The following is a 72,089-nucleotide window of genomic DNA, read 5'->3' as shown; positions in this document are numbered from 1 at the left end:
GTTGTCCCTAGCCTCAACCTTGGCTGTTGCCTCAAGCCCATTGTTCTTATTCATCGCCACATTCATTTGCATGAAGAGACATTCACTCAACTCTTCCGGAATTTGAGCGTCCTCATGCAGGTGCTTCACAATTTTTTCTACAGTTGAAGTGGTGCTCTTAACGTTGGAATTACTAAGGGAGGTTTAAGGGGGAGGACTAGGGTTTCCTTCAATCTTAGCAAGGGACGAATCCGCCCTTAAGCTATCCGAGGAGCCTAAATCCTCCGAGGATAGAGACTTAGAGCCAGAATGAACAATCTCGTTAACCACATCTTGTTGTATCTGAAACTGGACACCCACATCTTGGTAGTAACAATGCCCCTAAATTTGGAAGTAACAATGCCCCTAAATTTGGCAATTATAGCAGGGTTTTTCCTATTGGGAAACTTAGAACTAGAGTGAGGCATAATCTATTCTACAAAATTAGATGGGGTAACAATAAGGTAAATATTCAGATTTGGATCAGAGGTAGACCCAGCCGCAATGGAAGGGACCCTAATAGAGGGGGACAAAGGCAAGTAGAAACTATACACTCTCCATATACAACCATCGTGGAGAGGGGGTTTGCCCTTTTCCATGGATTTGCAAATAGATTGAGAAAAATAAGACATAATCCAGAAGGGGAAATTCATTCATACCCCATACTGGAGATGATAGCATCGAAAAAGTCTACATATGGAAGCTTCTTTTCTTACCATCCAAGGTGAAGTAATTCATTACCATCAAAGCCACATCCTTCCTAATGCAGAGGAGATCATCCCTGTTGTAGCCACTTTGATGCTTGAAAACTCCCTCTCTCCGTTCAAAAACTGATCAAAGTCATCCTCGTAATTCCCTTCGGGATTTTTTGGGAAGGACACATCATCAAGGTCCAACCTTGTCACCTTCCTAGAAGTCCTTGTCAAAACCACAAAAGTAACACTGCCATTGTTCACATTCCTATTGTCCCAAGCATTAACAAAATTAAGAGAGAGCTTAGACTCATGGCTAGTCATCCATTCAACATAATTATATAGGTTCCCTTTAATCACCCTATCCCACACCTCCTCATTATTTTTGAATTTGGAGTAATTATCAGGTTCAGTCTAAGTCAAATAGCCACCCATAGTTGCAAGATATAAAACCAAGTTGAGGAACTGACAAGCTTGGGGAATATAGTGGTAGGTAGTACCATCAATGATTTTTAAATCTCACCAACTTAACCAACAAGGAAAGTAAATGGCAAGGTGGAAAATTTCAAAAAATCCAACTTTGAGATTATGCATCATTAATTGATGAGTCCTTCAAGATCGTGGGACGAGCGTCCACCGATAGTTCATGCAAGTGGATGCATATTTTCAAATTATTAACATGCATGCCCATCCCCACCAACTTATCTTCCACACAGTTGCCTTCCCATCTCATGCCACAAAACCTGACGTCTCCTAGAAAGGGAAGGAGCTCGTGACACTTGGCAATGAGAGAATTAATTTTCCAATCCGGTTTTGTTTCCTTCCTAAGCATCGTGATGGTATTTCTTAAGTCACCTTCAATAGTGGCACACTTAAGTCCCTTTTTCCTGGCCATGATCAACCCATAATAAACAACTGCCACTTTAGCCATATTGTTGCATTGTTTGTGGAATTGTAGATCCCTATAGGTGGTTTTTTATTATGGTCGATTCCTATATCTCTTTTTTCCCAAAAATCCAACGAAACGTGAGTCATGTGAGACACAAACAACACTTTATCATGAAAATGTAAAGTATTAAAAATTGGGGTTATTAAAAAATAATTATTTGACAGCATTCAAAACATATATAGAAGGCCCAAACCTATACGAGTGAGATACACAAATGGCCATAAACATATATAATTTCAAGAAAAGGGCAAGCTAAGAGTGTCAAATTAAAATAGATTTTTTAATATTTCTTGCTTCCCAAAAACCAACGAAATCTAAGCCATGTGAGACCAAAAAAATGATTTTTCATGAAAGTATAAAGTATTCAAAATTGAGGTTACTCTCCCCAACCTGATTGACGAGAGACTTGTCCCTAGAAAGTTTTGTTCATCGAATTTGAGAGGACACAGACCCATCAGTATCTTTACTGAGTAAGCTTTTCTTTTGAGAAGGTGATTAATGACATAAAAGACATCTGAGATCTTATCCGCTGCAACTGGGGATATTATTTCTGAAGACAAACCTAATTCTCCTTCAAAATATTTACGATTACCATTTTCCAAATTAATTTTCATGGCGTCAACAACTTTGTGTGAAGGTTAAGGCAGTGCATTTAACATTTATTCCTTAAAAGTACAACAATGAGTGCCACCAGGGGATAAGTGCTACCAACAGAAAGGTGGATGCCATCTACAATCCTCCTATATGAACATTGTTGACATCATCTATGAAAGCATGGGATAATGGAATGAAGAGCTAAATCCAACAAATATGCAAAAACAAGAAAGCTAGATAATAATTAATTTGACATGTCCCGAGCCAAAGCCAAAGCTAGGTTGATTTCCTCATTAGCTTCAATATGATTGAAGAAAATATAACCTTCAAGAAGTCTACAACCCTTATTCACCAAGGCATCTACCACGGTTTTGACTTCTCTAAAACAATGTGATATAGTTTATGCTTCAAACACTAGTAATAAACTCCAGGACTCGTACTTAATACACCTAATTTTCCAGCTTGGAGCATCTAGCTTTTTAAGTGCAAAGATCATATACATAAAGTCCCCCTCTATGTTAAGATTCCTAACTCTGTATTTGATTGCCAATCTTCTCCCAAACACTAAAGCAAGAGCCTTCGCCCCGTTGTTAACATTATTTTGGGTTTCTTAAATGTGTAGAAAATTTGTATCTCTTAAGCTACCTCGGAAGTCAATTCTAATAGGGGGTAAATTGAGAAAATTAAGGTTGTTAGGCAATTTTTGATATCCCAACCAATGTGCCTTTGGTTGCATTTAGGACACTTGAGGTAAAGGTTAAAAGGGGTGTTTTAATTTTTTTGAGGGGTCGGATGGATGGTTTGTTACAAAGTGAAGGAAGAAAGAAGGATAAAAAGAGGGTTGCATACCTTTTTTATAGCTACGTAGCACACTCTTAGAGGTAAACCCTATTAATTTTATTTTGTTGATCTTCAATTTGTTAGTGTTATTAACAATCGCGTGGCTATTCAAAATTAATCTAAATACAAGTACTTAATTCTACAATGTTCCAACAACTAAATATATATTCAAATTCGATGAACATCATATATATATATATATTTGGATCAAAATTTCATGATAGTTTACTAGTGTATACATATAGAGAACTTCTTGTAATTAAGAAATTTTTTGTATTACTATATTGTGAAATTAGGAGAAGCTACAAAATAATTTCATTTATCCTAAAGACTAAAATAAGCATCATTAATCATGTTTATATCAATTTACTCGACTTCAAATGCTAAAGACAAAAATATATAGTGCGCATGATTCATCTTAATAGGAATACATGGCATCAAGGTAATTTTTAAGGAAACACGTAACTGTCCCACTTTATAAGTCAAATAAAATTGAAACACGACACATAGTGTAATTCGGCAAAATATTTTTTACCAGATAGGCGGCGGCTAGGAAACGAAAAAGACCCCAGAACAGTGTAATGTCACATTAAACATAATTTAATTTAAATTCTCGATGATGACAAGGTGGAGACGTGAAAAGAAAGGTTTGTTTATGGCATTTTCGGGCTGCTCGCAGACCGATGGATAATGATTATTTAACATGTGTTTATATATCCTCATAATGATTATTTAACATGTTTTTATATAGAGCCATGTACCATGTGCTTGTAAGCTCCATCCATCCTCTATATATGCATAGTTATTGTAGGGGCAAATTCAATATAGCTAATTCCTTGTAAGTCTGTCCATACATTCTTCCAATTCTTGCAATCGATGTCGAATCAGGAGCTTCTTCCAATCGATGTCTCGGGGGACGTGGGTGCTAGAATCCTGAGTGTCGATGGAGGAGGAGTACGGGGTCTTATTCCTGTGCAATTGCTCAAATTCTTAGAGAAGCAGTTGCAGGTACAGTTTATAAATTGTATTCTTTAGCTGCACAATTCATATAGTTTTATTTGCACAAATGTATTACTTACTGAAATGCTTCGTTTTTATCAGAAATTGGATGGGGAAGATGCCAGACTAGCAGATTATTTCAATATAATGGCAGGTACCAGCACTGGAGGTCTCATCACCACAATGTTAGCCACTCCAGACCCGAATGACCACAAGCACAATCGTCCTTTTAGTACCCAGAAAATTGAAGATTTCTACTTGAAGAATGCGAGTTTGATATTTCCTCAACCAAGGTTAGTAGCAAGTGATTGCAATATTTGTGGTAAAATTCTCTAGCACCAAATATTTGTTGTGTTTACGCAAAACTTCTCGTGTTGTTGGACTTGTAGCAAATGGAATATTTTTCACGGCATTTTTGGTCCCAAATACAATGGCAAACATCTGGTCGATATCTTAGAACAAGAGAAATTTCACGAAAGACGGCTGTGTGATACGGCTACTAACCTGGTGATACCCACCTTCGATATCAAGACGCAGTTTCCTACAATTTTCGCCAGTCATGAGGTATTTCATTTTATTTTATAGGATGATCTTGAGTTATGAAGATGAAGAATAGACGAGGATGATTCTTACGATGATATGTGCAGGCAAAAGTAGATCCGCTGAAGAATCCACATCTAATGGACGTATGCCTCTCCACAACTGCAGCTCCTACCTATTTTCCATCTCACCAGTTTACAACAAATTCCAGTGACGGAAAGACCCAAGTTTTTAACTTAGTAGATGGAGGAGTAGCGGCTAATAATCCTGTAATGCCTGCTTGTATTATGAGTAGAGATTTTGATCAGATTTTTATTTCACATCAATAAACTATTATAAGGGTCTCACAACAATTTTCTAATTATGCAGACCTTGATAGCAATGAACTTAGTCACTCGAGAAGTTCATCAGGATACAAGAATAGTCGACAAAAAGGTATTGTATTGTATCGTATTTTGATACTATTTAGAATAAACATCTCATATAAAACGAATGCTTGATGCTGGGAAATATTAATTAGAAGCTCAACTATGTTAACCAGAGGTTGTTATTTACAGGAGCACCTTGACCACTTTATTGTACTTTCTCTTGGAACGGGATTAGAAGAGGGTATTGAATGGGACGCAAAAAAGGCTGCCACATGGGGAAGCTTGAAGTGGATTACTCACGATGGAAGAACGCCTCTCATAGAATCTATCATGAATGCAAGTTCAGACATGGTCAACATTCATACAGCTTTGATGCTCCATCATGTCAAAGAAAACTATCTTAGAATCCAGGTCTTTTTCATAGTTTCCAATAATGTTCCTTGAAACGATAAGGCCTCTAGATCTATAATTCTACAGACCATGTTTCTGCTATAATTTTCTGTATGGTTAACATGTGGGCTTTCATACTATAGGAATGGCAACTAAAAGGAAGCGAAGCAAAGATGGACCTCAGTACGGACGAGAACCTGAGGAATCTTGTGAAGAAAGGCCAGGAACTATTGGATAAGCCTGTTAGAAGTTTAAATTTGGAGACTCGGCGTCCTGAGACAGTGAAGAACGACTGCACAAACAGGATGGCATTGACTAAGTATCTCCTATAACTCTCTAACTCTTCCTTGTATTTTCAGATCCTAGTTTCCTATCCTTTTGTTCTCACCATAACTATCATTTCCACTTGCCAGAATGGCTGAACAACTCTCCAAGGAGAAGAAGTTGAGGGATAAACGGAGCGCATCTTCTGCACTTTCTATGAATGGCCATAGTGTTGGAATAAACATCTGAACTTCTTTCTTCCATTCCAATCACACCTTACGCTAGAATTTTGTGTATAATTTTTAATTAAAAAACATATCAGGGTGTTGGTGAGCCACACAGCTGATTTGTGTAATGGTAAACACAGCAATTCAAGATTTAGCTGTGTTTTTGCCAACTAATAGATGCCATTTCATTCTGTTTTTTTTTATAGCTAAATTATTATTTTATGTTCTCCAAATATTAATAGCATTGCAGTTGTGGACAACAAGGCAATGTAAGTTTTATATTCGTTCCAAAAGTGCTTGGAGTGGATGCATAAACGTTCCCTACAGCACTTAGTTGGGCCTCTTCAAGGAATTGTCTTATTATTGTATTCTTTACTGATAACACTGTATTCGGGGAATGGTTTGTATTATCGTTGGATTAAAAAATATAGATGTTATTATGATATTTGTTTGGTTTTTAATAGTATTTTTAATTATAGAAGATTTGAAGTCAGTATTATTTGGATGCCTAAAACATTTAATACTTGATCAATCAATTATGATAAGAAATCAAAAATTGAGGGTATCCAGTCTTATCCTTATTATGTTCATTCAACTAGTTTTATAAATAATAGATTCATTTAAAACAATTCAAATTTGAAAAAAAAAAATTTAAAATTTCTTATTTTATCCAAATTTTTTAATCAACAGAAAGCTTAAAGTCAATCACTTAACATCAGATCATTCATGTTCAGTCCGCAGTGGAGAGCTATTAAATAGTGATGATTCCCCTCTACCATCTTGGAAACATATTTGTGTGCTTGCAAATTCCTTTCGTAAAATCTCGAAAGCAAAGTGGCGGGAACAGCAATAATGTGGAGAAATATTTCGAGATGAGAATGTTAAGAAAACAGAAAAAAATTAAGCTTACAGCAGATTAAACAGAAAATACAAATTGCATAGAGATAACGAATCACATAATGAAGTAGTTGAGGGATAAACACAGCGCATCTTCTGTACTTTCTGTGAATGACCATTCCACTGGCCATGGTGTTGGAATAAACATCTGAACTTCTTTCTTCCATTCCAGTCACACCTTATGCTAGAATTTTTGTGTAGAGCTTTTAATAAAAAAACATTTTAGGGTTTTGGTGAGCCACACAGCTAATGTGTGCTTAAATATTCCTTTCGTAAAATCTGGGAAGCAATGTGGCCGGAGCAATAATAATGGGGAGAAATATTTCAAGATGAGAATGTTAAGAAAACAAAAAAATTTAAACTTACAGCAGATTAAACAGAAAATACAAATTGCATAGAGATAACGAATCACATAACGAAATTAAAGTATCAATTGTCCCTGCAATGATGTCGGTTATGAATAAAATTTGACAAGGGTAAAGATCACATAAAAAATAGTTATACATTCCCTTTAGTGGATTTGCACAAATCATTCCAACTTGACCATTCAAAGAGCAGATGAAAAAAGGTCTTTTTGACACCAATGGTACTCTGAACTGAAGGCCTTTATCATGTCTTGTCAAATTTAGCACTTTCCTAGCTTCTCTTAAAAAAATTATCATCACAAGGGTGACTACCACTCAAATTAATAACAGCCAAGGATCTTTCCAATATATCCTTCACATTTAAAACTAGTAGATATTAGTCCTGTTTTTAAACAATGGTAAATAACGCGTTGGCATGACACTTAAGTCATGGAGCTTCTCTGATAAAAGTTGTTTATGCCTTTCTAAGATCCACAAAGCAATAGTATAGGCTTTTGATTAACAGATCTTTAATTTTTCAATGATTGTTTAATGTATTAACAACTATTAGTGGTTTGAAATTTGAGATTGTCTGCCCTCCTCCAAATAATTTAAATTTATTGAAGCGAGGGAGAATTATAGAAGCCAACCTTCAAAAATCAGTCTCTAATTCTCCTCTAAAACAATGCCAAACCTATATATAAGTTGTCTATTAGTTTGCCCCAATCTCCTTGGATTTGAGCTATCTCGAAGTGAAACAAAAAGATAGATCATTGAGCATCTAAAATTATCTTGTTAGAGTCAAGGAACACTGAGAGGGCGGGGGTTAATCAGTGTTATACCAGAAATCAAATTAACAAAATTATTCTTTATTCACCGGTTAGCGATCTATAATAGTAAATAACATAAGCAAGCAATGAATAAACCACAGATCCACAACACCAAAATTTTACATGGAAACCCGGAGAGGAAAAAACATGGTGGGGCTGGAACCCACAATATTCATATACCATGGACAAGAGTACATAAATATTACATAGATGGGGAATGCACTTGCATTCAGGGTCACTGCATAGAGCTCACTACTCAATTAAAATGACCCAGAAGGCTAAAACCTTTAGGGAAGTCTGACTGGCTTATAATTTGATTACAATGAGGAAATACAATTAAAGAACTCTGAAATGGCATCTAACAATGCAAAAATGAGTTCTGGTTAAGCACAATATCTTTGACTATACTCGCTCTGCAATATTCTCTGTTTCTGTCTCAGTCAACTACTGCATCACCTAGGAATCAAATGTGCACATGAAACTACGTTCAATCACACCAAAATGGATCGCCACAATAGGAATACTCTAAAAACCAATCACCAACTCAATCTTATATATCCGGTCATATCAAAAATAATCTCCTCCAAATCGGCTTCCAGAAATGTAATGTGTACTCACATGCCGGCTTGACCGGAGCCAAAAATATAAGTTCAAATCATCAAAAGAGTAATAAAATGATGTTTCTAAATTGGCCCAATCAACAAGAACATGATTAAATGCACCGTAATTACCGGAAAACTTCCAGACCCAAAAGTGCTCTATGCTACCTAAAATACTGGTTAACACATGCTTCCAGATAGGGAGAATTGCAATCGCCAGATTGGATTTCCATGAGGACTTGCCATCACTGAAAACCCTAAACCAATAATCAAGCATCAAAAATTACCGAATGAGTGTCAATTGCCAACAATATCCCCCTTTGGCATTGATGGCAACACTTGTGAAAAATGACTAAGTGTTGAGCACTGAACACCGGTTCAAAAGAATTAAAATAATCTCTAAGGCTCCCTTTTAGACAAAGAATTCCACTCTCCAATATTGTACATTTTTCATCATCTTTCTCCTCCTTTGACAACAATGCCAAAGATGAGGTGTTGTCCAAAACAGAGATACTTATAAATACTTGAAGATATCAGCATAAGTAGTTTTCAAAAATCCTAGCTGAGTATCTCACCTAGTCTTCAAATTGTCCAAAACTGTGATAAATGCACTAAATACAATGCCATGAATTTTGAACTCTCTCAGATTAGATGGTATAGGACGGGTCATCTCCTTCATACAATCCACCTTATTGTTTAATATGGTGTCCAACCAGGAGGCAATCAAGTTCTGAAGTTCACCTACTTTTCTCAAAATTTTCTCCTTGCCCGCTTGAAGGCTTGAGATTTGATCATTTAGGGCTATAATCTGCCCTTCAATACTTCTGGTTAGAGTTGCATTAGGATCAAAGGACTGAGAAATGCCAGCAAGCTTTCCTTGGCAAACACCTCTTTGCTTATCAATATCTACAATGAACAAGTAAAATTAGGCAAGATTTGTACAATTTTCTGGCTTCTGACAATGTGTCAGAAATAATCTACAGTCTCTCATTTATTCTGACTCTATCATCTTCAATCATTTTCCAGAATATTTGCTTCCTAACATCCTTGAATTTATTCAAAACTTTATGTGTAGTTGTCTTCTCCAAAGAATCAAAATTGCTATTTACACTATTAATCAATTGTAACAATCTACCGGAGGGGCTGTTATTTGAATCTAACTATACATTAGGGTCCACCTTCTGTAAAACATCTATAGACATCAAAGTTAGTCTTTTATCTTCAATTTCTGACTTCACTTGATCTTGGCTAGCTTGGGCTTGTACTGGCAAGCATGAGCTTTTTTACAGGTGACATCTTTCCAAGATCAACAAAACCATCAAGATAAATAGAAATCTGAGGTGGGGTACTTGTAATTGGAGGAGTGAAAATTGCCGAATTAGCTATGCCTTTGCCTTTGTCAACCTTAGCTTCTATTGTCTCAACATCCTTCTTCTCTCCCTTATCCCCTTTATCTATTGCATAGGTGTTGTCATTTGGTACAGTATCAACTTGTTGGATTTTCGGGGCTGCAAAGCTATCCACCACTGAAGGACCATCAAGAGTCTCAACATTAAGTGGAGTAATATCCTAGTCTTCCAGATGATCCTCAAACTGAGTTTCAACCTTTTGACTTCTGAAAACACTTTGCTTCTCTTCCAGATAAAATGACTTGAATGCATCCTTGTATAGTGAGTCATCCTGAATTATCTTTTTCCATATATCCTTTGTTTCTTTCCTCACCTCCTCCACATTTTCGATCATCAATTTTTTAATCCTATTTTTACTTCTAAATTCCTTCTTCTTTGCCTCTTCAATGAGTCTCTTGACTTCATCATGAGTAATGCAAGTATAGACATTTACAAGTTCTCTTTCCTTCATCTCCCTATCAATCTTACTTGTAGTCATTCTTCTTGCATCAATTAGATTATACAAATCTTTTGGAATGGTCTTTTTCTAATTCAATCAATGTCTTACTAAAGTTGTGTAAATATAGTACAATTGCTTCTTCAACTTTTCTCTTATCACGTTCATCAAAATTCTCAAAGTATGCTCCAAGATTCTTTAAATTGTCATCCACTATTATTTCATCTATCAACTGATATGTTGATAGTGGAGTAACAATTATGTACTTACCTTATATGTTGCCAGACTCAAGGTCTTTGTCGAGTTGACTTTTGACTTGCCTACCTCTTTTGGATCTTCTGGTAGGAGCAGGATCAGATTTTACTTTCTTGGATTGTTGGGCTCCACTGGTCTATAGGTTCCTCACCACTCTCACAAATTCTCCTTTCTTTTTCACCTTTCCTGCTTCCTCCTCAGATTTAGTTTCCGAGGCTACTAGAGATACTGCAACATAGGTTCTTTTAGGCTTCTGCTTTTTCTTCAATACACCCTTTATGGATGGGCTAGATTTTGCAGGTTGGGCTACCAAAGCAGGAGCAAAATTAGTCTCTTTCTACACATGACTTTCCCTTGCTTTCTTCACCACCTCCCAGGTGAAACCCATCTAAACTACCACTTCCTCTACCATCTTAGTAACTTTTCTTTTTAAGGTAGGAGTAGTGAATTGCATGTGCAAATTGAGGTCTTTCCCTTTGAAAGTACCAAATTTTCCTTCCTTTGGATCCACTAGTTAACTCAATAGATGTTGGGCATATGCCTCAAGTGTAACAGAATCAACTTCATATCCCATGGGCATGATCCATACTACTCCATTTCTTCTATTAGACATTGATCCTTATCGATCATGAAACAAATGCTTTGCTCATATTTTTCAACCACCTCCTTTGGGATCCTTTCTTTGTTCTTCATTACAGCTTGGAAGGTTTTCAAATATCCCTAGAGAGAAGATATCCTCATTGTTGCATCTCAAACACCCCATAATCCTTCTTTGATATACATAGCTATTGGTCTATCATAGGCCCATTGGACCTTACCTTTTATACTGAGTATCTCATTCAATAAGTACAAGGCTAGACAAATAAGAAGTGTACCATATTTAAATGTGTGCTTTTTGTCTTGTTTGACCTTCTTTAGATTGCTCAATAATTCATTCAGGAGGGCAGTGCACAAGCCATATCTTTTGTCATCCTTAAGCATCTGGTATGAAGAGTAAATAATAGTAACGGAGATAGAGTTGTACCTGTTGGATTAGTAAACCTTGTAAGAGACTACTATTGATGCAAACTTAACATCATTCTCCGAGATATCATTAATGATCATTACCCTGCTGTCGAATTTAGATCCTATGATGGCTATGACTATTTCATTTGACACTTTCCTTAGACTGGGCACATCACCGGTTTTAGCTAGGCTGGTTACACCTCGAATCACCTCTTTGGTAATTTTATGTGGCCTATCAAGCCATATAACTCATTATGTACTACAAGAAACCCTTGTCTTGAAGCACCTTGTATTCTAATTTCAAATTTCCCAAACCATCAGCCAAATACTTGTTGTAAAGATCCAACATACCTATGTTTCCAAGCTCCTCAAGATCGCATTGAATGTAAGCCCTAATGTCTTTGTTGTGGAGAACACCATAAGGCGCAGATGAAAAAACACTTTCTAGATCATCCTCAACTGACTTAAAAGGGTGTTTCTTCAAAACTAGTTGATCCCTATCCCTAATCTCAACCACCAATGGGGTAACAACACCAGAAGTTGAAGTCATTTTAAATGCTAGGGTTTGCAGAAAACTAAAAGCCTGAACAAAAAAATACCTTGCTTCACAAAAGGGCACGGGAATTCACTTTGGAGTTGCTGAAATTGTTGTTGGAACCACCAAATTTATTTTCTCTTTTCTCTATTCTACTTTCTTGATCGCATTGTAACAAATGAAACTTCAAAATACACTTTAATCCTTCAAAAACCTAATTTTCCACTGTAATAAATGCAGCCACTAGTTATCATGATTTTCATGAAATCGCATATCGGATCACCAAATCTTCTTAGAAAGTTTTGAATATCATCTACACTCATGATTCAAGCCTTCTGCAATCTTCCAAAATCGATTGCAAACCACCAAAGAGGAGGTTCTTAGAATCTGCATGAAAGGCTCCCCCTAAGGCATAAAGTCCTAGTTACTGGATGAAAATCCTACACCGGATTCAGGTGTAGACCCATTGTCAGTTCTAGATTCATCTTTTCTTACCACATCTTCTCATTCTTCTCCTTGATCTCTTCTACTTTTGCTTTTCCTTTCTCGTCTAAGTTACTCTTATCTACCAAAGCATTGTTCTTACTTTTGCAGTACTTTGCAATGTGACCGATTTTGTTGCATTCTTAGCAAAAAATATTATTTTTCTTAGGTCTAAAGTTAATTTGATTTGGTCTCATACTGCATTGATTAGAGATATGTCCAAACATCCCACAAGCATAGCATCTTTTTTTTTGGAAGTTATTCATTACTACTCTACACACATTTGACTTGTGACAAAAATTATTGCATATGAAACACTGACCGATAAAGGTAGGAACATTATTCATGTTGTTCATTCTATTATTCATCCTACTTCTGCATTGATTTTCCATATGACCAAACTTATTGCAAGTAAAGCATCTACCATTGAATTTATGAGCATTAGGTTGTCTTACCGGAGGATTCTTTCTCTTCTTTTGATCAGGTTTTGCATTGCCTTGTCCAGATCCGAAGGATTCACCTTTCTCAAATCAAAGTCCTCGTATTTCATTTCCATGCCTCTAACTTTCCATCATCTCATCAAGCCTTGCTGAGATAGCTTTGAATTTGTCTTTGTATTCATAAGTTGTAGCAAGTTCATCCCTTAAGGTAGCAATTTGTCTTTCAAGTTCTTGACCATTATTCCTTGATTGTGTTAGCTCAAGCTTCAATTGATCATTCTCATAGGTAAGCCTGCAGCATTCATCTGCTCTTTCTTTCAATGATTGTGCCATATTTTCTTCATTTTTCTTCTGGTCCTCTATCTCCTTAGTTAGTCTCATTACAATGGATTGCATATCATTCTTCAAGGTAGAATTCTCTCTTTCAAGCTTGTTGACTCCATCTGCTTTATCCTAATATTCCATGATCTGATCTTCTTTCTCCTTTAGCTTGTTCATTAACTCCTTCCTCTTCTCTCTAGAGATGTTTGCTTAATCCTTCAGGTCATTAATGAAATCATCAACAGCATTCAGGTTCCTCTTCAAGGTATAGATCTTATTTCTAGCTGCAACAAGATCTTCAAGTGCTACACTGAGTTGTCTCTAAAAACTAGAATCCATTGAATCAATCTCCTGGAACTTCCTCAAATGGTTAAGCTTCCTCAGAGGTACTAGGCTCTAATACCAATTGTTAGAATCAAGGAACATTGAGAGGGGGGGTGAATCAGTATTTTGTCAAAAATCAAATTCATAAACTTATTCGTTATCCATCGGTTAGCAATGCATAACAGTAAAGAACTTAAGCAAGCAATAAATAACCACAAATCCACAACACTAGAATTTTTACGTGGAAACCTGGAAAGGGAAAAACCATGGTGGGGCTAGAACCCACAATATTCATATACTATGAACAGGAGACATAAGTATTACATAGATGGGGAATGCACTTGCATTTGGGCTCATTGCCTAGATCTCACTTCTCAATTACAATGACCTAAAAGGCTACAACCTTGAGGGAAGTCTCACTGACTTACAATTTCATTACAATGAGGAAATACAATTAAAGAACTTTGAAATGGCATCTAACAATGCAAAAATAAGTTCCAATTAAGCACAAGATCTTTGACTACACTCACTCTACAATATGCTCTATTTCTATCTCAGTCAGCTACCGAATCACCAAGAACATGATTCAATATACCGCAATCACTAGAAAGATTGCGGACCCAAAACTGCTTTGTTCTACCTAAAATACCTGTTAAAACATGCTTTCAGATAGGAATAATTGCGACCACTGGATCAAATCTCCATGAAAAGTTGCCATCAATGACAACCCTAAACTAATAATCAAGCATTGAAAATTACGGGATGAGTGTCAATTGCCAACATATCTCTGTAGATGTTTTTTTCATTACAACATAGCCACCAAATCATTAAACTTTACATGATCCCAAAGATCTATAGCTCAAAGTTGTACAAAGGAAGATATTGATAGAGAGTGGAAACTATTATTGTATAAACAAAGCACCTCTTCCAAATGCAAAAGGGCATGCAATTCTATACTTTATATGTTGGCAATTGACACTCTATTGGTTAGGTTTCACTATGTTGTCATTGATGGCAACATGATTCTGGGTTCCGTCTTCATATGGTCTACCGACAGACACTTCACAGACTCTACATCAGCACTGGCACTGGCACTAGCAGGATAAAAGATTTCTTTGGTCATCAAAAATGCAGACCGACATGGTCTAGTAAAGGTCATCAGTATTGGAGGCCAACACATCTTGGATCTGGCACGGAAACTTGTTTTAATGTTTAGTCATTTATATTATATGGCCGACATGTAATCTAATATTGTATATATCCTTGTAAGCTGACATAAGGCATAAATTTGTATAGGGTATAGGGCAGATTGATTAGATAATTTTGACATGATGATAGGAATATAATGTAATGGACATGGAAATGTAATATGATGTGAAATCATTCTGAGAGACTATGTATGTGAGGAATTCATTGTAAGGGTTATTTTGGTACAAAGGTTTAGGGTTTTGATTGGAATAGACAGAGCATAACCGGAACTGTATTCTGGCATAGAAGATGCAATATTAGCAGTTCACATTTCTCTGGATTGTTGTTTGGAATTTTATGTAATCATTAAGGCTCCTATTGTGATTGAGCAGTGTCCTCTAGGTTGTAAGCCTTTCTACAAGTGCAGGCCCATCATATATTGTAATATCTCTTTATATGCCTAGTGGATTGATATTGTGGGTCACAAATCCCACCGTGGTTTTTCCTCATTGACGTTTTATATGTATAAATATGTGTGTTAGGATTCTCATTAATATGTTTGGCTTATTGGTTGCATTACTTCTTTCAATTATTTTTATACTGGTATACCAGTTAGTGTATGAATTTTTTGTTAAGGCTAAAATATTTTATTCCGGTATAAGACCAATTCACACCCCCCCCCCTCTTAGTGTTATTGATTTCCAACAATTGGTATCAGAGCCTTGTGCCTTAGAGGAAGTTTAACAGCTTGAGGAAGATCCTAAAACCACAATATTGAATATGGCTTTGGAGAAGCAGCTTGAGATGGCACTTGAAGATTATGATTCTAAAAGTTTCAAGAACTTAAAGCTACAAGATGAGTTGAATTCTGCTAAAGAATTTATTCTTGTCCTACGAAAGATGCTATCATCTATTCAAGCTAGGAAGAAGGAACTTTTGCAAAATCAGGATGATGAAGAGAAAAATGCACTTAAGGAGAAATGTCAGAAATTGAGTCAGGAGAACATGGTTATGAAAAATGAAATGCAAGATATAGCTATGAGGATGTCTAAGAAGATTGAGGATAGAAAGAAAAAGGAAGAAAATCTTGTTGTATCCCTGAAGAACAAATTTGAAGAATGTGGTAGGTTAGTTCATGAAAATGATATGTTGAGAACTGATTTGGTACAATCCCAAAACAATAAGCAAGAGCTTGAGAGACAAATGATAATACTAATAGATTATTTAACTTCTGCAAGTGACTACAAAGAAAAATTCAAGATCAGCTCAGCACAGCTTGATGAGTTAGTGAAGAGACAGAGGAAGATTGGAGATTCTAGTGGACTTGGATTTGAAAAAGGATGGAGTTCCGGTACTCCTAATCAAGATCAAAACCATAAGGCACCGGTAAGGCAATTCAATGCTTATAAATTCAATGGTAGATGTTTTGTTTGCAATAGATTTGGACACATGGCTAGGCAATGTAGAAACAGAGCAAATCATAACCCTAATTCTGCTCCCAATAAATGTTCTAAATGCAATAAAATTGGTCATAAGATAGAAGATTGAAGAATGAATGTAAAATGCTATGCTTGTGGAAAATTTGGACATATGGCTAATCAGTGCAGGTCAACCAATTTCACTAGTTTTAGCAAGGCAATTCAAAAGAAAAATGTTACATGTTATGCATGCAATGAAGTTGGACATATTGCTAAGTTCTACAGAAGCTGAAATCGACTGGTTGGCAATGGAGGATGAAATGAAAAAGAAAAAGAGAAGGTTAATGAAATCTGGCAAGATCATACTCAGAGATGGGTGAGGAAGACTGAAGAGCAATCATCAGATGGGAATGTCTCAATTACCTATCTGACAGAAGAGGTTTCTCCTACACCGGCAGTGAGCTCATCCGGTAACTAAGGTAGATGCCTTAGAGGTAGGAAAAAATTCATGGAAGATGATGCATATGCCCCTCGAGGAGATTCTGGAAGATGTTCCAGATATTGGAAAGGATTATCCGGCATTGATATGTTCAGACCGAGATCCGATATCTTTCATCGGCAGTCATTTACGTAAATGAAAGATTAGGGTTTTCTCTCTATGGATAAAAGGTCGAATACACTTCATTATTATTCACCTAGCATTCAGAGCGATTTTAGAGCAACTTAGTGCAATCAGAGGCAATCAGATTTCTTCTTGAGTGATCACATCGGCGTTTGGAAGGATTTGTTGAAAGTTTTCACCGGCAGCGATCTAAAAGGTATTTTTCTTGAATCATGGAAGTGGGATCATATTCTGTTCCTATTTTTGTTGCAAATCCAACTGTAGTAGAGGTTAAGGACCACCCTGGGCCAATTTTCAAGCAGTATCCACATGTGGCTACCAAGGAAGATTCGGTTGGACTGTTTTCTCGCATTTCGGAGGGAGTCTTATATGTAGAGGATGTTAGGGAATCCTTCCATTATCATATAGAGGACTTAGGCACTTCAGAGATCAAAGGGATGCATATGAATGAACTCATGGGAGAATCTGGTAAGATCAAACCGGTATATCAGCACATCAAAGAACTAGGGCTCACAGATATTCTGGATATTCCAGAGTTTGAGGATGAAATAATCATATATGTACTAAGAAGAGTACATGGGGAATTCATATGGATGGATAGACCTTATAAAATCACTAAGGAAGCCTTCCAGGCAATTACTAGCTTATCATCAATAAGGCAACATCCGGATAAGAAAGTATCTAACGACTTCGTGAGGAAGATCACCGATGCCACATCAGATAAGAGATTGATGAAGGTGAGAACTATCACTGACACTGACATCAAGATTGGCAGCATGGTTATAGGCTACAAGGTAACTCAGTCTAATCGACTGAATTCAGTTTCCAATTCATGTATTTTGGCTGCACATAGGATGATGAGAGAAAATGTAAGGTTGGATTTTTGTGGCTTGATGCTTGAAGGATTATTGATCAACTTAGGAAAAATTAAAGGTGAGAAGAAGGGCACCTTTCCATATGGAAACTTGTTAGTCTGCTTAATGCTATAATTTTTGAATGATACTCCCAATTCTGGTAGGAAGAAATGGGCTTTTGACATCTCGGTAGGAAGACAACTAAAGAAATCAATTACTGCATTGGGAAGTCTGAGAGATGATAAGGTATGGGGTTACTTTAAAGCTTTTCAAAAATCTATGAGGTCTAGAATAAGAGTACTCGAGCATATAGTAGATAAATACTCTAGCGACATATGTTTCATGGTTAAGAAAGATGAGACCCTCATGGAGGCAGTCAAGCCCCAGAAGATTTGGATAGCAGAAATGGTCTATGAGGTAGATGCATTAATTCTTGATGCATATGCAAAAATTCTACTCGATGCAAAAATAGATGAGGCAGAGAAGACCTGTGGAACTGCTCAGCAGAAGAGTCTTGAGGTTGAAACTGAGTTCAACCAAAAGAAAAGGGAAAAACAAGAAGGAAAGGCAAGTTCGTTCATACAGGAGGTTCCAAAGGACATTAAGGCACTCATTAATGTTGTCCTAGAGAAAGGAAGAAAGAGGAAGGATCTAGTAGTTCACATTGAACCTGTGACTACAGATTTTGAGTCTAAAGATAACACGCCATTAGCTTTCAAAAGGGTTGTAAGGAAGAAACCGGAAGAACCTAAAGTGGAAGCAAAGAAACAACTGGTTAGGAAGGTCACCATCAAGTTACCATCACAAAAGCAGGCACCTAAGGCCACATCAACAACTACATCTGGTACTGCCAGGAGGAAGAAGAGTGACATTGATTTGGCACTAGAGACTGGTAGTGTGACTATTATACAACCTATGACTTGTTCTGAAATTGTTGATGAAATTACTAAGGATGGGATGCTGAAAAATGTTAAGTCTTATTATGATACATCAGAAGTTGATAAATAGAGAGAGGTAGAGGAAGCAATTCTATTGTATTTGGATATCTATAAGAAATCATTAATAGAAATAGAAAATCAAATACCGCCAGATTTATATAACATGATAAATGCTAGAAGGTTATCTTCTATGCAAGAAGACAAACACATTAAGATGCAAGAACTTTTAGCTATCTGTGTTGCTATAACTCCAAATGAAATGGATAACACAATTGAGGTTGCAGATAGGAAGGCATTCAATAGAAAACATAGAATAACTAACCTCATGTTAGGAAGGATGAATCAGCTAATAAAAGAAGCACACAAGGCTTGGATAAAATTTTTGGGAGAACACAGAGGATTGTTTACTTCATGGGAGACCAAAACAGACACTGTAGATACACCAGTTGAAGGGAAAGGTAAAGGGATCATGGGTACTCCACCCTTAGTTTTGAAGAATATCAAGATAGTGGAAATTGAGCCACCCGTAAACACAAAGTACAGACAAATACTGAAACACCGATTAATACTGAGAATATTGTATAGGATACTAACATTGAGGACAATTGTCCTCTAGATACTAATATACAGGTTGAGGATATTGTTCCTAGAAAGGAACCAATAGTTGCACAGACTGCACCAAGTGGCGAAGCCACCGGTGCAAGTGAGGAGGTTTTAAAGGATAAATCATCAGAGAAAACAGGGGAATCTGGTAGAGAACCAGTTGCTGGCACATCATTATTGACAATTGAGACTTTATAGTTGAAAAGAAAACCATCACAGAGATGAGTCCCACATAACTAATGATGATGGATTCTCAGAAACTGATGAAGGAGGGATCCATAGACAAGGGGATTATAGATCAATCCATAATTGTTTTGCATAGATTGGTCCCAGAGTGTAAGATTGAAAATGAAGCAAGCCCTTTCGGCAAGCTTAAGGTAATCACTGAGCACATATCAAAAGACTTTCAATCCTTACAACAGATCTCCCACCAGAAAGCACTTGAAAGATTCACTTAGGCTAAGAGAGTCACTTTTGATCAGATCATTGAGAGAGAGAAGAAAAAGATTAAGGAGAAGTTAATTCCAGTTGAAAATTATTTGAAACAGTGTATTAACATTTTCAAGGTATGTTGCAATACTGAAATACTTATAGCAAATGTAGATAAAAAGATAAAAGAGATACATGAGAAAATTGCTAATATTGCTAACTCTTTTGATTGACTAATTTCACTAAAAACATTTATTCATGGACAACTTTTGACTTTGGAGAACCAAATTTCTTCTCTTGAAAAGGAAAGAGATAAGATCATTCGGAGAGCCAAAAGTCTCAAAGGTTTGGTGAGTCCAAGATTGGATTCACTTTGTGTACATAAGAAGAAATGCATGGATATGTTGGGAAAGCCCACACTGGTAGAAATTAATGAGAAAGAATCACTTGCATATTTACTAAGTGGACTTGTATCTATCTCTGACACATTGAACACTGGCTGGGATACTTATATGGAGTTACTTGAGAAAGCTTATCCAAAAATCTTGAAATTGGTCAAGCTCTGGTAAGACATTTTTGGAGGTATTCAATGTACAGTACTTATTCTTTGACATTGTTTTCACAATTTCTTTTGGGGCATTGATGTCAAAGGGGGAGTAGTATACATGTGAAAAGAATGAAGAGTTGCATACATTAGGGGGAGTTATAGAGATTTTTGAGTACTGGAGTACTTTGCATATTCAGCTCAAGGGGAGCAAGGCAAGATGAAACCGGCGGTTGAAACCATGACCATTTTTCACATCAAAGTGGCGGGAACAACAATAATGGGGAGAAATATTTCGAGATGAGAATGTTAAGAAAACAGAAAAAAATTAAGCTTACAGCAGATTAAACAGAAAATACAAATTGCATAGAGATAACGAATCACATAATGAAGAAGTTGAGGGATAAATAGAGCGCATCTTTTGTACTTTCCGTGAATGACCATTCCAATGGCCATGGTGTTGGAATAAACATCTGAACTTCTTTCTTCCATTCCAGTCACACCTTATGCTAGAATTTTTGTGTAGAGCTTTTAATAAAAAAACATTTTAGGGTGTTGGTGAGCCACACAGCTAATTAGTGTAGCAGCAAACAGCACAATTCATGCCATGTCGCTCTGTCTTCTTTTCAGCTAAATGATAACTTTATGTTCCCAAAATATTAATAACGTTGATTAATTAGAGATTGACCAGCCAATATGGTAAGGTTTATGTTCATTCCAAAAGTGCTTGGACTAGATGCATAAACGTCCCCTACAGCACTTAGTTGGGCCTCTTCAAAGAATTCTGTCTTATTATTGCATTATTCAGTGACAACATCGTACAAGGGGACTGGTTTGTATCGTCATTGCATTGATTGAATGTGTGACATGATTCTTCCATTTATAATGCTCCTTACAAGCTACTCATGGCATAGATGTTACTATTGTATTTAAAATCATTTTAATAGTTGATCAACCTATCTTGTTCGATTAATTGAAATGAATTATTGTTTGACTTTAGTAATGCTTAGATTTTACTCTATCTCATTTATTTTTATAATATTTAAATTTTTTAATTTTATGGAATCAAAATTAATGAGGATTAAAATTAAGATGAGGCATAATTAGGTAGAATAAAGATTAAGAGCAAAGTTGAAAATAGTTCAAATATATTTATAATCTTTTTAGATAATTATAATAAAATATTATATTTAAGAATAAATTTATTGTTATAATTATAGTTAGAGAGATTAAGTTGGAATCATAATTATTTTATATTTTTAATTAAGATATGATTATAAAAATAATTAATTAGAAAGCATTAAATTAATTTAAGAGCTATTTATTTTTTTGTAACTAAAATTATATAATCTTATTTTAACTATATAAAGATTCAATTTAGGATTGAAAATATATAAAATACAATACATATAATACTTATTACTAATCAAAATTTAAAAAAACTATCAACTAGCTTTAAATATTTCAATTAATCATAATATAACTTGAATTTTAATTAATATTTACTTTAAGTATAAAAACATTGGATCCTAAAAGGTGAGTGAGTAATGAACCAATCTGTCCTTTGGTTTATGAGAAGCCTCTTATTTCTCAAAATATTGGTCAGTGAGAGGGCAATGAGGTATTTAAAGTGTCATTTTTAGAGGAGCGAGTTTCAAGATATCTCTCATAGCTTCAAAGCAGGGCTCTTATTGGTAAGATCTGGAATTTCTCTCCAAATATTAATAAGCTTTCAAATTGGGGTTAATGATATTTTTTATAATGATAATGGTAATGGATTTTTTATTATGATATTTTCTATTAAGTCTGATCAAGATTGTACTCATAGATGCAAATCTTGGTTTTTTGAGGGTCTTGGCTTGTTTACTCAATCATGGGTACCTAATTTTAACCCCCATTTAACCATAATAAATTTTTCCCTCTTCTGGGTATTTTGGCACTCTCTCCCATCGGAATATTGAGATTTGGACATCATTCAAACATTAGGAAATCAGATGGGAATTTTTCTGAGATGCGATCTCCATCTGTTAGAACACGCAAATATTCTACTCTTGTTTTGTCTTCTTCTTGATCTATATAAAATTCTTTTCAATCTATTGTTATTAAATCTAAATATGATTGTTGGGTTCAACAAATTGTGATAGAAATAAGTTAACTATAGTGGATGAGCATATGGATAATCTGGGTCATTTCACCTCAGCCTATCATGCCACCCACAATGAAGAAATAAGGATGTTTAACGATTCGTTCTGTAACTCTAATCTATGTTCATTTGCATCAAATTTAGCCTGTTTCTCTATAATGAAATACATAAATATGTCTCTTGTAATGTTTGAAGAAGCTCCTTCTTAGAGGCCAACCAAGAATTCTCAATTGGTAGTCTTCACAGTGTCCTTTTTCGATTCCCCTTCCCTCAAATCTAATCTCAGAAGGTTTCTTTCAAGCCAAAGCCTTCTTCTAGGGTCTTCAATTCAAGTAACTGTTCCAAATTTTTCTTGTAACCAAGCTGTTACTTTGACCTAATCTCAGTCATGCTTCTGAGATAGAGTTCTCAGCAAGGATGGCTTTCCCCCATATTGTTTTGATTGATAAAGGTGGGATAGGCCTGTACCAATGCCTAACCACAAAGCGACACCAAGAGTGGATGAAGGATGCACAACCAACCAAAAAAAACACTACCAAACACAACAAAAAACCTAGTAGGGAGAATAGACAACCAACACCTAAACTAAAAAACCAACATGTAGAAGAAAAAAATTAAAAAAATGTAGGTCCACCAAAACACAAAACATCTCTCTCGCACAGGCACCAAGTGATGGCCTACTACTTGGGGGTATCCTTGTCCTGCCAATCTTGACACAAACTAAGCACTTTGTCTGAAAAAATAAATTTTCACTTGAACTAATCCCAGAACCATTTAGGAGAGCAACGCAGAGTCACGGCTAGCCTTAATCATCAATGCAATGGGGCCGGATCCCATGGGAAAGGAATCCATGTGCCATCACTCTTTCACCCTTGTCATTTCTATCTCATCATGGATAGCCTATAGGGAGGCATTGTCCTTGCTAGCCACATCTCTGCAAGCATAGTTGACCTCCTCAAATTTTTTTTTAAGGCCCCCCTAGGTTTTGTTGACCTCTTCAAGCTCATGCTTGCTACCCGGATTCTTTATCATAGAGTCCGTGTCAGTAAAATTTCCACCCACCATTTCCCACTACCCCATAATGCCCATAAGATCATTACCAATTTTCCAAACTCTATCCCCATCCAACTCATCAACCCATGTGTTGTCCCTAGCGTCAACCTTGGCTGTCGCCTCAAGCCCATTGTTCTTATTCATGGCCACATTCATTTGCACGAAGAGACATTCAATCAACTCTTCCTAAATTTGAGCGTCCTCATGCAGGTGCTTCACAATTTTTTCTACAGTTGAAGTGGTGCTCTTAAGGTTGGAATTACTAAGGAAGTTTTAAGGGGGAGGACTAGGGTTTCCTTCAATATTAGCAAGGGACGAATCTGCCCTTAAGCTATCCGAGGAGCCTAAATCCTCCGAGGATAGAGACTTAAAGCAAGAATGAACAATCCCATTAACCACATCTCGTTGTATCTGAAACTGGACACCCACATCTTGGTAGTAACAATGCCCCTAAATTTGGAAGTAACAATGCCCCTAAATTTGGCTATTATAGCAGGGTTTTTACTATTGGGAAACTTAGAACTAGAGTGAGGCATAATCTACTCTACAAAATTAGAGGGGGTAACAATAAGGTAAATATCCAGATTCGGATCAGAGGTAGACCCGGCCGCAATGGAAGGGACCCCAATAGAGGGGGATAAAGGCAAGTAGAAACTATACACACTCCATATACCACCATCGTGGAGAGGGGGTTTTCCCTTTTTCATGGATTTACAAATAGATTGAGAAAAATAGGACATAACCCAGAAGGGGAAATTCATTCATACCCAATACTAGAGATGATAGCATCGAAAAATTCTACATATGGAAGCTTCTTTTCTTACCGTCCAAGGTGATGTAATTCATTACCATCAAAGCCACATCCTTCCTAATGTAGAGGAGATCGTCCCTGTTGTAGCCACTTTGTTGCTTGGAAACTCCCTCTCTCCATTCAAAAAGCTAATCAAAGTCATTCTCATAATTCCCTTTGGGATTCTTTGGGAAGGACACATCGTCAAGGTCCAACCTTGTCACCTTCCTAGAAGTCCTTGTCAAAACCACAAAAGTAACACTGCCATTGTTCACGTTTCTATTGTCCCAAGCATTAACAAAATTAGGAGAGAGCTTAGACTCATGGCTAGTCATCCATTCAACATAGTTATATAGGTTCCTTTTAATCACATTATCCCACGCCTCCTCATTATTTTTGAATTTGGAGCAATTGTCAGGTTCAGTCTAAATCAAATAGCCACCCATAGTTGTAAGATATAAAACCAAGTTGAGGAACTGGCAAGCTTGGGGAATATAGTGGTAGGTAGTACCATCAATGATTTTTAAATCTCACCAACTTAACCAACAAGGAAAGGAAATGGCAAGGTGGAAAAGTTCAAAAAATCCAACTTTGAGATTATGCATCATTAATTGATGAGTCCTCCAAGATCATGACACGAGCCTCCACTGATATTTTGTGCAAGTGGATGCATATTTTAAAATTATTAACATGCGCGCCCATCCCCTACAACTTATCTTCCACACAGTTGCCTTCCCATCTCATGTCACAAAACCTGACGTCTCCCAGAAAGGGAAGGAGCTCGTGACACTTGGCAATGAGAGAATTAATTTTCCAATCCGGTTTTGTTTCCTTTCTAAGCATCATGATGGTATTTCTTAAGTCACCTTCAATAATGGCACACTTAAGTCCCTTTTTCCAGGCCATGATCAACCCATAATAAACAACTGCCACTTTAGCCATATTGTTGCAACTCAATTTTTGAAGTGTTTATGGAATTGTAGATCAGTAAATGTGGTTTGTTATTATGGTAAATTCCTATATCTCTTTTTTCCGAAAAAACCAATGAAACGTGAGTCATGTGAGACACAAACAACACTTTATCACGAAAACGTAAAGTATTAAAATTTGGGGTTATTAAAAAATAATTATTTGGCAGCATTTAAAACATATATAGAAGGCCCAAAGCTATACGAGTGAGATACACAAATGGCCATAAACATATATAATTTCAAGAAAAGCGCAAGCTAAGAGTGTCAAATTAAAATAGATTTTTTAATATCTCTTGCTTCCCAAAAACCAACGAAATCTAAGCCATGTGAGACCAAAAAAATGCTTTTTCATGAAAATATGAAGTATTAAAAATTGAGGTTATTCTCCCCAACCTGATCGACGAGAGACTTGTCCCTAGAAAGTTTTGTTCATCAAATCTGAGAAGACACGGACCCATCAGTATCTTTACTGAGTAAGCTTTTCTTTTGAGAAGGTGATTAATGACATAAAAGACATCTGAGATCTTATCCGCCGCAACTGGGGATATTTTTTATGAAGACAAACCTAATTCTCCTTAAAATTATTTATGATTACCATTTTCCAAATTAATTTTCATGGTGTCAACAACTTTGTGTGAAGGTTAAGGCAGTGCATTTAACATTTATTCCTTAAAACTACAACAATGAGTGCCACCAGGTGATAAGTGCTCCCAACAGAAAGGTGGATGCCATCTACAATCCTCCTATATGAACATTGTTGACATCATCTATGAAAGCACGGGATAATGGAATGAAGAGCAAAATCCAACAAATCTGCAAAAACAAGAAAGCTAGATAATAATTAATTTGACATGTCCCGAGCCAAAGCCAAAGCCAGGTCGATTTCCTCATTAGCTTCAATATGATTGAAGAAAATATAACCTTCAAGAAGTCTACAACCCTTATTCACCAAGGCATCTACCACGGTTTTGACTTCTCTAAAATAATGTGATATAGTTTATGCTTCAAACACTAGTAATAAACTCTAGGACTCGTACTTAATACACCTAATTTTCCAGCTTGGAGCGTCTAGCTTTTTAAGTGCAAAGATCATATACATAAAGTCCCCCTCCATGTTAAGATTCCTAACTCTGTATTTCATTGCCAATCTTCTCCCAAACACTAAAGCAAGAGCCTTCGCCCCATTGTTAACATTATTTTGGGTTTCTTAAATGTGTAGAAAATTTGTATCTCTTAAGCTACCTCGGAAGTCAATTCTAATAGGGGGTAAATTGAGAAAATTAAGGTTGTTAGGCAATTTTTAATATCCCAACCAGTGTGCCTTTGGTTGCATTTAGGACACTTGAGGTAAAGGTTAAAAGGGGTGTTTTAATTTTTTTGAGGGGTCGGATGCATGGTTTGTTACAAAGTGAAGGAAGAAAGAAGGATAAAAAGAGGGTTGCATACCTTTTTTATAGCTACGCAGCACACTCTTAGAGGTAAACCCTATTAATTTTATTTTGTTGATCTTCAATTTATTAGTTCTATTAACAATCGTGTGGCTATTCAAAATTAATCTAAATACAAGTACTTAATTCTACAATGTTCCAACAACTAAATGTATATTTAAATTCGATGAACATCATATATATATATATATATATATATATCGTGCAAGTGGATGCATATTTTAAAATTATTAACATGTGCGCCCATCCCCTACAACTTATCTTCCACACAGTTGCCTTCCCATCTCATGTCACAAAACCTGACATCTCCCAGAAAGGGAAGGAGCTTGTGACACTTGGCAATGAGAGAATTAATTTTCCAATCTGGTTTTGTTTCCTTTCTAAGCATCGTGATGGTATTTCTTATGTCACCTTCAATAATGGCACTCTTAAGTCCCTTTTTCCTGGCCATGATCAACCCATAATAAACAACTGCCACTTTAGCCATATTGTTGCAACTCAATTTTTGAAGTGTTTGTGGAATTGTAGATCCCTATAGGTGGTTTGTTATTACAGTAGATTCCTATATCTCTTTTTTATGAAAAAACCAACAAAACCTGAGTCATGTGAGACACAAACAACACTTTATCATGAAAACGTAAAGAATTAAAATTTGGGGTTATTAAAAAATAATTATTTGGTAGCATTTAAAAAATATATAGAAGGCCCAAACCTATACGAGTGAGATACACAAATGGCCATAAACATATATAATTTCAAGAAAAGGGCAAGCTAAGAGTGTCAAATTAAAATAGATTTTTTAATATCTCTTGCTTCCCAAAAACCAACGAAATCTAAGCCATGTGAGACCAAAAAAATTCTTTTTCATGAAAATATGAAGTATTAAAAATTGAGGTTATTCTCCCCAACCTGATCGACGAGAGACTTGTCCCTAGAAAGTTTTGTTCATCAAATCTGAGAAGACACAGACCCATCAGTATCTTTAATGAGTAAGCTTTTCTTTTGAGAATGTGATTAATGACATAAAAGACATCTGAGATCTTATCCGCTGCAACTGGGGATTTATTTATGAAGACAAACCTAATTCTCCTTCAAAATATTTATGATTACCATTTTCCAAATTAATTTTCATGGCGTCAACAACTTTGTGTGAAGGTTAAGGCAGTGCATTTAACATTTATTCCTTAAAACTACAACAATGAGTGCTACCAGGTGATAAGTGCTCCCAACAGAAAGGTGGATGCCATCTACAATCCTCCTATATGAACATTGTTGACATCATCTATGAAAGCACAACATAATGGAATGAAGAGCAAAATCCAACAAATCTGCAAAAACAAGAAAGCTAGATAATAATTAATTTGACATGTCCCGAGCCAAAGCCAAAGCTAGGTTGATTTCCTCATTAGCTTCAATATGATTGAAGAAAATATAACCTTCAAGAAGTCTACAACCCTTATTCACCAAGGCATCTACCACGGTTTTGACTTCTCTAAAATAATGTGATATAGTTTATGCTTCAAACACTAGTAATAAACTCCAAGACTCGTACTTAATACACCTAATTTTCCAGCTTGGAGCGTCTAGCTTTTTAAGTGCAAAGATCATATACATAAAGTCCCCCTCTATGTTAAGATTCCTAACTCTGTATTTGATTGCCAATCTTCTCCCAAACACTAAAGCAAGAGCCTTCGCCCCGTTGTTAACATTATTTTGGGTTTCTTAAATGTGTAGAAAATTTGTATCTCTTAAGCTACCTCGGAAGTCAATTCTAATAGGGGGTAAATTGAGAAAATTAAGGTTGTTAGGCAATTTTTGATATCCCAACCAATGTGCCTTTGGTTGCATTTAGGACACTTGAGGTAAAGGTTAAAAGGGGTGTTTTAATTTTTTGGAGGGGTCGGATGGATGTTTTATTACAAAGTGAAGGAAGAAAGAAGGATAAAAAGAGGGTTGCATGCCTTTTTTATAGCTACGCAGCACACTCTTAGAGGTAAACCCTATTAATTTTATTTTGTTGATCTTCAATTTGTTAGTTCTATTAACAATCGTGTGGCTATTCAAAATTAATCTAAATACAAGTACTTAATTCTACAATGTTCCAACAACTAAATGTATATTCAAATTCGATGAACATCATATATATATATATATATAGAGTTGGATCAAAATTTCATGATAGTTTACTAGTGTATACATATAGAGAACTTCTTGTAAATAAAAATTTTCTTGTATTACTATATTGTGAAATTAGGAGAAGCTACAAAATAATTTCATTTATCCTAAAGACTAAAATAGGCATCATTAATCATGTTTATATCAATTTACTCGACTTCAAATGCTAAAGACTAAAATATATAGTGCGCATGATTCATCTTAATAGGAATACCTGGCATCAAGGTAATTTTTAAGGAAACACGTAACTGTCCCACTTTATCCGTCAAATAAAATTGAAACACGACACATCGTGTAATTCGGCAAAATATTTTTTACCACATAGCCGACGGCTAGGAAACGAAAAAGACCCGAGAACAGTGTAATGTCACATTAAACATACTTTAATTTAAATTCTCGATGATGATAAGGTGGAGACGTGGAAAGAAAGGTTTGTTTATGGCATTTTCGGGCTGCTCGCAGACCGATGGATAATGATTATTTAACATGTTTTTATATAGAGCCATGTACCATGTGCTCGTAAGCTCCATCTATCCTCTATATATGCATAGTTATTGTAGGGGCAAATTCAATATAGCTAATTCCTTGTAAGTCTGTCCATACATTCTTCCAATTCTTGCAATCGATGTCGAATCAGGAGCTTCTTCCAATCGATGTCTCGGGGGACGTGGGTGCTAGAATCCTGAGTGTCGATGGAGGAGGAGTACGGGGTCTTATTCCTGTGCAATTGCTCAAATTCTTAGAGCACCAGTTGCAGGTACAGTTTATAAATTGTATTCTTTAGCTGCACAATTCATATAGTTTTATTTGCACAAATGTATTACTTACTGAAATGCTTCATTTTTATCAGAAATTGGATGGGGAAGATGCCAGACTAGCAGATTATTTCAATATAATGGCAGGTACCAGCACTGGAGGTCTCATCACCACAATGTTAGCCACTATAGACCCGAATGACCACAAACACAATCGTCCTTTTAGTACCCAGAAAATTGAAGATTTCTACTTGAAGAATGCGAGTTTGATATTTCCTCAACCAAGGTTAGTAGCAAGTGATTGCAATATTTGGAGTAAAATTCTCTTGCAATAAATATTTGTTGTGTTTACGCAAAACTTCTCTTGTTGTTGGACTCGTAGCAAATGGAATATTTTTCACGGCATTTTTGGTCCCAAATACAATGGCAAACATCTGGTCGATATCTTAGAACAAGAGAAATTTCACGAAAGATGGCTGTGTGATACGGCTACTAACCTGGTGATACCCACCTTCGATATCAAGACGCAGTTTCCTACAATTTTCGCCAGTCATGAGGTATTTCATTTTATTTTATAGGATGATCTTGAGTTATGAAGATGAAGAATAGACGAGGATGATTCTTACGATGATATGTGCAGGCGAAAGTAGATCCGCTGAAGAATCCACATCTAATGGACGTATGCCTCTCCACAACTGCAGCTCCTACCTATTTTCCATCTCACCAGTTTACAACAAATTCCAGTGACGGAAAAACCCAAGTTTTTAACTTAGTAGATGGAGGAGTAGCGGCTAATAATCCTGTAATGCCTGCTTGTATTATGAGTAGAGATTTGATCAGATTTTTATTTCACATCAATAAACTATTATAAGGGTCTCACAACAATTTTCTAATTATGCAGACCTTGATAGCAATGAACTTAGTCACTCGAGCAGTTCACCAGGATACAAGAATAGTAGACAAAAAGGTATTGTATTGTATTGTATTTTGATACTATTTAGAATAAACATCTCATATAAAACGAATGCTTGATGCTGGGAAATATTAATTAGAAGCTCAACTATGTTAACCAGAGGTTGTTATTTACAGGAGCACCTTGACCACTTTATTGTACTTTCTCTTGGAACAGGATTAGAAGAGGGTATTGAATGGGACGCAAAAAAGGCTGCCACATGGGGAAGCTTGAAGTGGATTACTCACGATGGAAGAACGCCTCTCATAGAATCTATCATGAATGCAAGTTCAGACATGGTCAACATTCATACAGCTTTGATGCTCCAACATGTCAAAGAAAACTATCTTAGAATCCAGGTCTTTTTCATAGTTTCCAATAATGTTCCTTGAAACGATAAGGCCTCTAGATCTATAATTCTACAGACCATGTTTCTGCTGTAATTTTCTGTATGGTTAACATGTGGGCTTTCATACTGTAGGAATGGCAACTAAAAGGAAGTGAAGCAAAGATGGACCTCAGTACGGATGAGAACCTGAGGAATCTTGTGAAGAAAGGCCAGGAACTATTGGATAAGCCTGTTAGAAGTTTAAATTTGGAGACTGGGCGTCCTGAGACAGTGAAGAACGACTACACAAACAGGATGGCATTGACTAAGTATCTCCCATAACTCTCTAACTCTTCCTTGTATTTTCAGATCCTAGTTTCCTATCCTTTTGTTCTCACCATAACTATCATTTCCACTTGCCAGAATGGCTGAACGACTCTCCAAGGAGAAGAAGTTGAGGGATAAACGGAGCGCATCTTCTGCACTTTCTATGAATGGCCATAGTGTTGGAATAAACATCTAAACTTCTTTCTTCCATTCCAATCACACCTTACGCTAGAATTTTGTGTAGACTTTTTAATTAAGAAACATATCCGGGTGTTGGTGAGCCACACAGCTGATTTATGTAGTGGTAAACACAGCAATTCAAGATTTAGCTGTGTTTTTGCCAACTAATAGATTTCATTTCATTGTGTTTTTTTTTATAGCTAAATTATTATTTTATGTTCTCCAAATATTAATAGCATTGCAGTTGTGGACAACAAGGCAATGTAAGTTTTATATTCATTCCAAAAGTGCTTGGAGTGGATGCATAAACATTCCCTACAGCACTTAGTTGGGCATCTTCAAGGAATTGTCTTATTATTGTATTCTTTACTGATAACACTGTATTCGTGGAATGGTTTGTATTATCGTTGGATTAAAGAGTATAGATGTTATTATGATTTTTGTTTGGTTTTTAATAGTATTTTTAATTATAGAAGATTTGAAGTCAGTATTATTTGGATGCCTAAAACATTTAATACTTGATCAATCAATTATGATAAGAAATCAGAAATTGAGGGTATCCAGTCTTATCCTTATTATGTTCATTCAACTAGTTTTATAAATAATAGATTCATTCAAAACGATTCAAATTTGACAAAAAAAAAAATTAAAATTTCTTATTTTATCCAAATTTTTTAATCAACAGAAAGCTTAATGTCAATCACTTAACATCAGATCATTCATGTTCAGTCCGCAGTGCAGAGCTATTGAATAGTGATGATTCCCCTCTACCATCTTGGAAACATATTTGTGTGCTTGCAAATTCCTTTCGTAAAATCTCGGAAACAAAGTGGCGGGAACAACAATAATGGGGAGAAATATTTCGAGATGAGAATGTTAAGAAAACAGAAAAAAATTAAGCTTACAGCAGATTAAACAGAAAATACAAATTGCATAGAGATAACGAATCACATAATGAAGAAGTTGAGGGATAAACAGAGCGCATCTTTTGTACTTTCCGTGAATGACCATTCCAATGGCCATGGTGTTGGAATAAACATCTGAACTTCTTTCTTCCATTCCAGTCACACCTTATGCTAGAATTTTTGTGTAGAGATTTTAATAAAAAAACATTTCAGGGTGTTGGTGAGCCACACAGCTAATTAGTGTAGCAGCAAACAGCACAATTCATGCCATGTCGCTCTGTCTTCTTTTCAGCTAAATGATAACTTTATGTTCCCAAAATATTAATAACGTTGATTAATTAGAGATTGACCAGCCAATATGGTAAGGTTTATGTTCATTCCAAAAGTGCTTGGAGTGGATGCATAAACGTCCCCTACAGCACTTAGTTGGGCCTCTTCAAAGAATTCTGTCTTATTATTGCATTATTCAGTGACAACATCGTACAAGGGGACTGCTTTGTATCGTCGTTGCATTGATTGAATGTGTGACATGATTCTTCCATTTATAATGCTCCTTACAAGCTACTCATGGCATAGATGTTACTATTGTATTTAAAATCATTTTAATAGTTTATCAACCTATCTTGTTCAATTAATTGAAATGAATTATTGTTTGACTTTAGTAATGCTTAGATTTTACTCTATCTCATTTATTTTTATAATATTTAAATTTTTTAATTTTATGGAATCAAAATTAATGAGGATTAAAATTAAGATGAGGCATAATTAGGTAGAATAAAGATTAAGAGCAAAGTTGAAAATAGTTCAAATATATTTATAATCTTTTTAGATAATTATAATAAAATATTATATTTAAGAATAAATTTATTGTTATAATTATAGTTAGAGAGATTAAGTTGGAATCATAATTATTTTATATTTTTAATTAAGATATGATTATAAAAATAATTAATTAGAAAGCATTAAATTAATTTAAGAGCTATTTATTTTTTTATAACCAAAATTATATAATCTTATTTTAACTATATAATGATTCAATTTAGGATTGAAAATATATAAAATACAATACATATAATATTTATTACTAATCAAAATTTTAAAAAACTATAAACTAGCTTTAAATATTTCAATTAATCATAATATAACTTGAATTTTAATTAATATTTAATTTAAGTATAAAAACGTTGGATCTTAAAAGGTGAGTGAGTAATGAACCAATCTGTCCTTTGGTTTATGAGAAGCCTCTTATTTCTCAAAATATTGGTCAGTGGGAGGGCATTGAGGTATTTAAAGTGTCATTTTTAGAGGAGCAAGTTTCAAGCTATCTCTCATAGCTTCAAAGCAGGGCTCTTATTGGTAAGATCTGGAATTTCTCTCCAAATATTAATAAGCTTTCAAATTGGGGTTAATGATTTTTTTTATAACGATAATGGTAATGGATTTTTTATTATGATATTTTCTATTAAGTCTGATCAAGATTGTACTCATAGATGCAAATCTTGGTTTTTTGAGGGTCTTGGCTTGTTTACTCAATCATGGGTACCTAATTTTAACCCCCATTTAACCATAATAAATTTCTCCCTCTTCTGGGTATTTTGGCACTCTCTCCCATCGGAATATTGAGATTTGGACATCATTCAAACATAAGGAAATCAGATGGGAATTTTTCTGAGGTGCGATCTCCATCCGTTAGAACACGCAAATATTCTACTCTTGTTTTGTCTTCTTCTTGATCTATATAAAATTCTTTTCAATCTATTGTTATTAAATCTAAATATGATTGTTGGGTTCAACAAATTGTGATAGAAATAAGTTAACTATAGTGGATGAGCATATGGATAATCTGGGTCATTTCACCTCAGCCTATCACGCCACCCACAATGAAGAAATAAGGGTGTTTAATGATTCGTTCTGTAACTCTAATCTATGTTCATTTGCATCAAACTTAGCCTCTTTCTCTATAATGAAATACATAAATATGTCTCTTGTAATGTTTGAAGAAGCTCCTTCTTAGAGGCCAACCAAGAATTCTCAATTGGTAGTCTTCACAGTGTCCTTTTTCGATTCCCCTTCCCTCAAATCTAATCTCGGAAGGTTTCTTTCAAGCCAAAGCCTTCTTCTAGGGTCTTCAATTCAAGTAACTGTTCCAAATTTTTCTTCTAACCAAGCTGTTACTTTGACCTAATCTCAGTCATGCTTCTGAGATAGAGTTCTCAGCAAGGATGGTTTTCCCCCATATTGTTTTCATTAATAAAGGTGGGATAGGCCTGTACCAATGCATAACCACAAAGCGACACCAAGAGTGGATGAGGGATGCACAACCAACCAAAAAAAACCCTACCAAACACAACAAAAAACCTAGCAGGGAGAACAGACAACCAACACCTAAACTAAAAAACCAACATGTAGAAAAAAAATATTAAAAAAATGTAGGTCCACCAAAACACAAAACATCTCTCGCGCACAGGCACCAAGTGATGGCCTACTACTTGGGGGTATCCTTGTCCTGCCAATCTTGACACAAACTAAGCACTTTATCTGAAAAAATAATTTTTTCACTTGAACTAATCCCAGAACCATTTAGGAGAGCAACGCAGAGTCACGGCTAGCCTTAATCATCAATGCAATGGGGCCGGATCCCATGGGAAAGGAATCCATGTGCCATCACTCTTTCACCCTTGTCATTTCTATCTCATCATGGATAGCCTATAGGGAGGCATTGTCCTTGCTAGCCACATCTCTGCAAGCATAGTTGACCTCCTCAATTTTGTTTTTAAGGCCCCCCTATGTTTTGTTGACCTCTTCAAGCTCATGCTTGCTACCCGGATTCATTATCGTAGAGTCCGTGTCAGTAAAATTTCCACCCACCATTTCCCACTACCCCATAATGCCCATAAGATCATTACCAATTTTCCAAACTCTATCCCCATCCAACTCATCAACCCATGTGTTGTCCCTAGCGTCAACCTTGGCTGTCGCCTCAAGCCCATTGTTCTTATTCATGGCCACATTCATTTGCACGAAGAGACATTCAATCAACTCTTCCTAAATTTGAGCGTCCTCATGCAGGTGCTTCACAATTTTTTCTACAGTTGAAGTGGTGCTCTTAAGGTTGGAATTACTAAGGAAGGTTTAAGGGGGAGGACTAGGGTTTCCTTCAATATTAGCAAGGGACGAATCCGCCCTTAAGCTATCCGAGGAGCCTAAATCCTCCGAGGATAGAGACTTAAAGCAAGAATGAACAATCCCATTAACCACATCTTGTTGTATCTGAAACTGGACACCCACATCTTGGTAGTAACAATGCCCCTAAATTTGGAAGTAACAATGCCCATAAATTTGGCTATTATAGTAGGGTTTTTACTATTGGGAAACTTAGAACTAGAGTGAGGCATAATCTACTCTGCAAAATTAGAGGGGGTAACAATAAGGTAAATATTCAGATTCGGATCAGAGGTAGACCCGTCTGCAATGGAAGGGACCCCAATAGAGGGGGATAAAGGCAAGTAGAAACTATACACACTCCATATACGACCATCGTGCAGAGGGGGTTTGCCCTTTTTCATGGATTTACAAATAGATTGAGAAAAATAGGACATAATCCAAAAGGGGAAATTCATTCATACCCAATACTAGAGATGATAGTATCGGAAAAGTCTACATATGGAAGCTTCTTTTCTTACCGTCCAAGGTGAAGTAATTCATTACCATCAAAGCCACATCCTTCCTAATGTAGAGGAGATCATCCCTGTTGTAGCCACTTTGTTGCTTGGAAACTCCCTCTCTTCGTTCAAAAAGCTAATCAAAGTCATTCTCTTAATTCCCTTTGGGATTCTTTGGGAAGGACACATCATCAAGGTCCAACCTTGTCACCTTCCTAGAAGTCCTTGTCAAAACCACAAAAGTAACACTGCCATTGTTCACGTTCCTATTGTCCCAAGCATTAACAAAATTAGGAGAGAGCTTAGACTCATGGCTAGTCATCCATTCAACATAGTTATATAGGTTCCCTTTAATCACCCTGTCCCACGCCTCCTCATTATTTTTGAATTTGGAGCAATTGTCAGGTTCAGTCTAAATCAAATAGCCACCCATAGTTGCAAGATATAAAACCAAGTTGAGGAACTGGCAAGCTTGGGGAATATAGTGGTAGGTAGTACCATCAATGATTTTTAAATCTCACCAACTTAACCAACAAGGAAAGGAAATGGCAAGGTGGAAAAGTTCAAAAAATCCAACTTTGAGATTATGCATCATTAATTGATGAGTCCTTCAAGATCATGGCACGAGCCTCCACCGGTATTTCGTGCAAGTGGATGCATATTTTAAAATTATTAACATGCGCACCCATCCCCTACAACTTATCTTCCACACAGTTGCCTTCCCATCTCATGTCACAAAACCTGACGTCTCCCAGAAAGGAAGGAGCTCGTGACACTTGGCAATGAGAGAATTAATTTTCCAATCCGGTTTTGTTTCCTTTCTAAGCATCGTGATGGTATTTCTTAAGTCACCTTCAATAATGGCACACTTAAGTCCCTTTTTCCTGGCCATGATCAACCCATAATAAACAACTGCCACTTTAGCCATATTGTTGCAACTCAATTTTTGAAGTGTTTGTGGAATTGTAGATCCCTATAGGTGGTTTGTTATTATGGTAGATTCCTATATCTCTTTTTTACGAAAAAACCAACGAAACGTGAGTCATGTGAGACACAAACAACACTTTATCACGAAAACGTAAAGTATTAAAATTTCGGGTTATTAAAAAATAATTATTTGGCAGCATTTAAAACATATATAGAAGGCCCAAACCTATATGAGTGAGATACACAAATGGCCATAAACATATATAATTTCAAGAAAAGGGCACGCTAAGAGTGTCAAATTAAAATAGATTTTTTAATATCTCTTGCTTCCCAAAAACCAACGAAATCTAAGCCATGTGAGACCAAAAAAATGCTTTTTCATGAAAATATGAAGTATTAAAAATTGAGGTTATTCTCCCCAACCTGATCGATGAGAGACTTGTCCCTAGAAAGTTTTGTTCATCAAATCTGAGAAGACACGGACCCATCAATATCTTTACTGAGTAAGCTTTTCTTTTGAGAAGGTGATTAATGACATAAAAGACATCTGAGATCTTATCTGCCGCAACTGGGGATATTATTTATGAAGACAAACCTAATTCTCCTTCAAAATATTTATGATTACCATTTTCCAAATTAATTTTCATGGCGTCAACAACTTTGTGTGAAGGTTAAGGCAGTGCATTTAACATTTATTCCTTAAAACTACAACAATGAGTGCCACCAGGTGATAAGTGCTCCCAACAGAAAGGTGGATGCCATCTACAATCCTCCTATATGAACATTGTTGACATCATCTATGAAAGCACGGGATAATGGAATGAAGAGCAAAATCCAACAAATCTGCAAAAACAAGAAAGCTAGATAATAATTAATTTGACATGTCCCGAGCCAAAGCCATAGCTAGGTCGATTTCCTCATTAGCTTCAATATGATTGAAGAAAATATAACCTTCAAGAAGTCTACAACCCTTATTCACCAAGGCATCTACCACGGTTTTGACTTCTCGAAAATAATGTGATATAGTTTATGCTTCAAACACTAGTAATAAACTCTAGGACTCGTACTTAATACACCTAATTTTCCAGCTTGGAGCGTCTAGCTTTTTAAGTGCAAAGATCATATACATAAAGTCCCCCTCTATGTTAAGATTCCTAACTTTTTATTTCATTGCCAATCTTCTCCCAAACACTAAAGCAAGAGCCTTCGCCCCGTTGTTAACATTATTTTGGGTTTCTTAAATGTGTAGAAAATTTGTATCTCTTAAGCTACCTCGGAAGTCAATTCTAATAGGGGGTAAATTGAGAAAATTAAGGTTGTTAGGCAATTTTCGATATCCCAACCAATGTGCCTTTGGTTGCATTTAGGACACTTGAGGTAAAGGTTAAAAGGGGTGTTTTAATTTTTTTGAGGGGTCGGATGGATGGTTTGTTACAAAGTGAAGGAAGAAAGAAGGATAAAAAGAGGGTTGCATACCTTTTTTATAGCTACGCAACACACTCTTAGAGGTAAACCCTATTAATTTTATTTTGTTGATCTTCAATTTATTAGTTCTATTAACAATCGTGTGGCTATTCAAAATTAATCTAAATACAAGTACTTAATTCTACAATGTTCCAACAACTAAATGTATATTTAAATTCGATGAACATCATATATATATATATATATATATATATATATATATATATATATATATATATATATATATATTTCGTGCAAGTGGATGCATATTTTAAAATTATTAACATGTGCGCCCATCCCCTACAACTTATCTTCCACACAGTTGCCTTCCCATCTCATGTCACAAAACCTGACATCTCCCAGAAAGGGAAGGAGCTTGTGACCCTTGGCAATGAGAGAATTAATTTTCCAATCCGGTTTTGTTTCCTTTCTAAGCATCGTGATGGTATTTCTTAAGTCACCTTCAATAATGGCACACTTAAGTCCCTTTTTCCTAGCCATGATCAACCCATAATAAACAACTGCCACTTTAGCCATATTGTTGCAACTCAATTTTTGAAGTGTTTGTGGAATTGTAGATCCCTATAGGTGGTTTTTTATTATGGTAGATTCCTATATCTCTTTTTTATGAAAAAACCAACGAAACGTGAGTCATGTGAGACACAAACAACACTTTATCATGAAAACGTAAAGAATTAAAATTTGGGGTTATTAAAAAATAATTATTTGGCAGCATTTAAAACATATATAGAAGGCCCAAACCTATACGAGTGAGATACACAAATGGCCATAAACATATATAATTTCAAGAAAAGGGCAAGCTAAGAGTGTCAAATTAAAATAGATTTATTAATATCTCTTGCTTCCCAAAAACCAACGAAATCTAAGCCATGTGACACCAAAAAAATTCTTTTTCATGAAAATATGAAGTATTAAAAATTGAGGTTATTCTCCCCAACCTGATCGACGAGAGACTTGTCCCTAGAAAGTTTTGTTCATCAAATCTGAGAAGACACAGACCCATCAGTATCTTTAATGAGTAAGCTTTTCTTTTGAGAATGTGATTAATGACATAAAAGACATCTGAGATCTTATCCGCTGCAACTGGGGATATTATTTATGAAGACAAACCTAATTCTCCTTCAAAATATTTATGATTACCATTTTCCAAATTAATTTTCATGGCGTCAACAACTTTGTGTGAAGGTTAAGGCAGTGCATTTAAGATTTATTCCTTAAAAGTACAACAATGAGTGCCACCAGGTGATAAGTGCTCCCAACAGAAAGGTGGATGCCATCTACAATCCTCCTATATGAACATTGTTGACATCATCTATGAAAGCACAAGATAATGGAATGAAGAGCAAAATCCAACAAATCTGCAAAAACAAGAAAGCTAGATAATAATTAATTTGACATGTCCCGAGCCAAAGCCAAAGCTAGGTTGATTTCCTCATTAGCTTCAATATGATTGAAGAAAATATAACCTTCAAGAAGTCTACAACCCTTATTCACCAAGGCATCTACCACGGTTTTGACTTCTCTAAAATAATGTGATATAGTTTATGCTTCAAACACTAGTAATAAACTCCAAGACTCGTACTTAATACACCTAATTTTCCAGCTTGGAGCGTCTAGCTTTTTAAGTGCAAAGATCATATACATAAATTCCCCCTCTATGTTAAGATTCCTAACTCTGTATTTGATTGCCAATCTTCTCCCAAACACTAAAGCAAGAGCCTTTGCCCCGTTGTTAACATTATTTTGGGTTTCTTAAATGTGTAGAAAATTTGTATCTCTTAAGCTACCTCGGAAGTCAATTCTAATAGGGGGTAAATTGAGAAAATTAAGGTTGTTAGGCAATTTTTGATATCCCAACCAATGTGCCTTTGGTTGCATTTAGGACACTTGAGGTAAAGGTTAAAAGGGGTGTTTTAATTTTTTGGAGGGGTCGGATGGATGGTTTGTTACAAAGTGAAGGAAGAAAGAAAGATAAAAAGAGGGTTGCATGCCTTTTTTATAGCTACGCAGCACACTCTTAGAGGTAAACCCTATTAATTTTATTTTGTTGATCTTCAATTTGTTAGTTCTATTAACAATCGTGTGGCTATTCAAAATTAATCTAAATACAAGTACTTAATTCTACAATGTTCCAACAACTAAATGTATATTCAAATTCGATGAACATCATATATATATATAGAGAGAGAGAGAGAGTTGGATCAAAATTTCATGATAGTTTACTAGTGTATACATATAGAGAACTTCTTGTAAATAAAAATTTTCTTGTATTACTATATTGTGAAATTAGGAGAAGCTACAAAATAATTTCATTTATCCTAAAGACTAAAATAGGCATCATTAATCATGTTTATATCAATTTACTCGACTTCAAATGCTAAAGACTAAAATATATAGTGCGCATGATTCATCTTAATAGGAATACATGGCATCAAGGTAATTTTTAAGGAAACCCGTAACTGTCCCACTTTATACGTCAAATAAAATTGAAACACGACACATCGTGTAATTCGGCAAAATATTTTTTACCAGATAGCCGACGGCTAGGAAACGAAAAAGACCCGAGAACAGTGTAATGTCACATTAAACATACTTTAATTTAAATTCTCGATGATGATAAGGTGGAGACGTGAAAAGAAAGGTTTGTTTATGGCATTTTTGGGCTGCTCGCAGACCGATGGATAATGATTATTTAACATGTTTTTATATAGAGCCATGTACCATGTGCTCGTAAGCTCCATCTATCCTCTATATATGCATAGTTATTGTAGGGGCAAATTCAATATAGCTAATTCCTTGTAAGTCTTTCCATACATTCTTCCAATTCTTGCAATCGATGTCGAATCAGGAACTTCTTCCAATCGATGTCTCGGGGGACGTGGGTGCTAGAATCCTGAGTGTCGATGGAGGAGGAGTACGGGGTCTTATTCCTATGCAATTACTCAAATTCTTAGAGCACCAGTTGCAGGTACAGGTTATAAATTGTATTCTTTTGCTGCACAATTCATATAGTTTTATTTGCACAAATGTATTACTTACTGAAATGCTTCGTTTTTATCAGAAATTGGATGGGGAAGATGCCAGACTAGCAGATTATTTCAATATAATGGCAGGTACTAGCACTGGAGGTCTCATCACCACAATGTTAGCCAATGAAGATGAAGAATAGACGAGGATGATTCTTACGATGATATGTGCAGGCGAAAGTAGATCCGCTGAAGAATCCACATCTAATGGACGTATGCCTCTCCACAACTGCAGCTCCTACCTATTTTCCATCTCACCAGTTTACAACAAATTCCAGTGACGGAAAGACCCAAGTTTTTAACTTAGTAGATGGAGGAGTAGCGGCTAATAATCCTGTAATGCCTGCTTGTATTATGAGTAGAGATTTTGATCAGATTTTTATTTCACATCAATAAACTATTATAAGGGTCTCACAACAATTTTCTAATTATGCAGACCTTGATAGCAATGAAATTAGTCACTCGAGCAGTTCATCAGGATACAAGAATAGTCGACAAAAAGGTATTGTATTGTATTGTATTTTGATACTATTTAGAATAAACATCTCATATAAAACGAATGCTTGATGCTGGGAAATATTAATTAGAAGCTCAACTATGTTAACCAGAGGTTGTTATTTACAGGAGCACCTTGACCACTTTGTTGTACTTTCTCTTGGAACGGGATTAGAAGAGGGTATTGAATGGGACGCAAAAAAGGCTGCCACATGGGGAAGCTTGAAGTGGATTCCTCACGATGGAAGAACGCCTCTCATAGAATCTATCATGAATGCAAGTTCAGACATGGTCAACATTCATACAGCTTTGATGCTCCATCATGTCAAAGAAAACTATCTTAGAATCCAGGTCTTTTTCATAGTTTCCAATAATGTTCCTTGAAACGATAAGGCCTCTAGATCTATAATTCTACAGACCATGTTTCTGCTATAATTTTCTGTATGGTTAACATGTGGGCTTTCATACTGTAGGAATGGCAACTAAAAGGAAGCGAAGCAAAGATGGACCTCAGTACGGATGAGAACCTGAGGAATCTTGTGAAGAAAGGCCAGGAACTATTGGATAAGCCTGTTAGAAGTTTAAATTTGGAGACTGGGCGTCCTGAGATAGTGAAGAACGACTACACAAACAGGATGGCATTGACTAAGTATCTCCCATAACTCTCTAACTCTTCCTTGTATTTTCAGATCCTAGTTTCCTATCATTTTGTTCTCACCATAACTAATATTTCCACTTGCCAGAATGGCTGAACGACTCTCCAAGGAGAAGAAGTTGAGGGATAAACGGAGCGCATCTTCTGCACTTTCTATGAATGGCCATAGTGTTGGAATAAACATCTGAACTTCTTTCTTCCATTCCAATCACACCTTACGCTAGAATTTTGTGTAGACTTTTTAATTATAAAACATATCCGGGTGTTGGTGAGCCACACAGCTGATTTATGTAGTGGTAAATACAGCAATTCAAGATTTAGCTGTGTTTTTGCCAACTAATAGATGTCATTTCATTGTGTTTTTTTTTTTATAGCTAAATTATTATTTTATGTTCTCCAAATATTAATAGCATTGCAGTTGTGGACAACAAGGCAATGTAAGTTTTATATTCATTCCAAAAGTGCTTGGAGTGGATGCATAAACGTTCCCTACAACACTTAGTTGGGCATCTTCAAGGAATTGTCTTATTATTGTATTCTTTACTGATAACACTGTATTCGGGGAATGGTTTGTATTATCGTTGGATTAAAGAGTATAGATGTTATTATGATTTTTGTTTGGTTTTTAATAGTATTTTTAATTATAGAAGATTTGAAGTCAGTATTATTTGGATGCCTAAAACATTTAATACTTGATCAATCAATTATGATAAGAAATCAGAAATTGAGGGTATCCAGTCTTATCCTTATTATGTTCGTTCAACTAGTTTTATAAATAATAGATTCATTTAAAACGATTCAAATTTGACAAAAAAAAAAATTAAAATTTCTTATTTTATCCAAATTTTTTAATCAACAGAAAGCTTAATGTCAATCACTTAACATCAGATCATTCATGTTCAGTCCGCAGTGCAGAGCTATTGAATAGTGATGATTCCCCTCTACCATCTTGGAAACATATTTGTGTGCTTGCAAATTCCTTTCGTAAAATCTCGGAAGCAAAGTGGCGGAAACAACAATAATGGGGAGAAATATTTCGAGATGAGAATGTTAAGAAAACAGAAAAAAATTAAGCTTACAGCAGATTAAACAGAAAATACAAATTGCATAGAGATAACGAATCACATAATGAAGAAGTTGAGGGATAAACAGAGCACATCTTTTGTACTTTCCGTGAATGACCATTCCAATGGCCATGGTGTTGGAATAAACATCTGAACTTCTTTCTTCCATTCCAGTCACACCTTATGCTAGAACTTTTGTGTAGAGCTTTTAATAAAAAAACATTTCAGGGTGTTGGTGAGCCACACAGCTAATTAGTGTAGCAGCAAACAACGCAATTCATGCCATGTCGCTCTGTCTTCTTTTCAGCTAAATGATAAATTTATGTTCTCAAAACATTAATTACGTTGAATAATTAGAGATTGACCAGCCAATATTGTAAGGTTTATGTTCATTCCAAAAGTGCTTGGAGTGGATGCATAAACGTCCCTTACAGCACTTAGTTGGGCCTCTTCAAAGAATTCTGTCTTATTATTGCATTATTCAGTGACAACATTGTACATGGGACTGGTTTGTATCGTCGTTGCATTGAATGTGTGACATGATTCTTCCATTTATAATGCTCCTTACAAGCTACTCATGGCATAGATGTTACTATTGTATTTAAAATCATTTTAATAGTTGATCAGCCTATCTTGTTCGATTAATTGAAATGAATTATTGTTTGACTTTAGTAATGCTTAGATTTTACTCTATCTCATTTATTTTTATAATATTTAAATTTTTTAATTTTATGGAATCAAAATTAATGAGGATTAAAATTAAGATGAGGCATAATTAGGTAGAATAAAGATTAAGATCAAAGTTGAAAATAGTTCAAATATATTTATTATCTTTTTAGATAATTATAATAAAAAATTATATTTAAGAATAAATTTATTGTTATAATTATAGTTAGAGAGATTAAGTTGGAATCACAATTATATTATATTTTTAATTAAGATATGATTATAAAAATAATTAATTAGAAAGCATTAAATTAATTTAAGAGGGATTTTTTTTTTATAACTAAAATTATATAATCTTATTTTAACTATATAATGATTCAATTTAGGATTGAAAATATATAAAATACAATACATATAATATTTATTATTAATCAAAATTTTTAAAAACTAAAAACTAGCTTTAAATATTTCAATTAATCATATTATAACTTGAATTTTAATTAATATTTTATTTAAGTATAAAAAAGTTGGATCTTAAAAGGTGAGTGAGTAAGGAACCAATCTGTCGTTTGGTTTATGAGAAGCCTCTTATTTCTCAAAATATTGGTCAGTGGGAGCGCAATGAGGTATTTAAAGTGTCATTTTTAGAGGAGCGAGTTTCAAGATATCTCTCATAGCTTCAAAGCAAGGCTCTTATTGGTAAGATCTGGAATTTCTCTCCAAATATTAATAAGCTTTCAAATTGGGGTCAATGAATTTTTTTATAACGATAATGGTAGTGGATTTTTTATTATGATATTTTCTATTAAGTCTGATCAAGATTGTGCTCATAGATGCAAATCTTGGTTTTTTGAGGGTCTTGGCTTGTTTACTCAATCATGGGTACCTAATTTTAACCCCCATTTAACCATAATAAATTTTTCCCTCTTTTGGGTATTTTGGCACTCTCTCCCATTGGAATATTGAGATTTGGACATCATTCAAACATTAGGAAATCAGATGGGCATTTTTCTGAGGTGCGATCTCCATTCGTTAGAACATGCAAATATTCTACTCTTGTTTTGTCTTCTTCTTGATCTGTATAAAATTCTTGTCAATCTATTGTTATTCAACCTAAATATGATTGTTGGGTTCAACAAAATGTGATAGAAATAAGTTAACTATAGTGGATGAGCATATGGACAATCTAGGTCATTTCACCTTAGCCTATCATGCCACCCACAATGAAGAAATAAGGGTGTTTAAGGATTCGGTCTGTAACTCTAATCTATGTTCATTTGCATCAAATTTAGCCTCTTTCTCTATAATGAAATACATAAATATGTCTCTTGCAATGTTTGAAGAAGCTCCTTCTTAGAGGCCAACCAAGAATTCTCAATTGGTAGTCTTCACAGTGTCCTTTTTCAATTCCCCTTCCCTCAAATCTAATCTTAGAAGGTTTCTTTCAAGCCAAAGCCTTCTTCTAGGGTCTTCAATTCAAGTAACTGTTCCAAATTTTTCTTCTAACCAAGCTGTTACTTTGACCTAATCTCAGTCATGCTTCTGAGATAGAGTTCTCAGCAAGGATGGTTTTGTGTTTACCCCCATATTGTTTTGATTAATAAAGGTGGGATAGGCCTGTACCAATGCATAACCACAAAGTGACACCAAGAGTGGATGAGGGATGCACAACCAACCAAAAAAAACCCTACCAATCACAACAAAAACCCTAACAGGGAGAACAGATAGCCAACACCTAAACTAAAAAACCAACATGTAGAAGAAAAAAATTAAAAAAATGTAGGTCCACCAAACACAAAACATCTCTCTCACACAGGCACCAAGTGATGGCCTACTACTTGGGGGTATCCTTGTCCTGCCAATCTTGACACAAACTAAGCACTTTATCAGAAAAAATAATTTTTTCACTTGAACTAATCCCAGAACCATTTAGGAGACCAACACAGAGTCACGGCTAGCCTTAATCATCAACGCACTGGGGCCGGATCTCGTGGGAAAGGAATCCATGCGCCATCATTCTTTCACCCTTCTCATTTCTATCTCATCATGGATAGCCTATAGGGAGGCATTGTTCTTGCTAGCCACATCTCTGCAAGCATAGTTGACCTCCTCAATTTTGTTTTTAAGGGCCCCCTAGGTTTTATTGACCTCTTCAAGCTCATGCTTGCTACTCGGATTCTTTATCGTAGAGTCCATGTCTATAAAATTTCCACCCACCATTTCCCACTACCCCATAATGTCCACAAGATCATTAGCAATTTTCCAAACTCTATCCCCATCCAACTCATCAACCCATGTGTTGTCCCTAGCCTCAACCTTGGCTGTCGCCTCAAGCCCATTGTTCTTATTCATCGCCACATTCATTTGCATGAAGAGACATTCAATCAACTCTTCCGGAATTTGAGCGTCCTCATGCAGGTGCTTCACAATTTTTTCTACAGTTGAAGTGGTGCTCTTAACGTTGGAATTACTAAGGGAGGTTTAAGGGGGAGGACTAGGGTTTCCTTCAATCTTAGCAAGGGACGAATCCGCCCTTAAGCTATCCGAGGAGCCTAAATCCTCCGAGGATAGAGACTTAGAGCCAGAATGAACAATCTCGTTAACCACATCTTGTTGTATCTGAAACTGGACACCCACATCTTGGTAGTAACAATGCCCCTAAATTTGGCAATTATAGTAGGGTTTTTCCTATTGGGAAACTTAGAACTAGAGTGAGGCATAATCTATTCTACAAAATTAGACGGGGTAACAATAAGGTAAATATTCAGATTTGGATCAGAGGTAGACCCAGCCGCAATGGAAGGGACCCCAATAGAGGGGGACAAAGGCAAGTAGAAACTATACACTCTCCATATACAACCATCGTGGAGAGGGGGTTTGCCCTTTTCCATGGATTTGCAAATAGATTGAGAAAAATAAGACATAATCCAGAAGGGGAAATTCATTCATACCCCATACTGGAGATGATAGCATCGGAAAAGTCTACATATGGAAGCTTCTTTTCTTACCATCCAAGGTGAAGTAATTCATTACCATCAAAGCCACATCCTTCCTAATGCAGAGGAGATCATCCCTGTTGTAGCCACTTTGATGCTTGAAAACTCCCTCTCTCCGTTCAAAAAGCTGATCAAAGTCATCCTCGTAATTCCCTTCGGGATTTTTTGGGAAGGACACATCATCAAGGTCCAACCTTGTCACCTTCCTAGAAGTCCTTGTCAAAACCACAAAATTAACACTGCCATTGTTCACATTCCTATTGTCCCAAGCATTAACAAAATTAAGAGAGAGCTTAGACTCATGGCTAGTCATCCATTCAACATAATTATATAGGTTCCCTTTAATCACCCTATCCCACACCTCCTCATTATTTTTGAATTTGGAGTAATTATCAGGTTTAGTCTAAATCAAATAGCCACCCATAGTTGCAAGATATAAAACCAAGTTGAGGAACTGACAAGCTTGGGGAATATAGTGGTAGGTAGTACCATCAATGATTTTTAAATCTCACCAACTTAACCAACAAGGAAAGTAAATGGCAAGGTGGAAAATTTCAAAAAATCCAACTTTGAGATTATGCATCATTAATTGATGAGTCCTTCAGGATCGTGGGACGAGCGTCCACCGATATTTCATGCAAGTGGATGCATATTTTAAAATTATTAACATGCATGCCCATCCCCACCAACTTATCTTCCACACAGTTGCCTTCCCATCTCATGCCACAAAACCTGACGTCTCCTAGAAAGGGAAGGAGCTCGTGACACTTGGCAATGAGAGAATTAATTTTCCAATCCGGTTTTGTTTCCTTCCTAAGCATCGTGATGGTATTTCTTAAGTCACCTTCAATAGTGGCACACTTAAGTCCCTTTTTCCTGGCCATGATCAACCCATAATAAACAACTGCCACTTTAGCCATATTGTTGCATTGTTTGTGGAATTGTAGATCCCTATAGGTGGTTTTTTATTATGGTAGATTCCTATATCTCTTTTTTCCCAAAAATCCAACGAAACGTGAGTCATGTGAGACACAAACAACACTTTATCATGAAAACGTAAACTATTAAAAATTGGGGTTATTAAAAAATAATTATTTGACAGCATTCTAAACATATATAGAAGGCCCAAACCTATACGAGTGAGATACACAAATGGCCATAAACATATATAATTTCAAGAAAAGGGCAAGCTAAGAGTGTCAAATTAAAATAGATTTTTTAATATTTCTTGCTTCCCAAAAACCAACGAAATCTAAGCCATGTGAGACCAAAAAAATGATTTTTCATGAAAGTATAAAGTATTCAAAATTGAGGTTACTCTCCCCAACCTGATCGACGAGAGACTTGTCCCTAGAAAGTTTTGTTCATCGAATTTGAGAAGACACAGACCCATCAGTATCTTTACTGAGTAAGCTTTTCTTTTGAGAAGGTGATTAATGACATAAAAGACATCTGAGATCTTATCCGCTGCAACTGGGGATATTATTTCTGAAGACAAACCTAATTCTCCTTCAAAATATTTACGATTACCATTTTCCAAATTAATTTTCATGGCGTCAACAACTTTGTGTGAAGGTTAAGGCAGTGCATTTAACATTTATTCCTTAAAAGTACAACAATGAGTGCCACCAGGTGAGAAGTGCTCCCAACAGAAAGGTGGATGCCATCTACAATCCTCCTATATGAACATTGTTGACATCATCTATGAAAGCACGGGATAATGGAATGAAGAGCAAAATCCAACAAATCTACAAAAACAAGAAAGCTAGATAATAATTAATTTGACATGCCCCGAGCCAAAGCCAAAGCTAGGTTGATTTCCTCATTAGCTTCAATATGATTGAAGAAAATATAACCTTCAAGAAGTCTACAACCCTTATTCACCAAGGCATCTACCACGGTTTTGACTTCTCTAAAACAATGTGATATAGTTTATGCTTCAAACACTAGTAATAAACTCCAGGGCTCGTACTTAATACACCTAATTTTCCAGCTTGGAGCATCTAGCTTTTTAAGTGCAGAGATCATATACATAAAGTCCCCCTCTATGTTAAGATTCCTAACTCTTTATTTGATTGCCAATCTTCTCCCAAACACTAAAGCAAGAGCCTTCGCCCCGTTGTTAACATTATTTTGGGTTTCTTAAATGTGTAGAAAATTTGTATCTCTTAAGCTACCTCGGAAGTCAATTCTAATAGGGGGTAAATTGAGAAAATTAAGGTTGTTAGGCAATTTTTGATATCCCAACCAATGTGCCTTTGGTTGCATTTAGGACACTTGAGGTAAAGGTTAAAAGGGGTGTTTTAATTTTTTTGAGGGGTCGGATGGATGGTTTGTTACAAAGTGAAGGAAGAAAGAAGGATAAAAAGAGGGTTGCATACCTTTTTTATAGCTACGTAGCACACTCTTAGAGGTAAACCCTATTAATTTTATTTTGTTGATCTTCAATTTGTTAGTGTTATTAACAATCGCGTGGCTATTCAAAATTAATCTAAATACAAGTACTTAATTCTACAATGTTCCAACAACTAAATATATATTCAAATTCGATGAACATCATATATATATTTGGATCAAAATTTCATGATAGTTTACTAGTGTATACATATAGAGAACTTCTTGTAATTAAGAAATTTTTTGTATTACTATATTGTGAACTTAGGAGAAGCTACAAAATAATTTCATTTATCCTAAAGACTAAAATAGGCATCATTAATCATGTTTATATCAATTTACTCGACTTCAAATGCTAAAGACAAAAATATATAGTGCGCATGATTCATCTTAATAGGAATACATGGCATCAAGGTAATTTTTAAGGAAACACGTAACTGTCCCACTTTATAAGTCAAATAAAATTGAAACACGACACACAGTGTAATTCGGCAAAATATTTTTTACCAGATAGGCGGCGGCTAGGAAACGAAAAAGACCCCAGAACAGTGTAATGTCACATTAAACATAATTTAATTTAAATTCTCGATGATGACAAGGTGGAGACGTGAAAAGAAAGGTTTGTTTATGGCATTTTCGGGCTGCTCGCAGACCGATGGATAATGATTATTTAACATGTGTTTATATATCCTCATAATGATTATTTAACATGTTTTTATATAGAGCCATGTACCATGTGCTTGTAACCTCCATCCATCCTCTATATATGCATAGTTATTGTAGGGGCAAATTCAATATAGCTAATTCCTTGTAAGTCTGTCCATACATTCTTCCAATTCTTGCAATCGATGTCGAATCAGGAGCTTCTTCCAATCGATGTCTCGGGGGACGTGGGTGCTAGAATCCTGAGTGTCGATGGAGGAGGAGTACGGGGTCTTATTCCTATGCAATTGCTCAAATTCTTAGAGAAGCAGTTGCAGGTACAGTTTATAAATTGTATTCTTTAGCTGCACAATTCATATAGTTTTATTTGCACAAATGTATTACTTACTGAAATGCTTCGTTTTTATCAGAAATTGGATGGGGAAGATGCCAGACTAGCAGATTATTTCAATATAATGGCAGGTACCAGCACTGGAGGTCTCATCACCACAATGTTAGCCACTCCAGACCCGAATGACCACAAACACAATCGTCCTTTTAGTACCCAGAAAATTGAAGATTTCTACTTGAAGAATGCGAGTTTGATATTTCCTCAACCAAGGTTAGTAGCAAGTGATTGCAATATTTGTGGTAAAATTCTCTAGCACCAAATATTTGTTGTGTTTACGCAAAACTTCTCGTGTTGTTGGACTTGTAGCAAATGGAATATTTTTCACGGCATTTTTGGTCCCAAATACAATGGCAAACATCTGGTCGATATCTTAGAACAAGAGAAATTTCACGAAAGACGGCTGTGTGATACGGCTACTAACCTGGTGATACCCACCTTCGATATCAAGACGCAGTTTCCTACAATTTTCGCCAGTCATGAGGTATTTCATTTTATTTTATAGGATGATCTTGAGTTATGAAGATGAAGAATAGACGAGGATGATTCTTACGATGATATGTGCAGGCGAAAGTAGATCCGCTGAAGAATCCACATCTAATGGACGTATGCCTCTCCACAACTGCAGCTCCTACCTATTTTCCATCTCACCAGTTTACAACAAATTCCAGTGACGGAAAGACCCAAGTTTTTAACTTAGTAGATGGAGGAGTAGCGGCTAATAATCCTGTAATGCCTGCTTGTATCATGAGTAGAGATTTTGATCAGATTTTTATTTCACATCAATAAACTATTATAAGGGTCTCACAACAATTTTCTAATTATGCAGACCTTGATAGCAATGAACTTAGTCACTCGAGCAGTTCATCAGGATACAAGAATAGTCGACAAAAAGGTATTGTATTGTATCGTATTTTGATACTATTTAGAATAAACATCTCATATAAAACGAATGCTTGATGCTGGGAAATATTAATTAGAAGCTCAACTATGTTAACCAGAGGTTGTTATTTACAGGAGCACCTTGACCACTTTATTGTACTTTCTCTTGGAACGGGATTAGAAGAGGGTATTGAATGGGACGCAAAAAAGGCTGCCACATGGGGAAGCTTGAAGTGGATTACTCACGATGGAAGAACGCCTCTCATAGAATCTATCATGAATGCAAGTTCAGACATGGTCAACATTCATACAGCTTTGATGCTCCATCATGTCAAAGAAAACTATCTTAGAATCCAGGTCTTTTTCATAGTTTCCAATAATGTTCCTTGAAACGATAAGGCCTCTAGATCTATAATTCTACAGACCATGTTTCTGCTATAATTTTCTGTATGGTTAACATGTGGGCTTTCATACTGTAGGAATGGCAACTAAAAGGAAGCGAAGCAAAGATGGACCTCAGTACGGACGAGAACCTGAGGAATCTTGTGAAGAAAGGCCAGGAACTATTGGATAAGCCTATTAGAAGTTTAAATTTGGAGACTGGGCGTCCTGAGACAGTGAAGAACGACTGCACAAACAGGATGGCATTGACTAAGTATCTCCTATAACTCTCTAACTCTTCCTTGTATTTTCAGATCCTAGTTTCCTATCCTTTTGTTCTCACCATAACTATCATTTCCACTTGCCAGAATGGCTGAATGACTCTCCAAGGAGAAGAAGTTGAGGGATAAACGGAGCGCATCTTCTGCACTTTCTATGAATGGCCATAGTGTTGGAATAAACATCCGAACTTCTTTCTTCCATTCCAATCACACCTTACGCTAGAATTTTGTGTATAATTTTTAATTAAAAAACATATCAGGGTGTTGGTGAGCCACACAGCTGATTTGTGTAATGGTAAACACAGCAATTCAAGATTTAGCTGTGTTTTTGCCAACTAATAGATGCCATTTCATTCTGTTTTTTTTTATAGCTAAATTATTATTTTATGTTCTCCAAATATTAATAGCGTTGCAGTTGTGGACAACAAGGCAATGTAAGTTTTATATTCGTTCCAAAAGTGCTTGGAGTGGATGCATAAACGTTCCCTACAGCACTTAGTTGGGCCTCTTCAAGGAATTGTCTTATTATTGTATTCTTTACTAATAACACTGTATTCGGGGAATGGTTTGTATTATCGTTGGATTAAAAAATATAGATGTTATTATGATATTTGTTTGGTTTTTAATAGTATTTATAATTATAGAAGATTTGAAGTCAGTATTATTTGGATGCCTAAAACATTTAATACTTGATCAATCAATTATGATAAGAAATCAAAAATTGAGGGTATCCAGTCTTATCCTTATTATGTTCATTCAACTAGTTTTATAAATAATAGATTCATTTAAAACAATTCAAATTTGAAAAAAAAAATTTTAAAATTTCTTATTTTATCCAAATTTTTTAATCAAGAGAAAGCTTAAAGTCAATCACTTAACATCAGATCATTCATGTTCAGTCCGCAGTGCAGAGCTATTAAATAGTGATGATTCCCCTCTACCATCTTGGAAACATATTTGTGTGCTTGCAAATTCCTTTCGTAAAATCTCGGAAGCAAAGTGGCGGGAACAGCAATAATGTGGAGAAATATTTCGAGATGAGAATGTTAAGAAAACAGAAAAAAATTAAGCTTACAGCAGATTAAACAGAAAATACAAATTGCATAGAGATAACGAATCACATAATGAAGTAGTTGAGGGATAAACACAGCGCATCTTCTGTACTTTCTGTGAATGACCATTCCACTGGCCATGGTGTTGGAATAAACATCTGAACTTCTTTCTTCCATTCCAGTCACACCTTATGCTAGAATTTTTGTGTAGAGCTTTTAATAAAAAAACATTTCAGGGTTTTGGTGAGCCACACAGCTAATGTGTGCTTAAATATTCCTTTCGTAAAATATGGGAAGCAATGTGGCCGGAGCAGTAATAATGGGGAGAAATATTTCAAGATGAGAATGTTAAGCAAACAAAAAAATTTAAACTTACAGCAGATTAAACAGAAAATACAAATTGCATAGAGATAACGAATCACATAACGAAATTAAAGTATCAATTGTCCCTGCAATGATGTTGGTTATGAATAAAATTTGACAAGGGTAAAGATCACATAAAAAATAATTATACATTCCCTTTAGTGGATTTGCACAAATCATTCCAACTTGACCATTCAAAGAGCAGATGAAAAAAGGTCTTTTTGACACCAATGGTACTCTGAACTGAAGGCCTTTATCATGTCTTGTCAAATTTAGCACTTTCCTAGCTTCTCTTAAAAAAATTATCATCACAAGGGTGACTACCACTCAAATTAATAACAGCCAAGGATCTTTCCAATATATCCTTCACATTTAAAACTAGTAGATATTAGTCTTGTTTTTAAACAATGGTAAATAACGTGTTGGCATGACACTTAAGTCATGGAGCTTCTCTGATAAAAGTTGTTTATGCCTTTCTAAGATCCACAAAGCAATAGTATAGGCTTTTGATTAACAGATCTTTAATTTTTCAATGATTGTTTAATGTATTAACAACTATTAGTGGTTTGAAATTTGAGATTGTCTGCCCTCCTCCAAATAATTTAAATTTATTGAAGCGAGGGAGAATTATAGAAGCCAACCTTCAAAAATCAGTCTCTAATTCTCCTCTAAAACAATGCCAAACCTATATATAAGTTGTCTATTAGTTTGCCCCAATCTCCTTGGATTTGAGCTATCTCGAAGTGAAACAAAAAGATAGATCATTGAGCATCTAAAATTATCTTGTTAGAGTCAAGGAACACTGAGAGGGCGGGGGTTAATCAGTGTTATACCAGAAATCAAATTAACAAAATTATTCTTTATTCACCGGTTAGCGATCTATAACAGTAAATAACATAAGCAAGCAATGAATAAACCACAGATCCACAACACCGAAATTTTACATGGAAACCCGGAGAGGAAAAAAAATGGTGGGGCTGGAACCCACAATATTCATATACCATGGACAAGAGTACATAAATATTACATAGATGGGGAATGCACTTGCATTCAGGGTCACTGCATAGAGCTCACTACTCAATTAAAATGACCGAGAAGGCTAAAACCTTTAGGGAAGTCTGACTGGCTTATAATTTGATTACAATGAGGAAATACAATTAAAGAACTCTGAAATGGCATCTAACAATGCAAAAATGAGTTCTGGTTAAGCACAATATCTTTGACTATACTCGCTCTGCAATATTCTCTGTTTCTGTCTCAGTCAACTACTGCATCACCTAGGAATCAAATGTGCACATGAAACTACGTTCAATCACACCAAAACGGATCGCCACAATAGGAATACTCTAAAAACCAATCACCAACTCAATCTTATATATCCGGTCATATCAAAAATAATCTCCTCCAAATCGGCTTCCAGAAATGTAATGTGTAGTCACATGCCGGCTTGACCGGAGCCAAAAATATAAGTTCAAATCATCAAAAGAGTAATAAAATGATGTTTCTAAATTGGCCCAATCAACAAGAACATGATTAAATGCACCGTAATTACCGGAAAACTTCCAGACCCAAAAGTGCTCTATGCTACCTAAAATACTGGTTAACACATGCTTCCAGATAGGGAGAATTGCAATCGCCAGATTGGATTTCCATGAGGACTTGCCATCACTGAAAACCCTAAACCAATAATCAAGCATCAAAAATTACCGAATGAGTGTCAATTGCCAACAATATCCCCCTTTGGCATTGATGGCAACACTTGTGAAAAATGACTAAGTGTTGAGCACTGAACACCGGTTCAAAAGAATTAAAATAATCTCTAAGGCTCCCTTTTAGACAAAGAATTCCACTCTCCAATATTGTACATTTTTCATCATCTTTCTCCTCCTTTGACAACAATGCCAAAGATGAGGTGTTGTCCAAAACAGAGATACTTATAAATACTTGAAGATATCAGCATAAGTAGTTTTCAAAAATCCTAGCTGAGTATCTCACCTAGTCTTCAAATTGTCCAAAACTGTGATAAATGCACTAAATACAATGCCATGAATTTTGAACTCTCTCAGATTAGATGGTATAGGACGGGTCATCTCCTTCATACAATCCACCTTATTGTTTAATATGGTGTCCAACCAGGAGGCAATCAAGTTCTGAAGTTCACCTACTTTTCTCAAAATTTTCTCCTTGCCCGCTTGAAGGCTTGAGATTTGATCATTTAGGGCTATAATCTGCCCTTCAATACTTCTGGTTAGAGTTGCATTAGGATCAAAGGACTGAGAAATGCCAGCAAGCTTTCCTTGGCAAACACCTCTTTGCTTATCAATATCTACAATGAACAAGTAAAATTAGGCAAGATTTGTACAATTTTCTGGCTTCTGACAATGTGTCAGAAATAATCTACAGTCTCTCATTTATTCTGACTCTATCATCTTCAATCATTTTCCAGAATATTTGCTTCCTAACATCCTTGAATTTATTCAAAACTTTATGTGTAGTTGTCTTCTCCAAAGAATCAAAATTGCTATTTACACTATTAATCAATTGTAACAATCTACCGGAGGGGCTGTTATTTGAATCTAACTATACATTAGGGTCCACCTTCTGTAAAACATCTATAGACATCAAAGTTAGTCTTTTATCTTCAATTTCTGACTTCACTTGATCTTGGCTAGCTTGGGCTTGTACTGGCAAGCATGAGCTTTTTTACAGGTGACATCTTTCCAAGATCAACAAAACCATCAAGATAAATAGAAATCTGAGGCGGGGTACTTGTAATTGGAGGAGTGAAAATTGCCGAATTAGCTATGCCTTTGCCTTTGTCAACCTTAGCTTCTATTGTCTCAACATCCTTCTTCTCTCCCTTATCCCCTTTATCTATTGCATAGGTGTTGTCATTTGGTACAGTATCAACTTGTTGGATTTTCGGGGCTGCAAAGCTATCCACCACTGAAGGACCATCAAGAGTCTCAACATTAAGTGGAGTAATATCCTAGTCTTCCAGATGATCCTCAAACTGAGTTTCAACCTTTTGACTTCTGAAAACACTTTGCTTCTCTTCCAGATAAAATGACTTGAATGCATCCTTGTATAGTGAGTCATCCTGAATTATCTTTTTCCATATATCCTTTGTTTCTTTCCTCACCTCCTCCACATTTTCGATCATCAATTTTTTAATCCTATTTTTACTTCTAAATTCCTTCTTCTTTGCCTCTTCAATGAGTCTCTTGACTTCATCATGAGTAATGCAAGTATAGACATTTACAAGTTCTCTTTCCTTCATCTCCCTATCAATCTTACTTGTAGTCATTCTTCTTGCATCAATTAGATTATACAAATCTTTTGGAATGGTCTTTTTCTAATTCAATCAATGTCTTACTAAAGTTGTGTAAATATAGTACAATTGCTTCTTCAACTTTTCTCTTATCACGTTCATCAAAATTCTCAAAGTATGCTCCAAGATTCTTTAAATTGTCATCCACTATTATTTCATCTATCAACTGATATGTTGATAGTGGAGTAACAATTATGTACTTACCTTATATGTTGCCAGACTCAAGGTCTTTGTCGAGTTGACTTTTGACTTGCCTACCTCTTTTGGATCTTCTGGTAGGAGCAGGATCAGATTTTACTTTCTTGGATTGTTGGGCTCCACTGGTCTATAGCTTCCTCACCACTCTCACAAATTCTCCTTTCTTTTTCACCTTTCCTGCTTCCTCCTCAGATTCAGTTTCCGAGGCTACTAGAGATACTGCAACATAGGTTCTTTTAGGCTTCTGCTTTTTCTTCAATACACCCTTTATGGATGGGCTAGATTTTGCAGGTTGGGCTACCAAAGCAGGAGCAGAATTAGTCTCTTTCTACACATGACTTTCCCTTGCTTTCTTCACCACCTCCCAAGTGAAACCCATCTAAACTACCACTTCCTCTACCATCTTAGTAACTTTTCTTTTTAAGGTAGGAGTAGTGAATTGCATGTGCAAATTGAGGTCTTTCCCTTTGAAAGTACCAAATTTTCCTTCCTTTGGATCCACTAGTTAACTCAATAGATGTTGGGCATATGCCTCAAGTGTAACAGAATCAACTTCATATCCCATGGGCATGATCCATACTACTCCATTTCTTCTATTAGACATTGATCCTTATCGATCATGAAACAAATGCTTTGCTCATATTTTTCAACCACCTCCTTTGGGATCCTTTCTTTGTTCTTCATTGCAGCTTGGAAGGTTTTCAAATATCCCTAGAGAGAAGATATCCTCATTGTTGCATCTCAAACACCCCATAATCCTTCTTTGATATACATAGCTATTGGTCTATCATAGGCCCATTGGACCTTACCTTTTATACTGAGTATCTCATTCAATAAGTACAAGGCTAGACAAATAAGAAGTGTACCATATTTAAATGTGTGCTTTTTGTCTTGTTTGACCTTCTTTAGATTTCTCAATAATTCATTCAGGAGGGCAGTGCACAAGCCATATCTTTTGTCATCCTTAAGCATCTGGTATGAAGAGTAAATAATAGTAACGGAGATAGAGTTGTACCTGTTGGATTAGTAAACCTTGTAAGAGACTACTATTGATGCAAACTTAACATCATTCTCCGGGATATCATTAATGATCATTACCCTGCTGTCGAATTTAGATCCTATGATGGCTATGACTATTTCATTTGACACTTTCCTTAGACTGGGCACATCACCGGTTTTAGCTAGGCTGGTTACACCTCGAATCACCTCTTTGGTAATTTTATGTGGCCTATCAAGCCATATAACTCATTATGTACTACAAGAAACCCTTGTCTTGAAGCACCTTGTATTCAAATTTCAAATTTCCCAAACCATCAGCCAAATACTTGTTGTAAAGATCCAACATACCTATGTTTCCAAGCTCCTCAAGATCCCATTGAATGTAAGCCCTAATGTCTTTGTTGTGGAGAACACCATAAGGCGCAGATGAAAAAACACTTTCTAGATCATCCTCAACTGACTTAAAAGGGTGTTTCTTCAAAACTAGTTGATCCCTATCCCTAATCTCAACCACCAATGGGGTAACAACACCAGAAGTTGAAGTAATTTTAAATGCTAGGGTTTGCAGAAAACTAAAAGCCTGAACAGAAAAATACCTTGCTTCACAAAAGGGCGCGGGAATTCACTTTGGAGTTGCTGAAATTGTTGTTGGAACCACCAAATTTCTTTTCTCTTTTCTCTATTCTACTTTCTTGATCGCATTGTAACAAATGAAACTTCAAAATACACTTTAATCCTTCAAAAACCTAATTTTCCACTGTAATAAATGCAGCCACTGGTTATCATGATTTTCATGAAATCGCATATCGGATCACCAAATCTTCTTAGAAAGTTTTGAATATCATCTACACTCATGATTCAAGCCTTCTGCAATCTTCCAAAATCGATTGCAAACCACCAAAGAGGAGGTTCTTAGAATCTGCATGAAAGGCTCTCCCTAAGGCATAAAGTCCTAGTTACTGGATGAAAATCCTACACCGGATTCAGGTGTAGACCCATTGTCAGTTCTAGATTCATCTTTTCTTACCACATCTTCTCATTCTTCTCCTTGATCTCTTCTACTTTTGCTTTTCCTTTCTCGTCTAAGTTACTCTTATCTACCAAAGCATTGTTCTTACTTTTGCAGTACTTTGCAATGTGACCGATTTTGTTGCATTCTTAGCAAAAAATATTATTTTTCTTAGGTCTAAAGTTAATTTGATTTGGTCTCATACTGCATTGATTAGAGATATGTCCAAACATCCCACAAGCATAGCATCTTTTGTTTTGGAAGTTATTCATTACTACTCTACACACATTTGACTTGTGACAAAAATTATTGCATATGAAACACTGACCGATAAAGGTAGGAACATTATTCATGTTGTTCATTCTATTATTCATCCTACTTCTGCATTGATTTTCCATATGACCAAACTTATTGCAAGTAAAGCATCTACCATTGAATTTATGAGCATTAGGTTGTCTTACCGGAGGATTCTTTCTCTTCTTTTGATCAGGTTTTGCATTGCCTTGTCCAGATCCGGAGGATTCACCTTTCTCAAATCAAAGTCCTCGTATTTCATTTCCATGCCTCTAACTTTCCATCATCTCATCAAGCCTTGCTGAGATAGCTTTGAATTTGTCTTTGTATTCATAAGTTGTAGCAAGTTCATCCCTTAAGGTAGCAATTTGTCTTTCAAGTTCTTGACCATTATTCCTTGATTGTGTTAGCTCAAGCTTCAATTGATCATTCTCATAGGTAAGCCTGCAGCATTCATCTGCTCTTTCTTTCAATGATTGTGCCGTATTTTCTTCATTTTTCTTCTGGTCCTCTATCTCCATAGTTAGTCTCATTACAATGGATTGCATATCATTCTTCAAGGTAGAATTCTCTCTTTCAAGCTTGTTGACTCCATCTGCTTTATCCTAATATTCCATGATCTGATCTTCTTTCTCCTTTAGCTTGTTCATTAACTCCTTCCTCTTCTCTCTAGAGATGTTTGCTTAATCCTTCAGGTCATTAATGAAATCATCAACAGCATTCAGGTTCCTCTTCAAGGTATAGATCTTATTTCTAGCTGCATCAAGATCTTCAAGTGCTACACTGAGTTGTCTCTAAAAACTAGAATCCATTGAATCAATCTCCTGGAACTTCCTCAAATGGTTAAGCTTCCTCAGAGGTACTAGGCTCTAATACCAATTGTTAGAATCAAGGAACATTGAGAGGGGGGGTGAATCAGTATTTTGTCAAAAATCAAATTCATAAACTTATTCGTTATCCATCGGTTAGCAATGCATAACAGTAAAGAACTTAAGCAAGCAATAAATAACCACAAATCCACAACACTAGAATTTTTACGTGGAAACCTGGAAAGGGAAAAACCATGGTGGGGCTAGAACCCACAATATTCATATACTATGAACAGGAGACATAAGTATTACATAGATGGGGAATGCACTTGCATTTGGGCTCATTGCCTAGATCTCACTTCTCAATTACAATGACCCAAAAGGCTACAACCTTGAGGGAAGTCTCACTGACTTACAATTTCATTACAATGAGGAAATACAATTAAAGAACTTTGAAATGGCATCTAACAATGCAAAAATAAGTTCCAATTAAGCACAAGATCTCTGACTACACTCACTCTACAATATGCTCTATTTCTATCTCAGTCAGCTACCGAATCACCAAGAACATGATTCAATATACCGCAATCACTAGAAAGATTGCAGACCCAAAACTGCTTTGTTCTACCCGAAATACCTGTTAAAACATGCTTTCAGATAGGAATAATTGCGACCACTGGATCAAATCTCCATGAAAAGTTGTCATCAATGACAACCCTAAACTAATAATCAAGCATTGAAAATTACGGGATGAGTGTCAATTGCCAACATATCTCTATAGATGTTTTTTTCATTACAACACAGCCACCAAATCATTAAACTTTACATGATCCCAAAGATCTGTAGCTCAAAGTTGTACAAAGGAAGATATTGATAGAGAGTGGAAACTATTATTGTATAAACAAAGCACCTCTTCCAAATGCAAAAGGGCATGCATTTCTATACTTTATATGTTGGCAATTGACACTCTATTGGTTAGGTTTCACTATGTTGTCATTGATGGCAACATGATTCTGGGTTCCGTCTTCATATGGTCTACCGACAGACACTTCACAGACTCTACATCAGCACTGGCACTGGCACTAGCAGGATAAAAGATTTCTTTGGTCATCGAAAATGCAGACCGACATGGTCTAGTAAAGGTCATCAGTATTGGAGGCCAACACATCTTGGATCTAGCACGGAAACTTGTTTTAATGTTTATTCATTTATATTATATGGCCGACATGTAATCTAATATTGTATATATCCTTGTAAGCCGACATAAGGCATAAATTTGTATAGGGTATAGGGCAGATTGATTAGATAATTTTGACATGATGATAGGAATATAATGTAATGGACATGGAAATGTAATATGATGTGAAATCATTCTGAGAGACTATGTATGTGAGGAATTCATTGTAAGGGTTATTTTGGTACAAAGGTTTAGGGTTTTGATTGGAACAGACAGAGCATAACCGGAACTGTATTCTGGCATAGAAGATGCAATATTAGCAGTTCACATTTCTCTGGATTGTTGTCTGGAATTTTATGTAATCAGTAAGGCTCCTATTGTGATTGAGCAGTGTCCTCTAGGTTGTAAGCCTTTCTACAAGTGCAGGCCCATCATATATTGTAATATCTCTTTATATGGCTAGTGGATTGATATTGTGGGTCACAAATCCCACCGTGGTTTTTCCTCATTGACGTTTTATACGTATAAATATGTGTGTTAGGATTCTCATTAATATGTTTGGCTTATTGGTTGCATTACTTCTTTCAATTATTTTTATACTGGTATACCAGTTAGTGTATGAATTTTTTGTTAAGGCTAAAATATTTTATTCCGGTATAAGACCAATTCACACCCCCCCCCCTCTTAGTGTTATTGATTTCCAACAATTGGTATCAGAGCCTTGTGCCTTAGAGGAAGTTTAACAGCTTGAGGAAGATCCTAAAACCGCAATATTGAATATGGCTTTGGAGAAGCAGCTTGAGATGGCACTTGAAGATTATGATTCTAAAAGTTTGAAGAACTTAAAGCTACAAGATGAGTTGAATTCTGCTAAAGAATTTATTCTTGTCCTACGAAAGATGCTATCATCTATTCAAGCTAGGAAGAAGGAACTTTTGCAAAATCAGGATGATGAAGAGAAAAATGCACTTAAGGAGAAATGTCAGAAATTGAGTCAGGAGAACATGGTTATGAAAAATGAAATGCAAGATATAGCTATGAGGATGTCTAAGAAGATTGAGGATAGAAAGAAAAAGGAAGAAAATCTTGTTGTATCCCTGAAGAACAAATTTGAAGAATGTGGTAGGTTAGTTCATGAAAATGATATGTTGAGAACTGATTTGGTACAATCCCAAAACAATAAGCAAGAGCTTGAGAGACAAATGATAATACTAATAGATTATTTAACTTCTGCAAGTGACTACAAAGAAAAATTCAAGATCAGCTCAGCACAGCTTGATGAGTTAGTGAAGAGACAGAGGCAGATTGGAGATTCTAGTGGACTTGGATTTGAAAAAGGATGGAGTTCCGGTACTCCTAATCAAGATCAAAACCATAAGGCACCAGTAAGGCAATTCAATGCTTATAAATTCAATGGTAGATGTTTTGTTTGCAATAGATTTGGACACATGGCTAGGCAATGTAGAAACAGAGCAAATCATAACCCTAATTCTGCTCCCAATAAATGTTCTAAATGCAATAAAATTGGTCATAAGATAGAAGATTGAAGAATGAATGTAAAATGCTATGCTTGTGGAAAATTTGGACATATGGCTAATCAGTGCAGGTCAACCAATTTCACCAGTTTTAGCAAGGCAATTCAAAAGAAAAATGTTACATGTTATGCATGCAATGAAGTTGGACATATTGCTAAGTTCTACAGAAGCTGAAATCGACTGGTTGGCAATGGAGGATGAAATGAAAAAGAAAAAGAGAAGGTTAATGAAATCTGGCAAGATCATACTCAGAGATGGGTGAGGAAGACTGAAGAGCAATCATCAGATGGGAATGTCTCAATTACCTATCTGACAGAAGAGGTTTCTCCTACACCGGCAGTGAGCTCATCCGGTAACTAAGGTAGATGCCTTAGAGGTAGGAAAAAATTCATGGAAGATGATGCATATGCCCCTCGAGGAGATTCTGGAAGATGTTCCAGATATTGGAAAGGATTATCCGGCATTGATATGTTCAGACCGAGATCCGATATCTTTCATCGGCAGTCATTTACGTAAATGAAAGATTAGGGTTTTCTCTCTATGGATAAAAGGTCGAATACACTTCATTATTATTCACCTAGCATTCAGAGCGATTTTAGAGCAACTTAGTGCAATCAGAGGCAATCAGATTTCTTCTTGAGTGATCACATCGGCGTTTGGAAGGATTTGTTGAAAGTTTTCACCGGCAGCGATCTAAAAGGTATTTTTCTTGAATCATGGAAGTGGGATCATATTCTATTCCTATTTTTGTTGCAAATCCAACTGTAGTAGAGGTTAAGGACCACCCCGGGCCAATTTTCAAGCAGTATCCACATGTGGCTACCAAGGAAGATTCGGTTGGAGTGTTTTCTCGCATTCCGGAGGGAGTCTTATATGTAGAGGATGTTAGGGAATCCTTCCATTATCATATAGAGGACTTAGGCACTTCAGAGATCAAAGGGATGTATATGAATGAACTCATGGGAGAATCTGGTAAGATCAAACCGGTATATCAGCACATCAAAGAACTAGGGCTCACAGATATTCTGGATATTCTAGAGTTTGAGGATGAAATAATCATATATGTACTAAGAAGAGTACATGGGGAATTCATATGGATGGATAGACCTTATAAAATCACTAAGGAAGCCTTCCAGGCAATTACTAGCTTATCATCAATAAGCCAACATCCGGATAAGAAAGTATCTAACGACTTCGTGAGGAAGATCACCGATGCCACATCAGATAAGAGATTGATGAAGGTGAGCACTATCACTGACACTGACATCAAGATTGGCAGCATGGTTATAGGCTACAAGGTAACTCAGTCTAATCGACTGAATTCAGTTTCCAGTTCATGTATTTTGGCTGCACATAGGATGATGAGAGAAAATGTAAGGTTGGATTTTTGTGGCTTGATGCTTGAAGGATTATTGATCAACTTAGGAAAAATTAAAGGTGAGAAGAAGGGCACCTTTCCATATGGAAACTTGTTAGTCTGCTTAATGCTATAATTTTTGAATGATACTCCCAATTCTGGTAGGAAGAAATGGGCTTTTGACATCTCGGTAGGAAGACAACTAAAGAAATCAATTACTGCATTGGGAAGTCTGAGAGATGATAAGGTATGGGGTTACTTTAAAGCTTTTCAAAAATCTATGAGGTCTAGAATAAGAGTACTCGAGCATATAGTAGATAAATACTCTAGCGACATATGTTTCATGGTTAAGAAAGATGAGACCCTCATGGAGGCAGTCAAGCCCCAGAAGATTTGGATAGCAGAAATGGTCTATGAGGTAGATGCATTAATTCTTGATGCATATGCAAAAATTCTACTAGATGCAGAAATAGATGAGGCAGAGAAGACCTGTGGAACTGCTCAGCAGAAGAGTCTTGAGGTTGAAACTGAGTTCAACCAAAAGAAAAGGGAAAAACAAGAAGGAAAGGCAAGTTCGTTCATACAGGAGGTTCCAAAGGACATTAAGGCACTCATTAATGTTGTCCTAGAGAAAGGAAGAAAGAGGAAGGATCTAGTAGTTCACATTGAACCTGTGACTACAGATTTTGAGTCTAAAGATAACACGCCATTAGCTTTCAAAAGGGTTGTAAGGAAGAAACCGGAAGAACCTAAAGTGGAAGCAAAGAAACAACTGGTTAGGAAGGTCACCATCAAGTTACCGTCACAAAAGCAAGCACCTAAGGCCACATCAACAGCTACATCTGGTACTACCAGGAGGAAGAAGAGTGACATTGATTTGGCACTAGAGACTGGTAGTGTGACTATTATACAACCTATGACTTGTTCTGAAATTGTTGATGAAATTACTAAGGATGGGATGCTGAAAAATGTTAAGTCTGATTATGATACATCAGAAGTTGATAAATAGAGAGAGGTAGAGGAAGCAATTCTATTGTATTTGGATATCTATAAGAAATCATTAATAGAAATAGAAAATCAAATACCGCCAGATTTATATAACATGATAAATGCTAGAAGGTTATCTTCTATGCAAGAAGACAAACACATTAAGATGCAAGAACTTTTAGCTGTCTGTGTTGCTATAACTCCAAATGAAATGGATAACACAATTGAGGTTGCAGATAGGAAGGCATTCAATAGAAAACATAGAATAACTAGCCTGATGTTAGGAAGGATGAATCAGCTAATAAAAGAAGCACACAAGGCTTGGATAAAATTTTTGGGAGAACACAGAGGATTGTTTACTTCATCGGAGACCAAAACAGACACTGTAGATACACCAGTTGAAGGGAAAGGTAAAGGGATCATGGGTACTCCACCCTTAGTTTTGAAGAATATCAAGATAGTGGAAATTGAGCCACCCGTAAACACAAAGTACAGACAAATACTGAAACACCGATTAATACTGAGAATATTGTACAGGATACTAACATTGAGGACAATTGTCCTCTAGATACTAATATACAGGTTGAGGATATTGTTCCTAGAAAGGAACCAATAGTTGCACAGACTGCACCAAGTGGCGAAGCCACCGGTGCAAGTGAGGAGGTTTTAAAGGATAAATCATCAGAGAAAACAGGGGAATCTGGTAGAGAACCAGTTGCTGGCACATCATTATTGACAATTGAGACTTTATAGTTGAAAAGAAAACCATCACAGAGATGAGTCCCACATAACTAATGATGATGGATTCTCAGAAACTGATGAAGGAGGGATCCACAGACAAGGGGATTATAGATCAATCCATAATTGTTTTGCATAGATTGGTCCCAGAGTGTAAGATTGAAAATGAAGCGAGCCCTTTCGGCAAGCTTAAGGTAATCACTGAGCACATATCAAAAGACTTTCAATCCTTACAACAGATCTCCCACCAGAAAGCACTTGAAAGATTCACTTAGGCTAAGAGAGTCACTTTTGATCAGATCATTGAGAGAGAGAAGAAAAAGATTAAGGAGAAGTTAATTCCAGTTGAAAATTATTTGAAACAGTGTATTAACATTTTCAAGGTATGTTGCAATACTGAAATACTTATAGCAAATGTAGATAAAAAGATAAAAGAGATACATGAGAAAATTGCTAATATTGCTAACTCTTTTGATTGACTAATTTCACTAAAAACATTTATTCATGGACAACTTTTGACTTTGGAGAACCAAATTTCTTCTCTTGAAAAGGAAAGAGATAAGATCATTTGGAGAGCCAAAAGTCTCAAAGGTTTGGTGAGTCCAAGATTGGATTCACTTTGTGTACATAAGAAGAAATGCATGGATATGTTGGGAAAGCCCACACTGGTAGAAATGAATGAGAAAGAATCACTTGCATATTTACTAAGTGGACTTGTATCTATCTCTGACACATTGAACACTGGCTGGGATACTTATATGGAGTTACTTGAGAAAGCTTATCCAAAAATCTTGAAATTGGTCAAGCTCTGGTAAGACATTTTTGGAGGTATTCAATGTACAGTACTTATTCTTTGACATTGTTTTTACAATTTCTTTTGGGGCATTGATGTCAAAGGGGGAGTAGTATACATGTGAAAAGAATGAATAGTTGCATACATTAGGGGGAGTTATAGAGATTTTCGAGTACTGGAGTACTTTGCATATTCAGCTCAAGGGGAGCAAGGCAAGATGAAACCGGCGGTTGAAACCATGACCATTTTTCACATCAAAGTGGCGGGAACAACAATAATGGGGAGAAATATTTCGAGATGAGAATGTTAAGAAAACAGAAAAAAATTAAGCTTACAGCAGATTAAACAGAAAATACAAATTGCATAGAGATAACGAATCACATAATGAAGAAGTTGAGGGATAAACAGAGCGCATCTTTTGTACTTTCCGTGAATGACCATTCCAATGGCCATGGTGTTGGAATAAACATCTGAACTTCTTTCTTCCATTCCAGTCACACCTTATGCTAGAACTTTTGTGTAGAGCTTTTAATAAAAAAACATTTCAGGGTGTTGGTGAGCCACACAGCTAATTAGTGTAGCAGCAAACAGCACAATTCATGCCATGTCGCTCTGTCTTCTTTTCAGCTAAATGATAACTTTATGTTCCCAAAATATTAATAACGTTGATTAATTAGAGATTGACCAGCCAATATGGTAAGGTTTATGTTCATTCCAAAAGTGCTTGGAGTGGATGCATAATTGTCCCCTACAGCACTTAGTTGGGCCTCTTCAATGAATTCTGTCTTATTATTGAATTATTCAATGACAACATCGTACAAGGGGACTGGTTTGTATCGTCGTTGCATTGATTGAATGTGTGACATGATTCTTCCATTTATAATGCTCCTTACAAGCTACTCATGGCATAGATGTTACTATTGTATTTAAAATCATTTTAATAGTTGATCAACCTATCTTGTTCGATTAATTGAAATGAATTATTGTTTGACTTTATTAATGCTTAGATTTTACTCTATCTCATTTATTTTTATAATATTTAAATTTTTTAATTTTATGGAATCAAAATTAATGAGGATTAAAATTAAGATGAGGCATAATTAGGTAGAATAAAGATTAAGAGCAAAGTTGAAAATAGTTCAAATATATTTATAATCTTTTTAGATAATTATAATAAAATATTATATTTAAGAATAAATTTATTGTTATAATTATAGTTAGAGAGATTAAGTTGGAATCATAATTATTTTATATTTTTAATTAAGATATGATTATAAAAATAATTAATTAGAAAGCATTAAATTAATTTAAGAGCTATTTATTTTTTTATAACTAAAATTATATAATCTTATTTTAACTATATAAAGATTCAATTTAGGATTGAAAATATATAAAATACAATACATATAATATTTATTTCTAATCAAAATTTAAAAAAACTATCAACTAGCTTTAAATATTTCAATTAATCATAATATAACTTGAATTTTAATTAATATTTACTTTAAGTATAAAAACGTTGGATCCTAAAAGGTGAGTGAGTAATGAACCAATCTGTCCTTTGGTTTATGAGAAGCCTCTTATTTCTCAAAATATTGGTCAGTGGGAGGGCAATGAGGTATTTAAAGTGACATTTTTAGAGGAGCGAGTTTCAAGATATCTCTCATAGCTTCAAAGCAGGGCTCTTATTGGTAAGATCTGGAATTTCTCTCCAAATAATAATAAGCTTTCAAATTGGGGTTAATGATATTTTTTATAACGATAATGGTAATGGATTTTTTATTATGATATTTTCTATTAAGTCTGATCAAGATTGTACTCATAGATGCAAATCTTGGTTTTTTGAGGGTCTTGGCTTGTTTACTCAATCATGGGTACCTAATTTTAACCCCCATTTAACCATAATAAATTTTTCCCTCTTCTGGGTATTTTGGCACTCTCTCCCATTGGAATATTGAGATTTGGACATCATTCAAACATTAGGAAATCAGATGAGAATTTTTCTGAGATGCGATCTCCATCCGTTAGAACACGCAAATATTCTACTCTTGTTTTGTCTTCTTCTTGATCTATATAAAATTCTTTTCAATCTATTGTTATTAAATCTAAATATGATTGTTGGGTTCAACAAATTGTGATAGAAATAAGTTAACTATAGTGGATGAGCATATGGATAATCTGGGTCATTTCACCTCAGCCTATCATGCCACCCACAATGAAGAAATAAGGATGTTTAACGATTCGTTCTGTAACTCTAATCTATGTTCATTTGCATCAAATTTAGCCTGTTTCTCTATAATGAAATACATAAATATGTCTCTTGTAATGTTTGAAGAAGCTCCTTCTTAGAGGCCAACCAAGAATTCTCAATTGGTAGTCTTCACAGTGTCCTTTTTCGATTCCCCTTCCCTCAAATCTAATCTCAGAAGGTTTCTTTCAAGCCAAAGCCTTCTTCTAGGGTCTTCAATTCAAGTAACTGTTCCAAATTTTTCTTGTAACCAAGCTGTTACTTTGACCTAATCTCAGTCATGCTTCTGAGATAGAGTTCTCAGCAAGGATGGCTTTCCCCCATATTGTTTTGATTAATAAAGGTGGGATAGGCTTGTACCAATGCCTAACCACAAAGCGACACCAAGAGTGGATGAAGGATGCACAACCAACCAAAAAAAACACTACCAAACACAACAAAAAACCTAGTAGGGAGAACAGACAACCAACACCTAAACTAAAAAACCAACATGTAGAAGAAAAAAATTAAAAAAATGTAGGTCCACCAAAACACAAAACATCTCTCTCGCACAGGCACCAAGTGATGGCCTACTACTTGGGGGTATCCTTGTCCTGCCAATCTTGACACAAACTAAGCACTTTGTCTGAAAAAATAAATTTTCACTTGAACTAATCCCAGAACCATTTAGGAGAGCAACGCAGAGTCACGGCTAGCCTTAATCATCAATGCAATGGGGCCGGATCCCATGGGAAAGGAATCCATGTGCCATCACTCTTTCACCCTTGTCATTTCTATCTCATCATGGATAGCCTATAGGGAGGCATTGTCCTTGCTAGCCACATCTCTGCAAGCATAGTTGACCTCCTCAAATTTGTTTTTAAGGCCCCCCTAGGTTTTGTTGACCTCTTCAAGCTCATGCTTGCTACCCGGATTCTTTATCGTAGAGTCCGTGTCAGTAAAATTTCCACCCACCATTTCCCACTACCCCATAATGCCCATAAGATCATTACCAATTTTCCAAACTCTATCCCCATCCAACTCATCAACCCATGTGTTGTCCCTAGCGTCAATCTTGGCTGTCGCCTCAAGCCCATTGTTCTTATTCATGGCCACATTCATTTGCACGAAGAGACATTCAATCAACTCTTCCTAAATTTGAGCGTCCTCATGCAGGTGCTTCACAATTTTTTCTACAGTTGAAGTGGTGCTCTTAAGGTTGGAATTACTAAGGAAGGTTTAAGGGGGAGGACTAGGGTTTCCTTCAATATTAGCAAGGGACGAATCTGCCCTTAAGCTATCCGAGGAGCCTAAATCCTCCGAGGATAGAGACTTAAAGCAAGAATGAACAATCCCATTAACCACATCTCGTTGTATCTGAAACTGGACACCCACATCTTGGTAGTAACAATGCCCCTAAATTTGGAAGTAACAATGCCCCTAAATTTGGCTATTATAGCAGGGTTTTTACTATTGGGAAACTTAGAACTAGAGTGAGGCATAATCTACTCTACAAAATTAGAGGGGGTAACAATAAGGTAAATATCCAGATTCGGATCAGAGGTAGACCCGGCCGCAATGGAAGGGACCTCAATAGAGGGGGATAAAGGCAAGTAGAAACTATACACACTCCATATACCACCATCGTGGAGAGGGGGTTTGCCCTTTTTCATGGATTTACAAATAGATTGAGAAAAATAGGACATAACCCAGAAGGGGAAATTCATTCATACCCAATACTAGAGATGATAGCATCGAAAAAGTCTACATATGGAAGCTTCTTTTCTTACCGTCCAAGGTGAAGTAATTCATTACCATCAAAGCCACATCCTTCCTAATGTAGAGGAGATCGTCCCTGTTGTAGCCACTTTGTTGCTTGGAAACTCCCTCTCTTCGTTCAAAAAGCTAATCAAAGTCATTCTCATAATTCCCTTTGGGATTCTTTGGGAAGGACACATCGTCAAGGTCCAACCTTGTCACCTTCCTAGAAGTCCTTGTCAAAACCACAAAAGTAACACTGCCATTGTTCACGTTTCTATTGTCCCAAGCATTAACAAAATTAGGAGAGAGCTTAGACTCATGGCTAGTCATCCATTCAACATAGTTATATAGGTTCCTTTTAATCACCCTATCGCACGCCTCCTCATTATTTTTGAATTTGGAGCAATTGTCAGGTTCAGTCTAAATCAAATAGCCACCCATAGTTGTAAGATATAAAACCAAGTTGAGGAACTGGCAAGCTTGGGGAATATAGTGGTAGGTAGTACCATCAATGATTTTTAAATCTCACCAACTTAACCAACAAGGAAAGGAAATGGCAAGGTGGAAAAGTTCAAAAAATCCAACTTTGAGATTATGCATCATTAATTGATGAGTCCTTCAAGATCATGACACGAGCCTCCACCGATATTTTGTGCAAGTGGATGCATATTTTAAAATTATTAACATGCGCGCCCATCCCCTACAACTTATCTTCCACACAGTTGCCTTCCCATCTCATGTCACAAAACCTGACGTCTCCCAGAAAGGGAAGGAGCTCGTGACACTTGGCAATGAGAGAATTAATTTTCCAATCCGGTTTTGTTTCCTTTCTAAGCATCATGATGGTATTTCTTAAGTCACCTTCAATAATGGCACACTTAAGTCCCTTTTTCCAGGCCATGATCAACCCATAATAAACAACTGCCACTTTAGCCATATTGTTGCAACTAAATTTTTGAAGTGTTTATGGAATTGTAGATCAGTAAATGTGGTTTGTTATTATGGTAAATTCCTATATCTCTTTTTTCTGAAAAAACCAATGAAACGTGAGTCATGTGAGACACAAACAACACTTTATCACGAAAACGTAAAGTATTAAAATTTGGGGTTAT

At 35.9% G+C, this 72,089-nt stretch overlaps 4 protein-coding genes across 4 annotated transcripts; all 4 read left to right on the top strand.

The window, feature by feature from the left end:
• The first annotated feature begins 3,969 nt into the window (after positions 1-3,969).
• On the top strand, positions 3,970-5,903 carry LOC131051961 (patatin-like protein 2). The gene is made up of 8 exons (XM_057986561.2): positions 3,970-4,101; positions 4,195-4,385; positions 4,482-4,656; positions 4,740-4,901; positions 5,002-5,067; positions 5,190-5,411; positions 5,534-5,709; positions 5,804-5,903. Exons 1-8 carry the CDS (start codon positions 3,970-3,972, stop codon positions 5,901-5,903), a joined length of 1,224 nt encoding a protein of 407 aa, XP_057842544.2.
• A 23,657-nt stretch (positions 5,904-29,560) lies between these two features.
• LOC131051946 (patatin-like protein 2) lies at positions 29,561-31,493 on the top strand. Its single transcript, XM_059213625.1, has 8 exons — positions 29,561-29,692; positions 29,786-29,976; positions 30,073-30,247; positions 30,331-30,505; positions 30,592-30,657; positions 30,820-31,001; positions 31,124-31,299; positions 31,394-31,493. Exons 1-8 carry the CDS (start codon positions 29,561-29,563, stop codon positions 31,491-31,493), a joined length of 1,197 nt encoding a protein of 398 aa, XP_059069608.1.
• A 10,196-nt stretch (positions 31,494-41,689) lies between these two features.
• On the top strand, positions 41,690-42,820 carry LOC131859638 (patatin-like protein 5). The gene is made up of 5 exons (XM_059213624.1): positions 41,690-41,818; positions 41,919-41,984; positions 42,107-42,328; positions 42,451-42,626; positions 42,721-42,820. Exons 1-5 carry the CDS (start codon positions 41,690-41,692, stop codon positions 42,818-42,820), a joined length of 693 nt encoding a protein of 230 aa, XP_059069607.1.
• A 7,780-nt stretch (positions 42,821-50,600) lies between these two features.
• On the top strand, positions 50,601-52,353 carry LOC131859636 (patatin-like protein 2). The gene is made up of 7 exons (XM_059213620.1): positions 50,601-50,732; positions 50,826-51,016; positions 51,113-51,287; positions 51,371-51,532; positions 51,633-51,698; positions 51,821-52,042; positions 52,165-52,353. Exons 1-7 carry the CDS (start codon positions 50,601-50,603, stop codon positions 52,351-52,353), a joined length of 1,137 nt encoding a protein of 378 aa, XP_059069603.1.
• The last annotated feature ends 19,736 nt before the right edge of the window (positions 52,354-72,089 follow it).

Source organism: Cryptomeria japonica, chromosome 2 (assembly GCF_030272615.1).
Source record: "Cryptomeria japonica chromosome 2, Sugi_1.0, whole genome shotgun sequence".
Classification (NCBI taxonomy): Eukaryota; Viridiplantae; Streptophyta; class Pinopsida; order Cupressales; family Cupressaceae; genus Cryptomeria; species Cryptomeria japonica.
The sequence above is the reverse complement of the archived record's forward strand: the minus strand, read 5'-3'. Positions and strand labels throughout refer to the sequence as shown.

Excerpts from the sequence above, each read along its gene's own strand:
- LOC131051961 (XM_057986561.2), top strand. The coding sequence starts at position 3,970 with ATGTCGAATCAGGAGCTTCTTCCAATCGATGTCTCGGGGGACGTGGGT. Across the intron at positions 4,386-4,481 it reads TTGATATTTCCTCAACCAAG|CAAATGGAATATTTTTCACG; the intron begins GTTAGTAGCAAG and ends TTGGACTTGTAG. Across the intron at positions 4,657-4,739 it reads CAATTTTCGCCAGTCATGAG|GCAAAAGTAGATCCGCTGAA; the intron begins GTATTTCATTTT and ends TGATATGTGCAG.
- LOC131051946 (XM_059213625.1), top strand. The coding sequence starts at position 29,561 with ATGTCGAATCAGGAGCTTCTTCCAATCGATGTCTCGGGGGACGTGGGT. Across the intron at positions 29,693-29,785 it reads TCTTAGAGCACCAGTTGCAG|AAATTGGATGGGGAAGATGC; the intron begins GTACAGTTTATA and ends CATTTTTATCAG. Across the intron at positions 30,248-30,330 it reads CAATTTTCGCCAGTCATGAG|GCGAAAGTAGATCCGCTGAA; the intron begins GTATTTCATTTT and ends TGATATGTGCAG.
- LOC131859638 (XM_059213624.1), top strand. The coding sequence starts at position 41,690 with ATGGACGTATGCCTCTCCACAACTGCAGCTCCTACCTATTTTCCATCT. Across the intron at positions 41,819-41,918 it reads GAGTAGCGGCTAATAATCCT|ACCTTGATAGCAATGAAATT; the intron begins GTAATGCCTGCT and ends CTAATTATGCAG. Across the intron at positions 42,329-42,450 it reads AAAACTATCTTAGAATCCAG|GAATGGCAACTAAAAGGAAG; the intron begins GTCTTTTTCATA and ends TTCATACTGTAG.
- LOC131859636 (XM_059213620.1), top strand. The coding sequence starts at position 50,601 with ATGTCGAATCAGGAGCTTCTTCCAATCGATGTCTCGGGGGACGTGGGT. Across the intron at positions 51,017-51,112 it reads TTGATATTTCCTCAACCAAG|CAAATGGAATATTTTTCACG; the intron begins GTTAGTAGCAAG and ends TTGGACTTGTAG. Across the intron at positions 52,043-52,164 it reads AAAACTATCTTAGAATCCAG|GAATGGCAACTAAAAGGAAG; the intron begins GTCTTTTTCATA and ends TTCATACTGTAG.